General features: G+C 45.4%; 2 protein-coding genes across 2 annotated transcripts; both read right to left on the reverse strand.

Moving 5' to 3' along the window:
* Positions 1-317: 317 nt before the first annotated feature.
* Positions 318-6346, reverse strand: LOC142917362 (uncharacterized). Its single transcript, XM_076061999.1, has 2 exons — positions 5482-6346; positions 318-546 (listed from the first exon to the last, which is right to left on the reverse strand). The coding sequence occupies exons 1-2, from the start codon at positions 5980-5982 to the stop codon at positions 400-402; spliced, it is 648 nt and encodes a 215-aa protein (XP_075918114.1). The 5' UTR covers positions 5983-6346; the 3' UTR covers positions 318-399.
* A 4876-nt stretch (positions 6347-11222) lies between these two features.
* LOC142917361 (uncharacterized) lies at positions 11223-12522 on the reverse strand. Its single transcript, XM_076061998.1, has one exon. The coding sequence runs from the start codon at positions 12510-12512 to the stop codon at positions 11268-11270; it is 1245 nt and encodes a 414-aa protein (XP_075918113.1). The 5' UTR covers positions 12513-12522; the 3' UTR covers positions 11223-11267.
* Positions 12523-60808: the final 48286 nt, after the last annotated feature.

Consider the following 60808-nt stretch of genomic DNA (forward strand, 5'->3'; position numbering starts at 1 on the left):
ACATAGCTCAGTGCCATGATACTACTACTCAGATTTATGTTCCATTAGAAGTTAAGATTACGGTTAAAAGTCACGACTTACTTGCACTCACTTTACGTCGGTAACGCTAAACACACAAACGTTCATTGTGAACGATCAAAGACAACTGTCTGACGTTGTGACTTAAAAAAGTGTTTTAACAGAAATTCAGGCAATTTAAAACAACACGTCATCACAATTTCTTGGCTGTACGTTCTGTTTGTGTGTAACCAGTTTTCTGCGGCAAGACATAAAGTCAAATTGTGTATACGCACTCAATAAAATGCATCCCACGACAATTGTTTTTGTGGAATTTCTTTTTTAAAACATGAACATTTAAGTTTGTAGTTGGCACGTTTTTAACGCGGCAATGAAAGTTGTTTAAAAGTCAAAAGCCTCTGTCTCTCTCTCTGTCTCTCTCTCTGTCTCTCTCTTCTCGTCTCCACTGTCGCTGCCCGTCGGAGCTCGGCGTCTGCGGCTCCTCTCATAGGTGGGCGTCCCCGGCCCGAACGCTCCCAGGAAGCCCTCCTGTGTGGCAGCAGAGAAACAGAACGAAAAGAGAGCCCCATCATCATCATCGTCATCACACAGCTGCTGCTGCTGCTACTCAGCCCCGAGCTGTAAATGCTCTGCTGATACGCCTGGCATTGTCCTTGTGCTGGTCGCCTTTTGCCGTTGTTCTCTGATCTGATACTTGGTGGTGAGTCACTGGTAGAGAGACACTGGGTAGTGAGACACTGGGTAGTGAGACACTGGGTAGTGAGACACTGTGTAGTGAGACACTGGGTAGTGAGACACTGGTTAGTGAGACACTGGGTAGTGAGACACTGGGTAGTAAGACACTGGTGAGTGAGACACTGCTAGTGAGACACTGGGTGGTGAGACACTGGGTAGTGAGACACTGCTAGTGAGACACTGGGTGGTGAGACACTGGTGAGTGAGACACTGGGTAGTGAGACACTGGGTAGTGAGGCACTGGGTGGTGAGACACTGGGTAGTGAGACACTGGGTAGTGACACTGGGGAGTGAGACACTGGGTAGGAGTCTAGGCCATAGAGAAGACTGCTTCTACTGCTGTATCTGGTGTAGGCCGACCAGTTCTCAAAGACAAAGCGTGTGCACTGAGCGACTTCCGAGACACGTCGAGTAGAAGGCTTCTTATTTATTAAGAGCACACGGGGTGACACACTTCGTAACACAGCTGCACATAGACGATCCTAACACACAGCCCATCTCCGGCATACGCTGCGCCAGCTGTCCGACTAGCGTAGCGGCGGCGGCAACGGAGAGGGTGTTGCAGAACAGCCACGTGGTCAGAGACGAAGGGATCACGACGAGCAGAGACGCAGCCAGGACCCAAGACCCGCTAACAGCCCCGAACCTCTGGTTTCGGTCTCCCTTATATATGCCGGGCGTGGCCAAGCTCCACCTCTGGCCACGCCCCTTTCCAAGCTCCACCTCTGGCCACGCCCCTTTCCAGAACCTTCGGGCTGGTTCATCCCCCGCTCCTCCTGATGTCGAGGGGAAATGGGCGAGGTTTAGGACTGTGGCTCATACAGCTGCAATTGGCTGCTTTGGGTACGCGGTCCAGACCTATCCCCATAGACCCTGGCTCACAAAGTAGGTGTTCAGGCTGGCTGAGAAAAAAGCGACAGGCTTTTGTCTGCAGCATCCCACGTCAGAGAATGAGGCTTACCGCAGCCTTCGCTCGGAGGTTCGGAGAGCCGTGAGGCGCTGTAAGGACGGTCGGTTGTCGCGGGTTGCTAAGGAGATGGAGTCTGCCTCAATGGCCCATGATCACAAATCGCTCTTTAATTCCATAAAGAAGTAACCTGCAGCACCACACTTATTACTATGATTAGGGGAAAGAACGGTGATCCAATCTCCGACCCCCAGGAACGGGTTTGCAGATTTGCTGAGCATTTCTGTGAGGTCCTGGAGGAGGGGAAATCCCTCAGCCTGGAAAACATCGTGGCACAAAGTGGGGATGACCCTGCTGAGGCTGCGGTGCCTCAAAGGTGTCGAAGAAGTCACCCCCTGTGAGTGGCTGGCTGAGGTACCATCTGTTGAGGAAGTACTTAAGGCGATCCAGAGCCTAAGACCAGGAAAGGCAGCGGGCAGAGATGATCTCCCAAGCGAAATGCTGAGCGAGGGTGGCGTTTGTTGAAAAGTTTTGTCCACACAGTACACGTCTTTTGGCGTTGCTGAAACCGTTCGTTGCCCGTCCCGCGCTCATGTTGCTGCTGTGATAGGTTATTGTCTTTTATAAATTTGAATGGCGATCCTTTATTTATTTATATATGCATCTACGTAGTTGGTTTACGTCATGTTATTAGAAATGGCAGTACGGGGATTCAACCGCTAGGTGGCAGCTGCAGCATTGCTTTGATGATCCGGAGTAAGAGAGAGAGAGACGCCTATTAGCATTGGACACGGAGTAGACGACAGAGGTAGCTCAAATGACAGAGGACAATTATTTACTCATTCAGTTTCTCAACGGGGATAGCTACCCCCCCCCCCCCAAACCATCAACAAAAGCAGTGGCCATTTATCCCCGCGGCTGAATCATTTTGGTGGCGCACGCCAGCTTTACCACGTTCGCCGCTTGTTGCAGAAATTCACCGTTCAAATCCGGCACTCACCCTGCTCACGGCTGCCGTTGCATTAACCGTAAACATACGCGCCTTCCACTTGACAGTCGGATGTTAAAGACCTCACAACGTCTGTCGCAAGATCACGCCATTGTGTGCTGCTGTCACGGTCCCGATTTGCCAAATAAAAAAAAATGACCCGCAGATTGTAATAGACAGCACTCGTAGAAGACCCCTATGGCTGAAGTATGGCAGGGGCCTCCTGAAAGAGTCATGATACTCATTGAGGTTGTCCTTGATAAACAAGCGAACACCTGGAATTACACGCAATTTGGATGACTCTCAGCGGCGAATAATATCTGAACCGGTCCTAGGTCCACACTACTTCACAACCCACACTGATCAGCATGGTGAAGTATGGTCAAACAACCTAAATGACCCAACATGGTGTAATCAGACCATTATTCAGCAGTATTTTCACGAAAGGGCTGGTGGGAAAGCATGGTCCAACAATTCCCATGACCAATACTGTTGGGGAATCCTTCATCCAGCGGCGGATTGACAAAGTGCCGCATAAATCTTTACTGGCGTGCTGCATCAGCAACCGTGATAAGCAGTGCATATGAAGAAAGAAACACCTTGATTAAAAAAAAATCTTTAACTTAATTTTTTGCCCAGCTGTCCTTTGTTGACGACGTTTAATGGCGCCGATGCATGTATAATCCATTAACAAGCAAGCAGAGTTGGTGGATAACACAGGCATTGAGATGCCATGCTGCGCAGCCGCCCACCCACCTCCAAGGCAACTGAATGCTGTGTGATCTGTAGCAGACAGTACAGTTCAGCAGTTTTCAAATAATTAAATCGTGGACATTTGTCAATCCACTGCTAGACAGATGGATGCGTCTGTGCCATGTTGGTCACGATGGTTGTATGACCATACTTCGAGGTGGCGAGATGTTAACTACCTCGCCTGGTATATAGGAGGTCGTGGGTTAGATCCCGACCCTTACACGTGTATATTTGGAGTTTTAATTTCTCTCTCATCGTGGTCGCATGGATTTTTCTCCGGGGCCTCCGGTTTTTCCCTCTCCACATTTAGAATCAACGTGCGTTTATAGAGTATTTGGCTGCTATAAATTTCCCCATGATGAGCCACTTTGTTGAGCTATCATTTGTGATAGCCAGATCGTTCATAAAAAAGAGCTATATAGCTCTGGGCCTTACCTGGTAAAATATATATTTTTAATTTAGTTTATATGGTGGAAGCCAGGGACTAGTTCAGATATAGCTCCTCACTGTGATGTTAGCCGTGGCTGGGAGTTGAACTCGGGTTCAATCGTATGGTGTGCTGACCACTATGTATTTTATAGCTTTATTTTGGTGATTTCTAAAACAGATGGTTAAGCCATGTTTCTTGCGGAAGTGCGGAGTTGGCCTGATAACTTGAATCTAACTTGTCTTATGGTTGTTATTGTTTGTCTTGCATCACACTGGGATTTTTGCACACAGCGTTGTAATACGGTGTTTTTTTCTGTAAGATTTGCTGGTTTATCCAGGATGTTTCTGTTGCGCGTCGTCGTCGCTTTAAGATGTTTCTCTGTTCATACTTTGTTGCGGTTGCACCCGACTCAAAGAGCCGCATGGCTCACAGGGCTACACCTAATGAATGAAACTTGAAAACTTGAAACTGCCCTACATGACATCATAACAACAGTCTGGACCACTGGACGGGTTCCGCAGGATTGGAAGGATGCCCTGGTGGTCTCCCTCTTTAAAAAGGGGGACCGCACAGACTGTAACAACTACAGGGGCATCTCACTCCTTAGTGTGCTGGTAAAGGTCCTGGGAAGGATTATTTAACATCGCCTTACCAGGCATGCTGAGGAGAGGCTTGCGGAGCCCCAATGCGGTTTCAGGAAAGAGCGGTCCTGCACAGATGCCATGTGATCTGTCCGTCTGCTACAGCAGAGGTGTAGGGAATTCCAACAAGACCTACACATGTCTGCTTTATTTACCTGGTCAAGGCCTATGATACCATCAGTAGGCCTGGGCTCTGGGTTGTTCTTCGTGCTTTCGGAGTCCCTGACCTGCTGCTCACGATCATGAAGGACCTTCATGATGGTGAGCAGGCCTGGGTAAAACTACGTGGCCGGGAGTCGCAGCCATTCCCTGTACACCTTGGGGTGCGACAGGAATGTCCTCTGGCTCCCACATTATTTAATATCTATTTTGACCACGTAGTTTGTGAAGCCTTTTCATCTGGTACAGATACAATGGGAGGCTGATTGATGCCCGGGTGCAGTCAAGGGATGGCTCCCTATTTCTCAAACATGTTATTGGTGGTGGTGTTGGCGGTGGTGGTGTTGGCGGTGGTGGTGTTGGCGGTGTTGGTGGTGGTGGCGACGTTAGTGGTGTTAGTGGTGGCGACGGTAGTGGTGTTGGTGGTGGCGGTGGCGACGGTAGTGGTGTTGGTGGTGGCGGTGGTGACGGTAGTGGTGTTAGTGGTGTTGGTGGTGGCGACGGTAGTGGTGTTGGTGTTGGCGGTGGCGACGGTAGTGGTGTTAGTGGTTAGTGATGGCGATGGTAGTGGTGTTAGTGGTGGCGACGGTAGTGGTGTTAGTGGTGGCGACGGTAGTGGTGTTGGTGGTGTTAGTGGTGGCGACGGTAGTGGTGTTTGCGGTGGTGACGGTAGTGGTGTTAGTGGTGGCGACGGTAGTGGTGTTGGTGGTGGCGGTGGCGACGGTAGTGGTGTTGGCGGTGTTAGTGGTGGCAACGGTAGTGGTATTGGTGGTGGCGACGGTAGTGGTGTTGGCGGTGTTAGTGGTGGCGACGGTAGTGGTGTTGGTGTTGGCGGTGTGTAACCCCTCACCCAGCCTCCCTGCTCCATGAACCACGGCTTGCGTGTGATCAACAGCACAGCGGCCACCGCGTCCGTCAAGGGCCACGACTTCTCCAAGTCGCCCAGACGACCGGAGGCCCTCAAGCTCTTCACGAGCAGCGCGCAAAACACCACCATGGACAGGACGCCTTCCCAGTTCATGGGCCCGCCGGCGAGAACCTTCCAGGCCATGGTCACGACCAGCCGGAGCGGCTCCGCCTCCCTCGCCAGCTCCTCCGTGCGGCTCGCCAAGTCCGGGATGGAGGCTTCAAGCTGAGCGAGCAAGATGTCCCCTTGGGTGTCGAGCACCTCCTGCAGCTGCTCCACACGCTGCCGGACGAGCCGCTGGGAAGCCTGGAGCTCCGACTGCAACTCCTGCGCCTGCCGCCGCAGTTGCTGCACCTGCCGCCACAGTTCCTGCCAGTTCTTGAACTGCCGCAGCTGCTCAAACTGCTCGTGCTGCGTCAGCTGCAGCTGCTTGAACCGATGCATTAGCTGTAAGTCCTGGAGCCGATACTGCTCCTGCACCTCCTGGAGCTGCTGCTCCTGCACCCCCTGGAGCTGCTGCCGCTCCTGCTGGAGCCGCCGCACGAGCTGCTGTTGCTGCTGCACCTGCTCAAGCTGCTCCTGCACCTCCTGCACATGCTGGAGCTGCTGCTGCTGGAGATTCTCCGCCCGCTGCTGCTGTTGCTGCTGCGCCAGCTGGAGTTGTCGCTGCACCTTCGGGAGCTGCTCCTGCAACTGCTGAAGCTGCTGCTGGTGGTGCTGCTGCAGTCCCTGCTGCACAGGCTGCTGCTGCAGTCCCTGCTGCACAGGCTGCTGGTGCTGCTGTCCCTGCTGCACGGGCTACTGGTGCTGCTGGTGCTGTCCCTGCTGCACGGGCTGCTGCTGCAGTCCCTGCTGCACAGGCTGCTGGTGCTGCAGTCCCTGCTGCTGGTGCCGCTGCTGCTGTCCCTGCTGCACAGGCTGCTGGTGCTGCTGCTTGTGGAGCTGCCGCCGCTGCTCCGCCTGTTCTGTCAGGTGAGCCACGTAGCCGGAGATTAGATCGGAGGTTACGACGGTCAGCAGCTGCATCGCTTCATCCTCCTCCTCCTCCTCGCCGCCGCAGCCACCGACCCTCGCCTGAATCCCACCTGCAGAATGCGACGCGGCATGGGCAGAGGCCGCAGGCTGCATGGCGGTGTAGGCCTCAGTGGCGGGCGTTGACGTCGTTGTTGCTGATTCTGCTGCTGCGGGGTCGTTGATGTCGCGAGGCAACTGAGAAGGTGGAGGAGGGGGACGAGGTGGAGGTAGAGGAGGCAGAGGAGGTGGCGACTTCGTGCCTCGCTGGGAGCTGTTTGTCTTCTCCCTCCATTCACATTTGGTTCTCGGTGATGGCGTAGGATCGATCCGTGGATCTATTCGGTATCGAGGGAAATCGATTCCTCCACGCGATAACGTTCGAATCGACTTCGATTGCAATCCGTCGGTCGATTTTGACCTCGATTCACGATCCGCACGCGAGGGGGCGGGGCCAAGTGGGTCGACGTACAGTGCAAAATCAGTTCTGAGACAGAGATCCATAGACTACTCATAGAGACCCATAGACTACTCATAGAGACCCATAGACTACTCATAGAGACCCATAGACTACTCATAGAGACCCATAGAGTCACTGCACAGAGACCCATAGACTACTGATGGAGACCCGTATACTACTGATAGAGACCCATAGAGTCACTGCATAGAGACCCATAGACTACTGATAGAGACCCATAGACTACTCATAGAGACCCATATACTACTGATAGAGACCCATAGACTACTGATAGAGACCCATAGAGTCACCGCACAGAGACCCATAGACTACTGATAGAGACCCATAGAGTCACCGCACAGAGACCCATAGACTACTGATAGAAACTCATAGAGTACAGATAGAGATCCATAGACTACTGATAGAGACCCATAGAGTACTGATAGAGACCCATAGAGTACTGGTAGAGACCCATAGAGTCACTACACAGAGACCCATAGACTACTGATAGAGACCCATAGACTACTGATAGAATCAGAATCAGAAAGGGTTTTATTCGCCATGAAAGTTCACACCGACACGGAATTTACTTTGGCAGGATGGTGCATACATTCAACATATAGGAATCTAAAATCTTCAAAAAGTTTTAAACAAGTGTTACTATAATAAGGGTTAAAAGTCTAACACCAAGGGGCTGAAGTACATAAAATTGAATAAATATCGAATATAAAATAGCTTTAAGATATAATTTAAAAAATACAAATAGGTTAACATAGTTAATATCGGCAAGGTGTCATTATGTAGATAAAATGTTAATATCAGTGTTAGCCCTTGGCCTTGTTTAACAGGCCTGCAGCAGATGGGAAGAAACTGTTTTTATGGCGTGAGGTTTTGGTCCTGATGGACCGAAGCCTTCTGCCGGAGGGGAGTAGCTGAAACAGAGAGTGTCCAGGGTGGGAGAAATCGGCCATAATCTTCCTCGCTTGCCTCATGGACCTTGTCGTGTGCAGGTCCTCGAGGGTTGGTAGATTGCAGGCAATTACCTTCTCAGCAGTGTGGATGATACGCTGCAGTCTGCTCTTGTCCTTGGCAGTGGCAGCAGCGCACCAGACGGTTATGGAGGAGGTGAGGATGGATTCAATGATCGCTGTATAGAATTACACCATCATTGTCTTTGGCAGGTTGAATTTCTTCAGCTGCCGTAGAAAGTACATCCTCTGTGCAGTCTGCTTAACAGCGGATGTCAAACAAGCCACTGTGTCACTCACAACGCACATTGCATGTTGGTGTCACGGTCAAAATTGTGGCAATTCCAGTAACACTATCCAGAAACTCCACAAGGGAGATGAAGCGTCAATGATCGCCCCCTACCGACAGACTCATGTCCACGTGCAGGCCGGTGCAGGGCCACCTTGTGCCACACAGGGGCAGCTGCCACTAGGGGGCGCCCTTCCATTGTTTGAGATGAGGTTCGATACGAAACACCGAGTTGCTGAGGCAATTAGGCAAGCGACTTATGAGTGCAAATATGTTGTTTATAACGTAGTGAATGCTTGGGAGCTTGTCTCTCTCTCCTGCTCACAGATTTACCCAGCCCACAGCTCCACAGATACCAGCCGCTCCTCCTGGGCAGGTTCGGTTACATACGGTGCAAAATAAGTTCCAGATACACACAGAGACTCACACAGAGACCCATAGATTATCACGGTTGGCTAGGTATGGTGCGAAAGAAGTTATATACACACACAGAGACCTATGGATTAACACGGTTGGCTACGTACGGTGCGAAAGTTACAGATAAACAAGTTTGAGTCGCGGAAGTTGACCGGGCGCGTGTTGCTACTGACAGTCGTTGAATACGGTTGGATAGACGCTGATAGAGAGACACACACACAGACAAGACAGGCGGACAGACACAGACAAGAGGAACACAGAGACGACAGAGAGACACAGGCAGAAAGAAACACAGAGGCAAACAGATGACACAGACGGACAGAGACAGAGAGATGTTGAATCGAACACACTGAACTTGCTCCATTGAGATTCCTCGATCTTCGCAATGCCCGGAAGTCATTCTTATTTTTATTGATTTAATTGCGTGTGTGTACGTGCAGGCAATGTGGGATATCGATGTACACAGATATGAACAAGATCAGCAGACAAGACGTCTTTAATTTAATCGGTCTCTCCACGAAACAAAGGAATGTTGAACACGAAATATAAATCCCACGGCCTTCGTGCGAGTCCATAATTACTGCAGCATTGCTTCAGTGCAAGCCAACTGTGGACCGGTTTTGGTGGACACTGTGTGTGTACACTGTGTGTGTACACTGTGTGTGTGTACACTATGTGTGTGTGTACACTGTGTGTGCAAGCCAACTGTGGACCGGTTTTGGTGGACAATGTCTCAACAGCAGTGGGGCTTGCTTCAAGCCATGGTTGTGAACATTCAGACGTTAATCAGCAAGGGGCATTTATAGTCCAAGTTTGACAAAATCTACGTCAACACGTAAGACAAAATTAGAATTCGTGTTGTAGAGAATGTATCTCCTCTACGTGTAACTTTAAGGTGGTATGCCTTGTAACTGATGAATGATCCGAGTGTGCTTCCTATGTCAAAGACAATGAGTTGCTCCAGATGCTTCCTGAAACACAAAAGTACCCTTTGACCTGTATCACAAGAACAACGGGTCTCACCTGAGTTATCTGTACAGGTTACTTCCAAAAACACACACACTTTGTCCTAACATCACTTATTCAATGTTTGACCCTTATAAAAAATAAAGTGATGCATGTACACACAAAATCAGACAAGTGTTCATTCTAAATTTCGATTTAAAGCTTTCGTGACTGCAAGGATTCATCTTAAGTCACGTAGAATGAGAACAATATAAGAAATTAATAAAATAACACAATAAAGCAATTTCTATGACCAGTCTATTTCTATGATCAGTCACAAGCTAATCACTCAGCTATTTCAATGCTAAATTCTCCTGTTTTATATGTAAACCCCTTTGTCAAGGTGCCTCACCTCTCTAAACCAGCTTAAAAGACGCTACGAATCTTAACGTTCATTGAAGCTCTGTCGTCCCGACAGGTTTGTTCCTTTCACCTGAAGGCCACTTGTGTTGTGGCCGAAACGTCGTGAGAATTTCATTGTGTTATTTTATTATTTTATTCTCATTCTACGTGACTTCACCGAAAGAACCAAAGAAGATGTTCATTCTAAATTATTGACTGGAATTTTAACAAAATTTAATTACTGCAGTGAAATCTACTGCATCAGATAACATCTGATTAAAAAGCTATTTAAAAAAAATATGCACCATCTGCTTAACAGTGGATGTAAAACATACTATTGTCATTCAAAACGAGTAGGCCCTTGCATGCTGGCGAATTCTAACCATTAGCGACAAATTACACAACTGAGATGAAACATCAATCATCGCCCCCTACTGACAGCCTCTTGTTCACATACTCTTTGGTTCTTTAAGTAAAGTCAAGTAGGTAGAAAAAATAATAATAGATCACGACGTTTCGATCGTAACACAAGCGGTCGTCCTCAGGCGGAAAAAAAACAAAGTAAATGCAGGCCGGTGCAGGGCCACCACCCTGTGCCACACAGGGGCAGCTGCTACTTGGGGATGCTCTTCGAGTGTTTCAGACGAGGTACAAAACTCCGAGTTGCCGAGGCGATTAAGCAAGCACCAAGTAAATGCAATTATTATGATAACATAGTGAATGCTTGGGGGCTTCTTGGCTCTCGCTCCTGGCTAGAGATCTCCCCAACCCACAGGTCCACAAAGACTGGCCGCTCGCCCTTACTCTGCAGGTTGAACCTAAGAACTGAGTGTTCAACTTCACATTCTTGTCATTAAAGGCCTGTGACAAAGGTGCATCCATTGTAGCGACATTGTCTCAAGCTTACACATCTACCGGGTCTCCACTTGACTTTGAATTGTCTCGGAAGAAGTCCACCCACACCTCCACTTCCACAAACTGCTGGGAGTTGCCTCGCTCTGCCTCACAGTCAGAATTCTCCTCCTGCTTCACGTTGTCTCCATTGATGTGAAGGTCCCATTTTGGAGTTGAATCTTCATCTTCACATTTCACTTTCACTTCTTCGCTCTTCACCATCACTTCTTCCCTCTTCACCATCACCTCTTCATATTTCACCTCGATACCTTTAAAAGTGTCCAAGCTGGGATTTTCGTCCGGTTCTTGTTTCATGAGGGATGGGCTTATTGTGGCACTTTGACTTTCACAAGCTGATTTCAGACTCCACTCCTTGCAGATCTTCTGATGCTTCCGTGTTCTCTGGTGTACTTGAAGATTTTATGAATGTGCAAACGCCTTCCCGCAGAGTGCACCTGAAGGGTTTCTCTCCCGTGTGTGTTCTCTGGTGTACTTTAAGATGTGGTGACTGTGAAAACGCTTTCCCGCACAGAGTGCACCTGAAGGGTTTCTCTCCCGTGTGTGTTCTTTGGTGTACTTGAAGATGTGATGACTGTGCAAACATCATCCCACACACACTGCACTTGAAGGGTTTCTCTCCCGTGTGTGTTCTCTGGTGTCTTTGCAGATTTGATGAATGTGCAAACGCCTTCCCACACATCGTGCACCTGAAGGGTTTCACTCCCGTGTGTGTTCTCTGGTGTGTTAGAAGAGCAGATGAATGTGCAAACGCTTTCCCACACACAGTGCACTTGAAGGTTTTCTCTCCCGTGTGTGTTCTCTGGTGTATTACAAGAGCAGATGAATGTGGAAACGCCTTCCCACACACACTGCACTTGAAGGGTTTCTCTCCCGTGTGTGTTCTCTGGTGTGTTACAAGAGCAGATGAACGTGCAAACGCCTTCCCACACACAGTGCACTTGAAGGGTTTCTCTCCTGTGTGAGTTCTCTGGAGGGTTTGAACAACTGATGGCCATGCAAATGCCTTCCCAGGCACAGTGCACTTAAAGGGTTTCTCTCCTGTGTGTGTTCTCTGGTGTACCTGAAGATGTGGGGACTGTGAAAATGCCTTCCCACACACAGTGCACTTGAAGGGTTTCACTCCCGTGTGTGTTCTCTGGTGTGTTACAAGAGCGGATGAACGTGCAAACGCCTTCCCACACACACTGCACTTGAAGGGTTTCTCTCCTGTGTGTGTTCTCTGGTGTTCTTTAAGAACAGATGACTGTGAAAATGCCTTCCCACACACAGTGCACTTGAAGGGTTTCTCTCCCGTGTGTGTTCTCTGGTGTATTTTAAGAGCAAATGACCGTGCAAATGCCTTGTTACACACAGTGCACTTGAAGGGTTTCTCTCCCGTGTGTGTTCTCTGGTGTCTTTGCAGCTGTGATGAATGTGCAAACGCCTTCCCGCACATCGTGCACCTGAAGGGTTTCTCTCCTGTGTGAGTTCTCTGGTGCCGTGTCAAATTTCCAGTCCGATCCGTGCTGTATGCACGCTGGTCGCATTGTTGACTTGTCATACCGAGCTGCGCTGACTGCCTTTGCTCCATCAGACCAGCGTCAGCTGCAGACAGAAAAAAATAATATCCACACCATCTACACGTCAGTATCGAGGCACAGAGGAATGCATATATACACAGTAACACGTGACTTACACGTCTATACTTATTCATATATTCATGATGCAGTGAAAACGTTTCCCAAATTCACCACAGGGCTGTTGTGGCACACAATGAGAGGGCAAATGGTTATAAACATGCCTGGAAGCCCTCGTATCTTCAAAATGAATGTTCACCCAAAACTCCCGAGTACACAATTTCAGCTGTCTGGCTACAAAAGGAATATATACGAGAGCTAAATTCAGATGACATAGCAAAGGGTGTTGAAAACAATACTATTTGTGTTAGGCAGAAATTCATAAATTAATGTTCAATCGCAACTTTGAGGTGTGAATCCAGGCTCAGATGTCCTTGAATGCTGGGATGAACAGTTCCGATTTCAGCTGCATGTGCGTGCTGTGTTAACTTCCTGTTTCCATTATTATAAAGAGTTCCAGAGGAAAACAAAAGTAAACTATTGTTACGCTACAACCTCCGTGTTCAACAGAGTTAATAGACGTTACTGCAAACACAAACTGTACACTGTCACTGGGTAAACAGGCGGTGGCGTGTCTAGAATCACGCATGGCCACCTTCATCTGCTTGGCATGAATGCTTCCTCACTCCACCAAGTAATTAATTGAGGATCAACGAACATATCCGAGGCTAACTGGAGTTGAGATGTTAACTACCTCACCTGGTATACAGGACGTCGTGGGTTCGATCCCGACCCTGACGCCTGCTGTATATTTGGAGTTTGCGTGTCTCTCCGTATAGCGTCTTTGACCGATAGACATTGACACACGTATTCTTGTTGATTTCGGTAAAGTTACGTAGATAGAAAATAACAATAACAGATAATACAATTACATTAAATAAAAACCACTTGTGTTGCGATCAAAACGACATGAGTTTTTTTGCTTTATTTACAATTATTTGTTTATTTTTATTGTTATTTTCATTTAATTTTCTATCTACGTGACTTTACCGAAAGAACCAAGAATATTAATTCATGTAGTCACCAAAGTTTTAAGTCAAAACATTCACACACGTAGACAAAGCCTCACCTTGTGTTGTTGTGGGCAGGTCCCTTCTGATAACAAGAGCGGTATAGCAGCTCAAGCGGGCTTGGCCTGCTAAGAAAAGTACGAAAATAAAAACTGCGTGAATATTTACAATAAAACAAAGTTACAAAGTGGCGAGCCGGGTGAAGACAAATTAAACTTAAGCGAGATAATTAAAGTAAACGCAATCAGGCGAGGGCAGGAGGCAAGGCCCCGCGTGGCTAGGCCCCGCGCTGTAAAGTTCCAACCTGGACATCGATTCCCATGCTCGCTGCTACTCAACTGACATCCCTACGAGAGAGAGCGAGGCTCTACCTTGGTAAACAACAACAACAACAACCACCACCACCACCACAACAACCACCACCACCACGATGAGAATTTATCACCTCGGATTTCAGTGCAGGAAGCGATAGCTTCCTGTTTACCTCGTGACGTCACGCGGCAGCAGGTACCGTGACGTCACTTCCGGAGTACGAGTCACGCTCCTCCCACAATGAGCTGCTCCGTAAATAAAGAAATTATATAATTAATAAATTGTGCTAATGTAACCCGTCTCATATGTCGTGGGTGCTGAACCCGTCGCAATAAGCTCGTGACGGCTTTAACGAAGACATTATGTTAATGAGTTGCCGTCACTGGGCGTAGCTTTGCCGAAATAAGGATTGCTACTGGAACGCAATCAGCAGTGACCCAAGCTGAGGTGACGTCACGCTCAAGAGTGCGGTGGAATACCTTGGTGACATGACGTCACTAGCGAGGTACACCGCCCCCTGGCGTTTCACGCCGATGAAGTAATGCTGAGTGGTGACGTCACAGAGCAGGGATTGGAGTTTAAGTTGATTTAGATTCATTTTCTATTGCTCCCTCCCTTGGGTGCGTGGGCTCAGCTACAACAACAATGTGGACATTATTGTGTATACACTGTGTGTGTATACACTGTGTGTATACTGTGTGTGTACACTGTGTGTGTACACTGTGTGTGTGCACTGTGTGTGTGTACACAATGTGTGTGTGTACACACTGTGTGTGTGTGTACACTGTGTGTGTGTACACTGTGTGTGTACACTGTGTGTACACTGTGTGTGTGTGTACACTGTGCGTGTACTCTGTGTGTGTGTGTACACTGTGTGTGTACACTGTGTGTATACACTGTGTATGTACACTGTGTGTGTGTACAATGTGTGTGTACACTCTCTGTGTGTACACTGTGTGTTTACAATGTGTGTGTACACTGTATGTGTGTACACTGTGTGTGTGTACACTGTATGTGTGTGTACACTGTGTGTGTACAATGTGTGTGTACAATGTGTGTGTGTACACTGTATGTGTGTGTACACTGTATGTGTGTGTACACTGTGTGTGTGTACAATGTGTGTGTACACTGTATGTGTGTACACTGTATGTGTGTACACTGTGTGTGTACAATGTGTAGGCACACTGTATGTGTGTGTGTACACTGTGTGTAGTGGGAGGCACAGGTGGTGCATTGGCCAGTCATCTCAGTCGACCCATGGCATCATTTCATCATTTTTTTCATTTTTTAAATTTTTTTATTAAAATGTTAATTTATTTTTATTTTTTATTTTTCTATCTACGTGACTTTGCCGAAAGAACCAGGAATATGGTAGCGCATTCTGTATTTATTGCCGAGGTTCAAGGTTCAAATCCGACAGGCACACCTGGCTACCCCAGTAACATTCACCACAACATGCGCAGTCTGCTTAACAGCGGATGTCAAACAAACCACTGTGTCACTCACAACGCACATTGCATGTTGGTGTCACGGTCAAAATTGTGGCAATTCCAGTAACACTATCCAGAAACTCCACAAGGGAGATGACGCGTCAATGATCGCCCACTACAGACAGACTCATGTCCACGTGCAGGCCGGTGCAGGGCCACCTTGTGCCACACAGGGGCAGCTGCCACTAGGGGGCGCCCTTCCATTGTTTGAGATGAGGTTCGATACGAAACACCGAGTTGCTGAGGCAATTAGGCAAGCGACTTATGAGTGCAAATATGTTGTTTATAACGTAGTGAATGCTTGGGAGCTTAATTGTCTCTTGCTCCTGCTCACAGATTTACCCAGCCCACAGCTCCACAGATACCAGCCGCTCCTCCTGGGCAGGTTCGGTTACGTAAGGTGCGAAATAAGTTCCAGATACACACACAGAGACTCACACAGATACACACACAGAGACTCACACAGAGACTCACACAGATACACACAGAGACTCACACAGAGACTCACACAGATACACACACAGAGACTCACACAGAGACTCACACAGATACACACACAGAGACTCACACAGAGACTCACACAGAGACCCATAGATTATCACGGTTGGCTACGTACGGTGCGAAATAAATTACAGATAAACACTCCTTTGAGCAAGTTTGAGTTACGGGCCGTGCAAGTTGACTGGGCGCGTGTTGCTACTGACAGTCGTTGCATACGGTTGGATAGACGCTGATAGAGAGACACACACACAGCCAAGACAGGCGGACAGACACAGACAAGAGGAACAGAGACGACAGATACAGGCAGAGAGAAACACAGAGGCAAACAGATGACACAGACGGACAGAGACAGAGAGATGTTGAATCGAACACACTGAACTCGCTCCATTAAAAGAGATTCCTCGATCTTCGCAATGCCCGGAAGTCGTTCTTATTCTTATTGATTTAATTGCGTGTGGTGTGTACGTGCAAGCAATGTGGGACATCGATGTACACAGATATGAACAAGATCAGCAGACAAGACGTCTTTAATTTAATCGATCTCTCCACTAAACAACGGAATGTTTAACACGAAATATAAATCCCAAGGCCTTCGTGCGAGTCCATAATTGCTGCAGCATTGCTTCAGTGCAAGCCAACTGTGGACGGGTTTTGGTGGACACTGTGTGTGTACACTGTGTGTGTGTGTACACTGTGTGCAAGCCAACTGTGGACCGGTTTTGGTGGACAATGTCTCAACAGCAGTGGGGCTTGCTTCAAGCCAAGGTTGTGAACTGCAGTAAAATATAATGCATCAGATAACATCTGATTAAGAAGCTATTTGAAAAAAAAAATAAGCACCGTCTGCTTAACAGTGGATGTAAAACATACTATTGTAGTGTCATTCAAAACGAGTAGGCCATTGCATGCTGGCGAATTCTAAACATTAGCGACAAATTACACAACTGAGATGAAACATCAATCATCGCCCCCTACTGACAGCCTCTTGTTCACATACTCTTTGGTTCTTTCAGTAAAGTCACGTAGGTAGAAAAAATAATAATATATCACGACGTTTCGATCGTAACACAAGCGGTCGTCTTCAGGTGGAAAAAATAAATGCAGGCCAGTGCAGGGCCACCACCCTGTGCCACACAGGGTCAGCTGCTACTTGGGGATGCTCTTCGAGTGTTTCAGACGAGATATGATACAAAACTCGGAGTTGCCGAGGTGATTAAGCAAGCAACTTGTAAAAGCAATTATTATAACATAGTGAATGCTTGGGGGCGTATTGGCTCTCGCTCCTGGTTAGAGGTCTCCCCAACCCACAGGTCCACAAAGACTGGCCGGCCTTACTCTGCAGGTTGCACCTAGGAACTGAGTGTTCAACTTCCCATTCTTGTCATTAAAGGCATGTGACAAAGGTGCATCTATTGGAGCGACATCATCTCAAGCTTACACATCTACTGGGTCTCCACTTGACTTTGTATTGTCTAGGAGCAAGTCCACCTACACTTCCACAAACTAATGGGAGTTGCCTCGCTCTGCCTCACAGTAAGAATTCTCCTCCTGATTCACGTTGCCTCCATCGATGTGAAGGTTTGCCCATTTTGGAGTTGAATCTTCATCTTCACATTTTACCTTCACTTCTTTGCTCTTCACCATCACCTCTTCATATTTTACCTCGATACCTTTAAGTGTCAAAGCTGGGATTTTCCTCTGGTTCTTGTTTCATGAGGGATGGGCTCATTGCGGCACTTTGACTTTCACAAGCTGATTTCAGACTCCACTCCTTGTGGATCTTCTGATGCTTCTGTGTTCTCTGGTGTACTTGAAGATGTAATGACTGTGCAAATGCCTTCCCGCACACACTGCACTTGAAGGGTTTCTCTCCCGTGTGTGTTCTCTGGTGTACTTGAAGATTTGATGAATGTGCAAATGCCTTCCCGCAAACACTGCACATGAAGGGTTTCTCTCCCGTGTGTGTTCTCTGGTGTCTTTGACAATTTGATGAATCTGCAAACGGCTTCCCGCACAGAGTGCACCTGAAGGGTTTATCTCCCGTGTGTGTTCTCTCGTGTCTTTGAAGATGTGACACATGTACAAACGCCATCCTGCACAGAATGCACCTGAACGGTTTCTCTCCTGTGTGTGTTCTCTGGTGTAATTTAAGATGTGGTGACTGTGCAAACGCCATCCCACACACAGTGCACTTGAAGGGTTTCTCTCCTGTGTGTGTTCTCTGGTGTTGTTTAAGACCAGATGACTGTGAAAATGCCTTCCCACACACACTGCACTTGAAGGGTTTCTCTCCTGTGTGTGTTCTCTGGTGGGTCTGAACAACTGATGAATGTGCAAACGCCTTCCCGCACAAGGTGCACCTGAAGGGTTTCACTCCCGTGTGTGTTCTCTGGTGGGTCTGAAGAACTGATGGCCATGCAAATGCCTTCCCACACACAGTGCACTTGAAGGGTTTCTCTCCAGTGTGTGTTCTCTGGTGTACTTGAAGATGTGGGGACTGTGCCAACGCCATCCCGCACAGATTGCACTTGAAGGGTTTCTCTCCCGTGTGTGTTCTCTGGTGTATTTTAAGAGCAGATGACCGTGAACATGCCTTCCCACACACACTGCACTTGAAGGGTTTCTCTCCCGTGTGTGTTCTCTGGTGTATTTTAAGAGCAGATGACTGTGAAAATGCCTTCCCACACACTGTGCACTTGAAGGGTTTCTCTCCTGTGTGTGTTCTCTGGTGGGTCTCAAGAACTGATGGCCATGAAAATGCCTTGTCACACACAGTGCACTTGAAGGGTTTCTCTCCTGTACGAGTTCTCTGGTGCTGTGTCAAATTTCCAGTCCAATCCGTGCTGTATGCACGCTGGTCGCAATGTTGACTTGTCGTACCGAGCTGCTGTGCTGACTGCCTTTGCTCCATCAGACCTGCGTCAGCTGCAGACAGAAAATAAGAATATCCACACCATCTACACGTCAGTATCGAGCCATGGAGGAATGCATATATACAGTCACACGTGACTTACACGTCTATATTCATTCATGTATTCATGAAGTAGTGAAAAAGTTTCCCAAAATCATCACAGGGCTGTTATGACACACAATGAGAGGGAAAATGTCATTAATATGCCAGGAAGCCCTCGTATCTTCAAAATGAATGTTAACTCAAAACTCCGAGCACACAATTTCGGCTGTCTGGCTACAAAAGGAATATTTATAAGAGCTAAATTCAGCTGACATAGCAAAGGGTGTTGAAAACAATACAATTTGTGTTAAGCTTAAGTTAATGTTCAATCGCAACTTAGAGGTGTGAATCCAGGCTCAGATGTCCTTGAATGCTGGGGATGAACAGTTCCGACTTCAGCTGAATTTGTGTGCTGTGTTCACCTCCTGTTTCCATTCTTACAAAGAGTTCCAGAGGAAAAGAAAAATAAACTATTGTTTTGATATAACTTCCGTGTTCAATAGAGTTAATAGACTTTACTTCAAACACAAACTTGACACTGTCACACACTGGCAGTGGCGTGTCTAGAATCATGCCTGGCCACCGTCATCTGCTCGGCATTAATGCTTTCTCACTCCACCAAGTAATTAATCGAGGATCAATGAACATATCCGAGGCTAACTGGAGTTTGCGTGTCTCTCTCCGTGGTGAGATGTTAACTACCTCACCTGGTGTACAGGAAGTCGTGGGTTCGATCCCGACCCTGACGCCTGCTGTATATTTGGAATTTGCGCGTCTCTCCGCTGAGCGTCTTTGACCGATAGACATTGATACACGTATTCTTGTTTCTTTCGGTAAAGTTACGTAGACAGAAAATAACAATAACAGATAATACAATTACATTAAATAAAGACCATTTGTGTTGCAATCAAAACGTGGGTTTTTTTGTTGCTTTATTTAATATTTTTTATGTTTATTAAGTTATTGTTATTTTATTTTCTATCTACGTGACTTTACCGAAAGAACCAAGAATATTAATTCCTGCAGTCACCAAAGTTTTAAGTCAAAACATTCACACACGTTGACAAAGCCTCACCTTGTGTTGTTGTGGGCAGGTCCCTTCTGATAACAAGAGCGGTATAGCAGCTCAAGCGGGCTTGGCCTGCTAACAAAAGTACGAAAATAAAAACTGCGTGAATATTTACAATAAAAAAGTTACAAAGTGGCGAGCCGGGTGAAGACAAATTAAACTTAAGCGAGATAATTAAAGTAAATGCAATCAGGCGAGGGCAGGAGGCAAGGCCCCGCGTGGCTAGGCCCCGCGTTGTAAAGTTCCAACCTGGACATCGATTCCCATGCTCGCTGCTACTCAACTGACATCCCTACGAGAGAGAGAGAGGCTCTACCTTGGTAAACAACCACCACCACCACAACATCCACCACCATGAGAATTTCTCACCTTCGGATTTAAGTGCAAGGGCGGATCGGCAGCCTCCTGTTACCTCGCGACGTCACGCGGGTAAGCAGGTAACGTGACGTCACTTCCGGGGTAAGAGACACGCCCCTCCTATGAGCGGCTCTGTAACTGAATAAATTATGTTAATGTTAACTGGCCATATGTCGAGGGATGGGGCGTGGCTGCTTAACCCGACGGCTTCAACGGACACATTATGTTAATGAACCGCCCTCACTGGACGTTGCTTTGCCCAAATAAGGATTGCCACTGGATTGATATCTGCAGTGACCCAAGGGGAGGTGACGTCACGCCCAAGAGCACCGTGGACGGGGTTGGGGGAGTGTGAATACCTTGGTGACATGACGTCACTAGCGAGGTACACCTCCCGCTGGCACTTCATGCCGATGAGGTCATGATGAGTGGTGACGTCACAGAGCGGGGATGGAGTTTAAGTTGATTTAGATTCATTTTCCATTGCCCCCTCCCTTGGGTGCGTGAACTCAGCAACAACAACGTGGACATTATTGTGTGTACGTACACACTGTGTGTGTGTAGTGACTGCAGTAATTTATATTCAATATATAAAAAGATATAAAACGTGAGAATTTGTATTGTTTTATATATATTTTATTATTTTATTGTTTCCCTTCAACGTGACTTTACCAAAAGAGCTAAGAATATAAGGGACAAGTCCTTAGTAACAACTCCTTACGAACAACTCCCTACTTACTAACAACTCCCTACTAACAACTCCTTACGTACTAACAACTCCCTACTAACAACTCCCTACTAACAACTCCTTACTTACTAACTCTTATCATTTTTCATTGCTGAAGGGGTTGCCCCTCCTACCTGAAAATCCTGGCTCCACCTCTGAGTGTGTGACAGGGTCAAGTTTGTATTTGCAGTAAAGTCTAACTCTATTGAGCACGGAGGTTATATAAAAACAGTAGTTTATTTTTGTTTTCCTCTGCTACTCTTTCTAAGAATGTAGTCGGGAAGTTATCACAGCACACGTGCAGCTGAAGTCGGAACTGTTCATCCCAGCATTCAAGGACATCTGTGCCTGGCTTCACACCTCTAAGTTGCGATTGAACATTAATTTATGCATTTCTGCATAACACAAATAGTATTATTTTCAACACCCTTTGCTATGTCACCTGAATTTAGCTTTCATAAATATTCATTTTGAAGCCAGACAGCCTAAATTGTGTGCTCGGAGTTTTGGGTTAACGTTCATTTTGAAGATACGAGCACTTCGAGGCACGTTTATGACATTTGCCCTCATTGCGTGCCATAACAGCTCGTGTGATGAATTTGGGACACTTTTTCACTATAACATGAATATATGAATAAGTATAGACGTGTTAGTCACGTGTGACTGTATATATGCATTCCTCTGTGCATCGATACTGACGTGTAGATGGTGTGGATATTCTTTTTTTCTCTCTGCAGCTGTCGCTTCCTCTGCAGAATTTGTCTGATGGAGCAAAGGCACTTGGTGCAGCTCGGTGCAAAAAGGCATCAATGCGACCGGTGTCCATACAGCACGGATCGTACTGAACATTTGACATTGCACCAGAAAACTCACACAGGGGAGAAACTGTTGTATATATAGGTGTTATGAAAATTGATGAAAATAATAAAAAATTAATGAAATTTGAAATTTGCATAATTTATCCGAAATTATGTTCATCAGTGTAATTATGTGCATAAATTATGCTGATTCGAGATATAATCGTATTAATTTATGCGAGTGGGCGTGGTCATGATAATGCAGGTCGTTATGGATTATAAGGTCGAGCCTCGGTGACGAGGATTGTGTTATGAATTGGAATAACGCAATTAATCGTATGCAGTGATGCAGGCGTTGTGAGCGTGAATGAGAGAGAGTCGATTCGACTCTGCTCTTTAATTCCGTATTATCGATAAGGATACGATTACTCTCGATTGAACATTATGAATTATGTGTGTTATGGATTATGTGTGGTGATAGTGTGCTTATGATAGGTCCCCAGGATTCAGATCTCATACGCAGAACAATATTATGCAGAATTTCAGGAAGAATCACACACAAACCTTCTGCTTTGATCAATTTTATTTTCTAGCTAACTTAAATTTTTGGATAATATGAAAACTCAATCTCTAGATGTTGGAATTTCAACACAGCGTTAACATGATACCATCACGATTGCGTTGTTTCACCTCGATAGCGGCACCTGTGGTTAATTCCCGACGCGTAACGCAATCGATCGGTTGTTGAGAGAGAGATTAAAAACAAGCGAACTATTCTATCAAAACCTTAACCTTATAATATGCAAACTCGTATTCTTGAATGATTACACAACACGGCACTCGGTCTTTGATTCGTATCCAATCCTTAACACATTCTGATATGCGAAATTATTATGCTTGAAATCGTCAGCACAGTACCACGGCGATGTTCGTTCATTGATTCATCAACGATTATGCAATTAAAGCGTTCGACTGAAATAATTCTGATTGCCTTATCAACACCACTTGATGGCCGCAATGCTTCGTTACTTGAATTGTCACACAACACAGCATTCGGTCATTGATCATGCGCGGCCCTTAATGCAATTATTGTCACGTTGTTAACAATAGGATGACTGATTATTATGCAACGCTACTCGTTGAAAGGGTACTCCAACCAGTATTATTCTTGGAGGCACAAATATGCGTTTGAATTCGTTATTTCATTCGTGGATACCAGCAAGATTATGTAGAAAGAAAAATATTAACGAACGACTCAAGTATTTCTAATAGACTTTTCAACGCGACTCAATGGGTGGCGATGTTTCTTTTTGAGATCCTTATCTCGGGCCAATCTTTTAATTAATTGTGGCCAGACCCTTGACAGGGAACCGGTTGAACACGCTCTTCACCCCCGCGAGCGGCGCTCCGTGGTGAGGTGCCAATAATGAATCCTTGTTAATGGGTCAGTTGGTAATTTATGCGGTTAGAAGTACAGCCCCGGCACAATATTACAGAGGAAAATTATGAACACTCTTAAAAACGATGGATTATTCACTCGGTCGTTGCGATGTTTCCACAATCACGGATGGTTCAATGGCTTGAGGTTTTAGGCTTTGTTAATGACCCGTGTGTGTGTTGAATGGTATGAGTGGTGAAAGAGTAGGCCAATGTTCGGAATCGATTCTTTGCGTCAAGCAGACGTCTGTTTTGTCGTGTAGTGGGGGGCAGTGTATCATACGTATCAGTTGATTCTTCTTTCAGTAGTTGGTTCGGACTCGACGGACGTTGGTGAACGAGTAGATGCGTTGTTGTAGCTGCGATGACCGTCTGGTAGATGGCGTTAGAAGCACGCCCGCAGCGGCGCGGTTGTACGCGGACGGTATGTAATGCGCGCAGGGCGTCTGCGAGCAGCTGGCACGCTGGTGCTCCGTCGTTGGTGGTTGTAGATTGCAGGCTCACGATTCGCTCGTGGTGGCGCTGGCCGCTAACAGCGGCAGCGGGTCGCCAATCGGCGACACTCGCCAATTCGGCGAGTTGTAGAGGCGTCTCTGGCGTCGGTGATGGCTGGTCTTCTGCTGAGATGAGTTGAGCGGGTCTTCTGCTGAGATGAGTTGAGATGAGTCTTCTTCTGTTGAGCTGAGTTGAGATGAGTCTTCTTCTGTTGAGCTGGCCTCGAGGGCTGATGAGCTGATTTCAATGCTGAAACGGCTCCTTTTTATGCCAAAAATCTCTCTCCTTCTCGGCTCCCCCTCACGAGGCGGAGCTATCTCTGATCTGATCGTATGTCGGTGGGGGGGGGATCGTGTGTCGGTGGTGGGGGGGGGTTCGTATGTCATTGTGTATGTTTGTGTGTGTGTCATTTATGACACGGTTCTGTTGGGGTCTTTCCTGAAGCCATAAACATCAAGACAACAGACACCTCGATTCATCTTGGAGGCGTCTGGTTGTCTACTCCATCCATCCAAAGAGAGGGGCGGGTTCCCCCCCCTTTTTCGTACACGTTTTCGACGCACAAAGAAATGGTTAAGATTTTTTTATGTTTAACATTTCACATCACAGTTGGTATCTTATCATACACAGTTATGATCCTGCTTGTGATTCATAGTATTTGATTTATTTCCAAGTGAAGATGCTCTTCCGAGGCTATGCATTTTATCACGTGCTGCAGAGAAAGACAAAGGTGGCCGGGATCTTCCCATCTCTCTATACTTTGCAAATATCATTTCGACTCCACATTCTACCAGCCTAATCCACCCCGTTACCTTGGCTCTTACTTAGTTTATTAATTTTCGTCACTTTGTGTGTTTATAAATGTGTGAGTTTATTTAACTTAAAGCTCGCTCGCTCTTTTGCTGCCCGTGTGCAGGGTGGGGTGGGGCCACTACTAAGTCCCGTGTGTGGCAGATGGTTCCTGCGATAACGATCTGTTTGCCCTGGCGTGAAATTCCTCTCTCGCGCTCTTCGGGAGAGACAAAGGTGGTCGGGAGCACCTATCTCTTTATACTTTCGACTTATATTTCTCAAATACCATTTGGTCCCATGTTCGCCACGACTCGTGTTTGTAACTACGTCCTCCCGACACCTCTCGGTTTTACCAAGGTTCGAATTATTATGATGGAATTATTAAAAAGAAAAATAATTATCATCCTGAGTTTAAGAGGTCCGTTTCTTGATTGTTGGAATCCATGTCTCTTGGTTCTGTAAGGTTCTATAATGGAATGTCGTGTAAGGTGAACACGTTATTATTAATGTTATATTGCAATTTCTTTAAAACTTTGTTTGCCTGGTTGCCGTGTGTGGGGTGGGGTGTGTCTCCTCATCAAACCCGGCTGGCTTTTCCAGATGGCACCTTGTGATAAGGTGTGATTCCTGCTTCTCCGCGTTGCGAGAGACAGAGGTGGTCGGGGTTGCTTGGGATATTGTTTAAACTCTTTTGTAAGTTTGCCCGTTCGCCTCATTCCTTCTCGATAACCTTTGATGTGACTCGGTATTCCTGCTCCAAGCTTTGGTTTAACAGTAAAGGTATTAAAGGTGAAAATCATTTGATAGCGAATTAATCATTGGATAATAATTCACTGATGTGTCTGGTGGCCTGTTCTTAATTGGAGTGAGCGTTAGGACTGCTAATTTTATCTTATTCTTGTTGTTGCCTTTTAATTTTTTTGTTGTTTTACTGGCAAATAAGGAAAAAAAATGTATACGATTTACCCTGTTGGCGTCTCCGTGTCTAGTCTCTTGGTGTTCTGACCTCGGAGGGACCTTTCCTAAGGGGCCCATCAAACTCTTGAGAGTTTTATTATTTCTTTATATATATGGCCTGTTTATGACCGACATCTGGTTTTTCGTGTTTCTGGCTTACGGTTTTATTCATTATAAAAAAAATATTGTTTGTCACGAAAGAAAGGAAAAATAAATCTATGTGTATGCATCCGTAAATATTCTTATGGATATTGTGGAAAAAGGGGCCGTATACAACAGTGTACACACACACAGTACACACATTGTACACACACAGTGTACATACACAGTGTATACACAGTGTACACAAACAGTACACACACAGTGTACACACAGTGTACATACAGTATATACACACAGTGTACACACAGAGTACACACACAGTGTATATATACACACACACAGTGTACACACACACAGTGACACAGCGACACACAGTGACACACAGTGTATACACAGTGTACACACACACTGTACACACACAGTGTACACACACACAGTGTACACGCACACAGTGTATACACAGTGTATGTCCACACAGTGTATATACGTACACACAGTGTACACACACAGTGTACACACAATAATGTCCACGTTGTTGTTGCTGAGCTCACACACCCAAGGGAGAGAGCAATGGAAAATGAATCTAAATCAACTTAAACTCCAACTCTGTGAGGTCACCACTCTGCATTACCTCATCGGCGTGAAACGCCAGGGTGAGGTGTACCTCGCTAGTGACGTCATGTCACCAAGGTATTCAGCCCTCCCCCGTCCACCGCGCTCTTGAGCGTGACGTCACCTCCGCTTGGGTCACTGCCGATATCGTTCCAGTGGCAATCCTTATTTGGGCACAGCTACGCCCAGTGACTGGTGGCTCATTAACATAATGTATCCTTAAGCCGTCGCGAGTTTGTTGCGACGGGTCAGCGCCCACGCCCCCATCCCTCGACATATGGTCCGGCTTCATTAGCATAATTTATTCATATTCTTAGCTCTTTCGGTAAAGTCACGTTGAAGGGAAACAATAAAATAATAATATATATAAAACAATAAAAATTTGCACGACGTTTCGACCATAACACAAACGGTCGTCATCAGGTGTGTCGGTTTGCAATAATTTATTTATTTTTAAACAATGTATTTATTTTTAAACAGTGTAAAAAAAGTCAGCACACGCGCAGCGATTTGGCAGTTTATTTAGAAGGACAAGTCCATCTCTGTTCTGAAAAGAAGAGGGGGGAGACGAAAAATTAATGTATGCTGTCTGAAAGCCACTGTAAGCATGAACAATCAATTAAGACCTGAAATGGTTAATCAAATCTTTCCAATGATTGCTAAGCTGGAATCCATCTTCTCGGTTGAAATTGTCTCTATGCTTGTATATGTGGATAGCCTCATGAACGAATCTCTCATGGTAGCCAGATGGCTTACAAAGAACCTCTGTCTTGGAAAAGTCAATGTCATGTGAGCCTACTGAATTATAACAGTGATCTGCTGTTCACGAATGCGGTCCGAGACATGGCGTTTGGTTTCTCCAATGTAACTACTACCACAGAGGCAACTTAGTTTGTAGACACCAGGGTACTGTATGTCCGGAATCACATCTTTTACAGACGGAACCAGATCACGGATTTTATGTAATGTGTTGAAACGGACCTGGATCTTGTGTTTATTCAAGATTTTGGAGATCTTTTTTGTGATCCCCGCAATGTAGGGTAAAGTGATGGTTTTGAACGGCTCCTCAAGAGGGTCCTTCTTCATTGTTTGAGTGATAGCTTTGCGGATTGTATAGTCGGAGTAACCATTAGCCTTAAGAGCTTGGTGTACGTGCTTGAGTTCACTGCCTATGTGTTCCTGGTCGGATATGCATTGGGCTCTATGATACAGAGTCTTGATGAGAGAATTCTTCTGTGATGGATGGTGGTGGGAATCCGGTTTCAGATAAGCATCCGTATGGGTAGCTTTCCTGTAGACAGAGTGGCTCATTGAACCATCAGGTCTCTTTTTAATTAGGACATCCAAAAAAGGTAGCTTGCCATCTTTTTCGACTTCCATGGTAAATCTGATGGCTGGGTGTATGGAATTGATGTGGTCGAAGAATTGGTCTAGAGCAGGCCGGCCATGTGGCCAGATGACAAAAGTGTCATCCACGTACCTCTTCCAAAGACGCTATACGGAGAGACGCGCAAACTCCAAATATACAGCAGGCGACAGTGTCGGGATCGAACCCACTACTTCCTGTATACCAGGTGAGGTAGTTAACATCTCACCACGGAGAGAGACACGCAAACTCCAGTTAGCCTCGGCTATGTTCGTTGATCCTCAATTAATTACTTGGTGGAGTGAGGAAGCATTCATGCCAAGCAGATGAAGGTGGCCGGGCGTGATTCTAGACACGCCACCGCCTGTTTACCCAGTGACAGTGTACAGTTTGTGTTTGCAGCAACGTCTATTAACTCTGTTGAATACGGAGGTTATAGCGTAACAATAGTTTACTTTTGTTTTCCTCTGGTACTCTTTATAAGAATGGAAACAGGAAGTTAACACAGCACACACATGCAGCTGAAGTCGGAACTGCTCACTCCAGCATTTAAGGACATCTGAGCCTGGATTCACACCTCTAAGTTGCGATTGAACATTCATTTATGAATTTCTGCCTAACACAAATAGTATTGTTTTCAACACCCTTTGCTATGTCAGCTGAATTTAGCTCTCATAAATATTCCTTTTGTAGCCAGACAGCCGATATTGTGTGCTCGGAGTTTTGGGTGAACATTCATTTTGAAGATACGAGGGCTTCCAGGCATGTTTATAACCATTTTCTCTCTCATTGTGTGCCATAACAGCCCTGTGATGAATTTGGGAAACTTTTTACTACATCATGAATATATGAATATAGACGTGTAAGTCACATGTGACTATATATGCATTCCTCTGTGCCTCGATACTGTCGTGTAGATGGTGTGGATATTTTTTTCTGTCTGCAGCTGACGCTTCCTCTGACGCTTCCTCCGCAGAATTGTTCTGATGGAGCAAATGCAGTCAGCGCAGCTCGGTAGGACAAGGCTCCAATGCGACCGGTGTGCATACAGCACGGATCGTACTGGAGATTTGACACGGCACCAGAGGACTCACACAGGAGAGAAACCCTTCAAGTGCAGTGTGTGTGGGAAGGCGTTTTCACGGTCATCTGTTCTTAAAGAACACCAGATAACACACATGGGAGAGAAACCCTTCAAGTGCACTGTGTGTGGGAAGGCATTTTCACTGTCATCTGTTCTTAAAAAAAACACCAGAGAATACACACAGGAGAGAAACCCTTCAGGTGCATTTTGTGCGGGATGATGTTTTCACAGTCACCACATCTTAAAGTACACCAGAGAACACACACAGGAGAGAAACCCTTCAAGTGCAGTGTGTGTGGGAAGGCGTTTGCACATTCATCTCCTCTTGTAACACACCAGAGAACACACACAGGAGAGAAATCCTTGAGGTACACTCTGTGTGGGATGATGTTTGCACAGTCATCACATCTTAAAGTACACCAGAGAACACACACGGGAGAGAAACCCTTCAGGTGCACTCTGCAGGAAGGCGTTTGCACATTCATAAAATCTTCAAGTACACCAGAGAACACGGAAGCATCAGAAGATCTGCAAGGAGTGGAGTCTGAAATCAGCTTGTGAAAGTCAAAGTGCCACTATAAGCCCATCCCTCATGAAACACGAACCGGAAGAAAATCCCAGCTTGGACACTTTTCAAGATATCAAGGTGAAATATGAAGAGGTGATGGTGAAGAGGGAAGAAGTGATGGTGAAGAAGGAAGAAGTGATGGTGAATAGCGAAGAAGTGTAGGTGAAATGTGAAGATGAAGATTCAACTCCAAAATCGGACCTTCATATTGATGGAGGCAACGTCAAGCAGGGGGTGAATTCTGACTGAGGCAGAGCGAGGCAACTCCCAGCAGTTTGTGGAAGTGTGGGTGGAGTTACTCCTAGACAATACAACGTCAAGTGGAGACCCGGTAGATGTGTAAGCCAGAGACGATGTCGCTACAATAGATGCACCTTTGTCACAGGCCTTTAATGTCAAGAATTTGAAGTTGAACACTCAATTCCTACCATCAACCTGCAGAGTAAGAGTGGCCAGTCTTTGTGGACCTGTGGGTTGGGTCAATCTCTCACCAGGAGCGAGAGCCAATAAGCTCCCAAGCATTCACGATGTTCTCATGATAATTGCTTTTACGCTTTGCTCGCTTAATCGCCTCGGCAACTCGGAGTTTTGTATCTCGTCTGAGATGCTCGAAGAGCTTCCCCAAGTAGCAGCTGCCCCTGTGTGGCACAAGGTGGTGGCCCTGCACCGGCCTGCATGTGGGCAAGAGCCTGTCAGTAGGGGGCGATGATTGATGCGTCATCTCGGTTGTGTAGTTTGTCGGCAATCTTGATTCGAAGCTTTTGTGACTGGAGGAATCCACACTCTAGTTATTTCGGTAAAGTCATCACGTGGGTAGAAACATAACAGACCACGGCGTTTAGATCACAACACAAGCAGTCGTCATCAGGTGGGACAACCACAGCAAGAAGAAGACGCTGAAGTAGGCGCCTACTTCAGCAGTTTTGTCTTCTTGCTGCTGTGGTTGTCCCACCTGATGACGATTGCTTGTGTTGCGATCTAAACTCCGTGATCTATTATTTGTAGCTAATGTTTAGAATTTGCTACATTTTGACCCAGACGCCAGCATGCAATGGCCTACTCGTTTTGAATGACACTGCAATAGTACGGTGTACATACACTGTTAAGCAGGCGGTGCGTATTTTTAAAATAACTTCTTGTTAATACGATGTAACCTGATGCAGTCAATTTGCTGCAGTAATTCAATGTTAATATGCCCGTCAATGATTTAGAATGAATACTTGTCTGACTGCGCGTACATGTAACATTTTGTCTGAGGGTCACATTGAATAAGTGATATTAGGACAAAGTGTGTGTGTGTGTTTGGACGTAACCTGTACAGAGAACTCAGGTGAGACCCGTTGTTCTTGTGATACAGGTCAAAGGGTACTTTTGTGTTTCACGAAGCGTCTGCCTCTGGAGCAACTCATTGTCTTTGAAATAGGGAGCACGCTCGGATCATTCAGCAGTTACAAGGCATACCACTTGAAAGTTACACGTATAGGAGCAGGTACATTCTCTACAACACGAACTGTAGTTTTGTCTTACGTGTTGACGTAGATTTTGTCTAACTGGGACTAGAAATGGTCCTTGCTGATTGACGTCTGGATGTTCGTTACCTATCGGTTGAAGCAAACCCCACTGCTGTTGTTGAGACACTGTGCACCAATAAGGGTCCAACACATTGACGGCCTTCAGGCCAGGAAAGTCACAACATTTGCACACGAAGGACGCATTCACGCAAGTACCCCATGCTCCGTTTTGAAGTTTTAAAATTAAACATCTTTGAATTGTGTTGTGTTTTGAATTAGATGATTGTATTTCTTCATTAAAAGCTTGTATCAATTTACATCTGGAAGACTTCATTGAAAAGGACATTTCATGTGAATTTTCTCTCGTCATTAAGTAGATGGCCTTGCCGGGGGTTTGGTTCAATGCGGACACAAACAGTGTACACACACAGAGTATACACACACAGTGTACACACACACAGTATACACAGTGTGTACACACACACAGTGTACACACAGTATACACAGTGTACACACACAGTGTACGCAGTGTACACACAGTGTACACACACAGTGTACACACACACTGTACACACAGTGTACATACAGTATATACACAGTGTACACACAGGGTACACTGTATATACACAAAGTGTACACAGGGTACACACACAGTGTATATATACACACAGTGTACACACACACAGTTACACACACAGTGACACAGCGACACACAGCGACACACAGTGTATACACAGTGTACACGCACAGTGTATACACACAGTGTACACACACACAGTGTACACACACACAGTGACACACACAGTGACATAGTGACACACACACAGTGTACACACACACAGTGTATACACAATAATGTCCACGTTGTTGCTGAGCTCACACACCCAAGGGAGGGAGCAATGAAAAATGAATCTAAATCAACTCCAACTCTGTGACGTCACCACTCTGCATTACTTCATCGGCGTGAAACGCCAGGGGGAGGTGTACCTCGCTATAGTGACGTTATGTCACCAAGGTATTCACCCCGACTCCCGTCCACCGCGCTCTTGAGCGTGACGTCACCTCCGCTTGGGTCACTTCCGATATCGTTCCAGTGGCAATCCTTATTTGGGCAAAGCTACGCCCAGTGACTGGCGGCTCATTAACATAATGTATCCGTTGAAGCCGTCGCGAGTTTATTGCGACGGGTTCGGCGCTCACGCTCCCATCCCTCGCAGTTTGGGCCGGCCTCATTAACATAATTTATTCAGTTAGAGAGCCGCTTGTGGGAGGGAAGTGACGTCATACTACTTCCTGCTGTCGCGAGGCAACAGGAAGCTGCCGTGTGCGCGCTTGCACTGAAATCCGAGGTGAGAAATTCTCATCGTTGTGGTGGTGGTGGTGGTTGTGGTGGTTGTTGTTGTTGTTGTTTACCAAGGTAGAGCCTCTCTCTCGTAGGGATGTCAATTGAGTAGCAGCGAGCATGGGAATCGATGTCCAGGTTGGAACTTTACAGCGCGGGGCCTAGCCACGCGGGGCCTTGCCTCCTGCCCTCGCCTGATTGCATTCACTTTAATTTTCTCGCTTAAGTTTAATTTGTCTTCACCCGGCTCGCCACTTTGTAACTTTATTTTATTGTAAATATTCACGCAGTTTTTATTTTCTTTTGTTAGCAGGCCAAGCCCGCTTGAGCTGCTATACCGCTCTTGTTATCAGAAGCGACCTGCCCACAACACAAGGTGAGGCTTTGTCAACGTGTGTGAATGTTTTGACTTAAAACTTTGGTGACTGCAGGAATTAATATTCTTGGTTCTTTCGGTAAAGTCACGTAGATAGAAAATTAAATAAAAATAACGGATGCTAAATTAAATGAAAAAAATTTAAATGAAGCAAAAAACCCACGAGGTTTTGATCGCAACACAAGTGGTCTTTATCTTATTGAATTTAATCTGTTATTTTTATTTTCTATCTACGTGACTTTACTGAAAAAACCAACAATACGTGCGTCAATGTATCTATCGGTCAAAGTCACTAAGCGCGTGCCGCTGTTGGCTCTGAATATGGGAGGTGAACACCTTCACCATGGGGAGAGAGACACAGAGACACGGATAGCCTCGGCTATGTTGATTGATCCTCGATTCATTACTTGGTGGAGTGAGGAAGAATTAATGCTGAGCAGATGAAGGTGGCCAGGCATGGTTCTGGTCACACCACCACCTGTTTACTCATGGCAGTGTGTGACAGTGTCAAGTTTGTGTTTGCAGTAAAGTCTATTAACTCTACTGCACACGGAGGTTAAAACAATAGTTTATTTTTGTTTTCCTCTGGAACTCTTTATAAGAATGGAAACAGGAGGTGAACACAGCACACACATTCAGCTGAAGTCGGAACTGTTCATCCCAGCATTCAAGGACATGTGAGCCTGGATTCACACCTCTAAGTTGTGATTGAACATTAATTTCTGCATAACACAAATAGTATTGTTTTCAACACCCTTTGCTATGTCAGCTGAATTTAGCTTTCATAAATTTTCCTTTTCTAGTCAGACAGCCGAAATTGTGTGCTTAGAGTTTTGAGTTAACATTCATCTTGATGATATGAAGGATTCCAGGCATATTAATGACATTTTCCCTCTCATTGTGTGCCATAGCAGCCCGTGGAGAGAAACCCTTCAGGTGCACTCTGTGCGGGAAGGCGTTTGCAGATTCATCAAATCTGATGAATTTGGGAAACTTTTTCACTACATCTTGAATATATTAATAAGTATAGACGTGTAAGTCACGTGTGCATTCCTCTGTGCCTGACGTGTAGATGGTGTGGATATTATTTTTTTCTGTCAGCAGCAGACGCTTCCTCTGCAGAATTGGTCTGATGGAGCAAATGCAGTCAGCGCAGCTCGGTACGACAAGTCAACATTGCGACCAGCGTGCATACAGCACGGATCGGACTGGAAATTTGACACGGCACCAGAGAACTCGCACAGGAGAGAAACCCTTCAAATGTACTGTGTGTAACAAGGCATTTGCATGGCCATCAGTTCTTCAGACCCACCAGAGAACACACACAGGAGAGAAACCCTTCAAATGTGCTGTGTGTGGGAATGCATTTTCATGGTCATCTGCTCTTAAAACACACCAGAGAACACACACGGGAGTGAAACCCTTCAGGTGCACTCTGTGCGGAAAGGCGTTTGCACATTCACCACATCTTAAAGTACACCAGAGAACACACACGGGAGAGAAACCCTTCAAGTGCAGTGTGTGTGGGAAGACATTTTCAGATTCATGTAATCTTGTAATACACCAGAGAACACACACGGGAGAGAAACCCTTCAAGTGCAGTGTGTGCGTGAAGGCGTTTGCACAGTCATCTGATCTTGTAAAACACCAGAGAACACACACAGGAGAGAAACCCTTCAAGTGTACTCTGTGCGGGAAGCCGTTTACAGATTCATCAACTCTTCGTAGACACCAGAGAACACAAAAGCATTGGAAGATCCACAAGGAGCGGAGTTGGAGTCTGAAATCAGCTTGTGAAAGTCAAAGTGCCGCAATGAGCCCATCCCTCATAAAACAAGAACCGGACGAAAATCCCAGCTAAAGGTTCTCGAGGTGAAATATGAAGAGGTGATGGTGAAATGTGGAGAAGTGATGAGCGAAGAAGTGAAGGGAAAATGTGAAGATGAAGATTCAACTCCAAAATGGGACCTTCACATCGTGAAGCAGGAGGAGATTCTGACTGAGGCAGAGCGAGGCAACTCCCAGCAGTTTGTGGAAGTGGAGGTGTGGGTGGACTTCCTCCTAGACAATACAAAGTCAAGTGGAGACCCGGTAGATGTGTAAGCCAGAGACGATGTCACTACAATAGATGCACCTTTGTAAATAGGCCTTTAATGACAAGAATGTGAAGTTGAACACTTTATGGGCCCGTGGGTTGGGTAGATCTCTAATCAGGAGCAAGAGCTAATAAGCTCCCAAGCATTCACTATGTTATCATAATTGCTTTTACATGGTGCTTGCTTAATCGCCTCAGCAACTCGGAGTTTTGTGTCGTACCTCATCTGAAACACTCGAAGAGCATCCCCAAGTAGCAGCTGCCCCTGTGTGGCACAAGGTGCTGGCCCAGCAACGGCCTGCATGTGGACAAGAGCCTGTCAGTAGGGGACGATGATTGATGCGTCATCTCAGTTGTGTAGTTTGTAGGTAATGTTTAGAATTTGCTACATTTTCACTCAGACGCCAGCATGCAATGGCCTCGTTTTGAATGACACAATAGTATGTTTTACATACACTGTGAAGCAGACTATGCAACTTTTTTGTAAAAGCTTCTTGATAATACGATGTAACGTGATGCAGTATATTTCACTGCAGTAATCCAATTTTGTTAATATCCCTGTCAATAATTTAGAATGTATACTTGTCTGGTTTTGTGCATACTTGTAACATTTGATCTGTAAGGGTCAAACATTGAATAAGTGATGTTAGGACAAGGTGTGTGTGTGTGTGTTTGAAAGTAACCTGTACAGAGAACTCAGGTGAGACCCGTTGTTCTTGTGATGCAGGTCAAAGGGTATTTTTGTGTTTCACGAAGCGTCGGCCTCTGAAGCAACTCATTGTCTTTGAAATAGGGAGCACGCTCGGATCATTCATCAGTTACTAGGCATTCCACTTACAAGTTACACGTATAGGAGGAGGTACATTCTCTGCAACACGAATTGTAGTTTTGTCTTACGTGTTGACGTAGATTTTGTCTAACTGGGACTAGAAATGCACCTTGCTGATTCACGTCTGGATGTTCGTAACCATCGGTTGAAGCAAACCCCACTGCTGTTGTTGAGACGCTGTGCACCATTTAATGGTCCAACACATTGACGGCCTTCAGGCCAGGAAAGTCACAATATTTGCACACGAAGGACGCATTCACGCAAGTTCTGAAGTTTTAAAATGAAACATCTTTGAATTGTGTTGTGTTTTGATTTAGATTATTTTATTTCTTCATTAAAAGTTAATTTTACATCTGGAAGACTTCGTTGAAAAGGACATTTCGCGTGAATTTTCTCTCGTCGTTAAGTAGACGATGGCCTTGCCGGGGGTTCGGTTCGATGCGGACTTTCATCTGGTAGGGGATCGCGGGATCGAGATGAGGCGACACGGAGCTGCTGGTCGTCTGCAGATCGATTCCAACATAATCGAACGTCTGTCCCTGCGCGTCCGTCGTTCGCATGCAGGGGGCGCGTGTAGGTTTACACAGCCCCCTGCATGAAAACGACAAAGTGCAGCGTTCATCAAGGATAAAGTTGCGCGCTTATTTTTTAAATGTTATTCTTTTATAAGGTGATGTTGATATCGAAAACTGACACATAACTGGCATGCCATAAATAGGAAATTAACTCTGCTTATTCGAATCAATGTATTCATATATGTTGATAAACTGTTTTCAAGCAGATATTTTGTCTCTAACGGCGACTACAGGGACCACGTGATTGTTTAAAAATGTCTTTGATTATAACTATAATTACCTACAATTAGTCATGTGTAGCTTCTTTAGACTATAATTTATTCACTACCCAAAATGTATTTACTTGAAAATATAGAGCTGAATTTCGATTTAAAGCTTTCGTGACTGCAATGATTCATCTTCTTTGGTTCTTTCAGTAAAGTCACGTAGAATGAGAATAAAATAATAAATTGATAAAATAAAATAACACAATAATATTCTCACGACGTTTCGGCCACAACACAAGCGGCCTTCATCAGGTGAAGGGACGAGACTGTCTGGTAGGACAGCGCTGGAGTGAAAGAGCCACGTTCAGATCACGACCTTTAAGCTGTGTGAGAGGAAACAAAGCGCCTTGACAAAGGAATTAGCATATAATTTAGCATTGAAATGGCTGAGTGATTAGCTTGTGACTGGTCACAGAAATAGCTATGTTAAAAGTTAAAGCATACACATCCGCAGAGGCACCCCTTGATAAAGGAATTAGCATAGAATTTAGCATTGAAATAGCTAAGTTAAAGCATACACATCCGCAGAGGCACCCCTTGACAAAGGAATTAGCATAGAATTTAGCATTGAAATAGCTGAGTGATTAGCTTGTAACTGGTCACACCACCATCCATCCCAGAAGAACTCCCTCATCAAGACTCTATACCATAGAGCCCAATGCATTTCCGACCAGGAACACATTACCAGTGAACTCAAGCACGTACACCATGCTCTCAGGGCTAATGGTTACTCCGACTACACAAACCGCAAAGCCATCACTCCAGTCATGAAGAAGGATCCTCTTGTGGAGCCACTCAAAACCATCGCCTTACCCTACATTGCAGGGGTCACTAAAAAGATCTCCAAAATCCTGAATAAACACAAGATCCAGGTCCGATTCAACACAGTACATAAAATCCGTGATTTAGTTCCATCTGTAAAAGATGTTGTTCCAGACATACAGTATCCGGGCGTTTACAAACTAAAGTGCCTCTGTGGTAGTAGCTACATTGGAGAAACCAAACGACATATCTCGGACCGCATCCGTGAACATAAAGCAGACTTGAAACACGGTAGTACGAACTCCTCTGCCGTGGCAGATCACTGTTATAATTCAGTGGGCTCACATGACATTGACTTCTCCAAGACGGAGGTTCTTTGCAAACCAACCGGCTACCATGAGAGATTCGTTCATGGCCATTAACATATACAAGCACAGAGACAATTTCAACCGAGAAGATGGATTCTGGCTTAGTAACCATTGGAAAGATGTTTTAAACCATTTCTGTTCTTAATTAATTGTATTTTACGATGACCTTCAGACCGCAGCTCTTTCGCCAGCATTGACTCTTAATACCTCTCACACCACGGTTAATGGTATGGTTTACAACATGGAGTATAATAGCACCTCGCAGCTGTCTCTCTCCCCCTCCTCTGTTCCGACCATGGATGAACTCGTCCGTCTGAACGGGGCCCGTAGCTATCCGTGGTGCTAAAGTTGAGGGTAAGAATCCACCCATTTTTTCGCCATATAGCATTGTGATATATAACGGCTTATTGTTGGTAGCTTAGCTGATTGGAGAATATAGAGTTTATTGATAACATTAAGGTAATTTATATTTTAGTTTTTTATTGGTTCACTATAGAGTACTGCGAATAGCTCAGATATGTAGGTCTTGACTTCAACATAGTCATTTCTGTGACCAGTCACTAGCTAATCACTCAGTTATTTCAATGCTAAATTCGCCTAGTTATTTCAATGCTAAATTCTCCTGTTTGATTTGTACTAAGTGCCTCGGTGAATGTGTATGCTCTGACTTTAACGTAGCTATTTCTGTGACCAGTTACAAGCTAATCACTCAGCTATTTCAATGCTAAATTCTATGCTAATTCCTTTGTCAAGGGGTGCCTCTGCGGATGTGTATGCTTTAACTTAGCTATTTCAATGCTAAATTCTATGCTAATTCCTTTATCAAGGGGTGCCTCTGCAGATGTGTATGCTTTAACTTTTAACATAGCTATTTCTGTGACCAGTCACAAGCTAATCATTCAGCCATTTCAATGCTAAATTCTATGCTAATTCCTTTGTCAAGGCGCTTTGTTTCCTCTCACACAGCTTAAAGGTCGTGATCTGAACGTGGCTCTTTCACTCCAGCGCTGTCCTACCAGACAGTCTCGTCCCTTCACCTGATGAAGGCCGCTTGTGTTGTAGCCGAAACGTCGTGAGAATATTATTGTGTTATTTTATTTTATCAATTTATTATTTAATTATCATTCTACGTGACTTTACCGAAAGAACCAAAGAAGATGAACATAGAGCTGATATTTATTCTTGGTTCTTTCGGTAAAGTCACGTAGAAGGGAACCAAAATAACAAAAATATAAAACAATTAAATTCTCACGACGTTTCGACTGCAACACAAGCAATCATCATCAGGTGTCACACACAGGCACTCACGCAGAGACTGAGGCACACACAGAGATACAGGTACACACAGTGTGTACACACACACAGTGTACACACACACAGTGTGTACACACAGAAACAGTGTGTACACACAATAGTGTCCACGTTGTAGTTGCTGAGCTCACGCGCGCAAGGGGTTTCTGTTCAAGAGATGGAGCAATGGAAAATCAATCTAAACTTAAACTCCATCCCTGCTCTGTGACGTCACCACTCAGCATGACCTCATCGGTGTGAAACGCCAGGGGGAGGTGTGCCTCGCTAGTGACGTCATGTCACCAAGGTATTCACCCTACCCCGTCCACCGCGCCCTTGAGCGTGACGTCACCTCTGCTTGGTCACTGCCGATATCTGTTCCGGTACAATCCTTATTTGAGCAAAGCTACGCTCAGTGACTGGCGGCTCATTAACATAATGAGTTCGTGAAAGCCGTCGCGAGTTGATTGGGACGGGTTCAGCACCCACGCCCCCATCCCTCGACATATGGCCCGGGTTCATTAACATAATTTTATTCAGTTACGGAGCCGCTCGTGGGAGGGGAGTGTCTTGTACCCCGGATGTGACGTCATGTCACCTGCTGCCGCATGACGTCACGAGCTAACAGGAAGCGATCGCTTCGCTCTTGCACTGAAATCCGAGGTGATAAATTATTATCGTGTTGGTGGTCGTGTTGTTGTGGTGGTGGTTGTTGTTGTTGTTTACCAAGGTAGAGCCTCGCTCTCTCTCGTAGGGATGTCAGTTGAGTAGCAGCGAGCATGGGAATCGATGTCCAGGTTGGAACTTTACAACGCGGGGCCTAGCCACGCGGGGCCTTGCCTCCTGCCCTCGCCTGATTGCATTCACTTTAATTATCTCACTTAAGTTTAATTTGTCTTCACCCGGCTCGCCACTTTGTAACTTTGTTTTATTGTAAATATTCACGCAGTTTTTATTTTCTTTTATTAGCAGGCCAAGCCCGCTTGAGCTGCTATACCGCTCTTGTTATCAGAAGCGACCTGCCCACAACAACACAAGGTGAGGCTTTGTCAACGTGTGTGAATGTTTTGACTTAAAACTTTGGTGACTGCAGGAATTAATATTCTTGGTTCTTTCGGTAAAGTCACTTAGATAGAAAATAAAATAATAAAAATAAATGAAAAATATTTTTTTAAATAAAGCAAAAAACCCACAACATTTCGATCGCAACACAAGTGGTCTTTATCTTATTAAATTTAATCTGTTATTTTTATTTTCTATCTACGTGACTTTACTGAAAGAACCAACAATACGTGTGTCAATGTATCGGTCAAAGACGCGAAGCGCGTGCCGCTGTTGACTCTGAATGTGTGGAGGGGAACACCTTCACCACGGGGAGAGAGAGACAGAGACACGGATAGCCTCGGCTATGTTGATTGATCCTCGATTCATTACTTGGTGGAGTGAGGAAGAATTAATGCTGAGGAGATGAAGGTGGCCAGGCATGATTCTGGTCACACCGCCACCTGTTTACTCATGGCAGTGTGTGACAGTGTCAAGTTTGTGTTTGCAGTAACGTCTATTAACTCTGTTGAACACGGAGGTTATATCAAAACAATAGTTTATTTTTGTTTTCCTCTGAAACGCTTTGTAAGAATGGAAACAGGATGTGAACACAGCACACACATGCAGCTGAAGTCAGAACTGTTCATCCCCAGCATTCAAGAACATCTGAGCCTGGACTCACACCTGAGTTGCGATTGAACATTAATTCATGCATTTCTGCAAAACACAAATAGTATTGTTTTCAAAACCCTTTGCTATGTCAGCTGAATTTAGCTTTCATAAATATTCATTTTGTAGTCAGACTGCCGAAATTGTGTGCTTAGAGTTTTGGGTTAACATTCATCTTGAAGATATGAAGGCTTCCAGGCATATTAATGACATTTTCCCTCTCATTGTGTGCCATAGCAGCCCGTGGAGAGAAACCCTTCAGGTGCACTCTGTACGTGAAGGCGTTTGCACAGTCACCACATCTTAAAGTACACCAGAGAACACACACGGGAGATAAACCCTTCAAGTTGCAGTGTGTGCGTGAAGGCATTTGCACGTTCATCAAATCTGATGAATTTGGGAAACTTTTTCACTACATCATGAATATATTAATAAGTATAGACGTGTAAGTCACGTGTGCATTCCTCTGTGCCTGACGTGTAGATGGTGTGGATATTATTTTTTTCTGTCTGCAGCTGACGCTTCCTCTGCAGAATTGGTCTGATGGAGCAAAGGCACTCAGCGCAGCTCGGTACGACAAGTCAACAATGCGACCAGCGTGCATACAGCACGGACCGGACTGGAAATCTGACACGCCACCAGAGAAGTCACACAGGAGAGAAACCCTTCAAATGTACTGTGTGTAACAAGGCATTTGCATGGCCATCAGTTTTTCAGAACCACCAGAGAACACACATGGGAGAGAAACCCTTCAGGTGCACTGTGTGCGGGAAGGCGTTTACACAGTCATGTAATCTTGTAACACACCAGAGAACACACACGGGAGAGAAACCCTTCAAGTGCACTGTGTGTGGGAAGGCGTTTGCACAGTCATCTGCTCTTGTAACACACCAGAGAACACACACGGGAGAGAAACCCTTCAAGTGCAGTGTGTGCATGAAGGCATTTGCACAGTCATCTGCTCTTGTAACACACCAGAGAACACACACGGGAGACAAACCCTTCAGGTGCACGATGTGCGGGATGGCGTTTACACAGTCATGTAATCTGGTAATACACCAGAGAACACACACGGGAGAGAAACCCTTCAAGTGCAGTGTTTGTGGGAAGGCATTTTCACGGTCATCTGCTCTTAAAAAACACCAGAGAACACACAGGAGAGAAACCTTTCAGGTGCCCTCTGTGCGGGAAGGCGTTTGCACGTTCATCAAATCTTGAAGTACACCAGAGAACACACAGGAGAGAAACCCTTCAAGTGCAGTGCGTGCATGCAGACGTTTGCATAGTCATCTGATCTTGTAACACACCAGAGAACACACACGGGAGAGAAACCCTTCAAGTGTACTTTGTGCGGGAAGCCGTTTGCAGATTCATCAAATCTTCAAGTACACCAGAGAACACAGAAGCATCAGAAGATCCACAAGTAGTGGAGTCTGAAATCAGCTTGTGAAAGTCAAAGTGCCGCAATGAGCCCATCCCTCATGAAACAAGAACCGGACAAAAATCTCAGCTTGGACACTTTTAAAGGTATAAAGGTGAAATATGAAGAGGTGATGGTGAAATGTGAAGAAGTGATGAGCGAAGAAGTGAAGGTAAAAAGTGAAGATGAAGATTCAACTCCAAAATGGGACCTTCACATCGTAAAGCAGAAGGAGAATTCTGACTGTGAATCAGAGTGAGGCAACTCCCAGCAGTTTGTGGAAGTGGAGGTGTGGGTGGACTTGCTCCTAGACAATACAAAGTCAAGTGGAGACCCGGTAGATGAGTAAGCCAGAGACGATGTCACTACAATAGATGCACCTTTGTCACAGGCCTTTAATGACAAGAACGTGAATTTGGACACTCAATTCCTAGGTTCAACCTGCAGAGTAAGGGCGGCCAGTCTTTGTGGACCAGTGGGTTGGGGAGATCTCTGACCAGGAGCGAGAGCCAAGAAGCCCCCAAGCATTCTCTATGTTATAATAATTGCTTTTACACGGTGCTCACTTAATGGCCTCGGCAACTCGGAGTTTCGTGTCTCGTCTGAAACACTCGAAGAGCATCCCCAAGTAGCAGCTGCCCCTGTGTGGCACAGGGTGGTGGCCCTGCTCCGGCCTGCATTTATTATTATTTCCGCCTGAGAACGACCGCTTGTATGTGAACAAGAGGCTGTCAGTAGGGGGCGATGATTGATGTTTCATCTCAGTTTTGTAATTTGTCGCTAATGTTTAGAATTCGCCAGCATGCAATGGCCTACTCGTTTTGAATGACACTACAATAGTATGTTTTACATCCACTTTTAAGCAGACCGTGCGTATTTTTAAAATAGCTTATTTTTAATACGATGTAACCTGATGCAGGATATTTCACTGCAGTAATTAAATTTTGTTAATATGCCTGTCAATAATTAAGAATGAATACTTGTCTGATTGTGCGTGTACATGTAACATTTTGTCTATGAGGGTCAAACATTGATTAAGTGTTCAAATCTAGATTGATTAAGTGATGTTAGGACAAAGTGTGTGTGTGTTTGGAAGTAACCTGTACAGATATCTCGGGTGAGACACGTTCCATGTGATGCAGGTCAAAGGGTACTTTTGTGTTTCACGAAGCGTCTGCCTCTGGAGCAACACATTGTCTTTGAAATAGGTAGCACGCTCGGATCATTCATCAGTTACAAGGCATACCACTTAAAAGTTACACGTATAGGAGGAGGTACATTCTCTACAACACGAATTGTAGTTTTGTCTTACGTGTTGACGTAGATTTTGTCTAACTAGGGCTAGAAATGCCCTTTGCTGATTCATGTCTGGATGTTCGTTATCTATCGGTTGAAGCAAACCCCACTGCTGTTGTTGAGACGCTGTGCACCAATAAGGGTCCAAGCATTTTAGGGCCTTCGGCCAGGAAAGTCACAACATTTGCACACGAAGGACGCATTCACGCAAGCGCCCCGTGCTCCATTTTGAAGTTTTAAAATGAAACATCTTTGAATCGTGTTGTGTTTTGAATTAGATGATTGTTATTTCTTTATTAAAAGCTTAAAAGTTCATTTTACACCCGGAAGGCTTCGTTGAGAAGGACATTTCGTGTGAATTTTCTCTCGTCGTTAAGTAGACGGCCTTGCCGGGGGTTCGGTTCGATGCGGACTTTCACCTGTTTGGGATTGCAGGATCGAGATAAGGCGACACGGAGCTGCTGGCCGTCTGCAGATCGATTCCAACGTAATCGAGCGTCTGTCCCTGCGCCTCCGTCGTTGGTACATGGGGTGCGTTTCTCCGTTGTGGAGTTTCTCGATAATGTTTGGAATTACCCCAATTTTTACCGTGAGACCAACATGCAATGACCTGTGCGTTGTGAATGACACAACGTTATATTTTACATCTGCCGTTTAGCAGACTGCGCATATTGTGGTGAATGTTGCTGGGGTAGCCAGGTGTGCCTGTCGGATTTTAACCTTGAACCTCTGCAATAAATAGAGAATGTGCTACCACATTCTTGGTTCTTTCGGTAAAGTCACGTAAATAGAAAACAAAAAGAAAGAAAAAAACGCGTTTATTTTTATTATTTAAATCGTCAATTTATTTTTTTCTTCAATGTAACATTTTTTTTAATTTACGTGACTTGACGGAAAGAACCAAGAACGTTAATTCCTGCAGTCGCGAACGTTTTGAGTCAAAACAGAATGCGCCACCACTCGGCTCGCCTCAATCTGCGTGGAGGGATGGGGGTGGGGGTCAGACTGAGAGAGTTTCTCACCGGCGCAGAACTTCCACGCAGAGGCTCCACGCAGCTTCGTGCGGAGCGACAGGCCAGGCAGCTCCCACACAGCGTGGTGCAGCTCGTTAACATTTACAGTCTTGCTTCTTTCGGTAAAGTCACGTAGATAAGAAAAATTGGAAAGTAATAAATTGATGAAAAGATGCCCATTGGTTGACTGAGATGACTGCCCCCCACAGTGTACACACACACAGTGTACACACACACACAAACAGTGTACACACACACAGCGTACACACACACAGTGTACAAACACACAGTGTACACAGTGTACACGCAGTGTACACTGTCTGCAGCTGACGCTTCCTCTGCAGAATTGGTCTGATGGAGCAAAGGCACTCAGCGCAGCTCGGTACGACAAGTCAACAATGCGACCAGCGTGCATACAGCACGGACCGGACTGGAAATTTGACATGGCACCAGAGAACTCGCACAGGAGAGAAACCCTTCAAATGTACTGTGTGTAACAAGGCATTTGCATGGCCATCAGTTCTTCAGACCCACCAGAGAACACACGGGAGAGAAACCCTTCCGGTGCACTCTGTGCGGGAAGGCGTTTGCACAGTCACCACATCTTAAAGTACACCAGAGAACACACACGGGAGAGAAACCCTTCAAGTGCAGTGTGTGTGGGAAGACATTTTCAGATTCATCTGCTCTTGTAAAACACTAGAGAACACACACGGGAGAGAAACCCTTCAGGTGCAGTGTGTGTGGGATGGCGTTTACACAGTCATATAATCTCGTATTACACCAGAGAACACACACGGGAGAGAAACCCTTCCAGTACAGTGTGTGTGGGAAGGCATTTTCACGGTCATCTCTTTAAAAACACCAGAGAACACACACGGGAGAGAAACCCTTCAAGTGCCGTGTGTGTGGGAAGACATTTTCAGATTCATGTAATCTTGTAATACACCAGAGAACACACACGGGAGATAAACCCTTCAAGTGCACTCTGTGCGGGAAAGCGTTTGCACAGTCATCAAATCTTCAAGTACACCAGAGAACACAGAAGCATCAGAAGATCCACAAGGAGTGGAGTCTGAAATCAGCTTGTGAAGTCAAAGTGCCGCAATGAGCCCATCCCTCATGAAACAAGAACCGGACGAAAATCCCAGCTTAGACACTTTTAAGGTATAAAGGTGAAATATGAAGAAGTGAAGCTGAAATATGAAGAGGTGAAGGTGAAATGTGAAGAAGTGATGAGCGAAGAAGTGAAGGTAAAATGTGAAGATGAAGATTCAACTCCAAAATGGGACCTTCACATCGTGAAGCAGGAGGAGAATTCTGACTGAGGCAGAGCGAGGCAACTCCCAGCAGTTTGTGGAAGTGGAGGTGTGGGTGGACTTGCTCCTAGACAATACAAAGTCAAGTGGAGACCTGGTAGATGTGTAAGCCTAAGACGATGTCGCTACAATAGATGCACCTTTGTCACAGGCCTTTAATGACAAGAACGTGAAGTTGAACACTCATTTCTTAGGTTCATCCTGCAGAGTAAGGGCGGCCAGTCTTTGTGGGCCCGTGGGTTGGGTAGATCTCTAACCAGGAGCAAGAGCCAATAAGCTCCCAAGCATTCATGGTGCTTGCTTAACCACTTCAGCAACTCGGAGTTTTGTGTCGTACCTCTTCTGAAACACTCGAAGAGCATCCCCAAGTAGCAGCTGCCCCTGTGTGGCACAAGGTGGTGGCCCTGCACCGGCCTGCATGTGGACAAGAGCCTGTCCGTAGGGGGCAATGATTGATGTGTCATCTCAGTTGTGTAGTTTGTAGGTAATGTTTAGAATTTGCTACATTTTCACTCAGACACCAGCATGCAATGGCCTCGTTTTGAATGACAATAGTATGTTTTACATACACTGTGAAGCAGACTTTGCAACTTTTTTGTAAAAGCTTCTTGTTAATACGATGTAACGTGATGCAGGATATTTCACTGAAGTAATCCAATTTTGTTAATATGCCTGTCAATAATTTAGAATGAATACTTGTCTGGTTTTGTGCATACTTGTAACATTTGATCGGTAAGGGTCAAACATTGAATAAGTGATGTTTGGACAAAGTGTGTGTGTGTGTGTTTGGAAGTAACCTGTACAGAGAACTCAGGTGAGACCCGTTGTTCTTGTGATACAGGTCAAACGGTGTTTTTGTGTTCCACGAAGCATTTGGAGCAACTCATTGTCTTTGAAATAGGGAGCACGCTCGGATCATTCATCAGTTACAAGGCATTCCACTTGAAAGTTACACGTATAGGAGGAGGTACATTCTCTACAACACGAATTGTAGTTTTGTCTTACATGTTGACGTAGATTTTGTCTAACTGGGACTAGAAATGCACCTTGCTGATTAACGTCTGGATGTTCGTTACCTATCAGTTGAAGCAAACCCCACTGCTGTTGTTGAGACGCTGTGCACCATTTAATGGTCCAACACATTGACGGCCTTCAGGCCAGGGAAGTCACAACATTTGCACACGAAGGACGAATTCACACAAGCACCCCTTGCTCCGTTTTGAAGTTTTAAAATGAAACATCTTTGAATTGTGTTGTGTTTTGAATTAGATGATTTTATTTCTTCATTAAAAGCTTGTATCAATTTTCATCTGGAAGACTTCATTGAAAAGGACATTTCGTGTGAATTTTCTCTCGTCATTAAGTAGATGGCCTTGCCGGGGGTTCGGTTCAATGCGGACACAAACAGTGTACACACACACAGTGTACACTGTGTGTGTGTACATACAGTGTACACACACACAGTGTGCACACACAGTGTACACAGAGTGTACACACTGTACACACACAGTGTACGTATACTGTGTGTGTACATACAGTGTACACACACAGTGTGCACACTCAGTGTACACACACAGTGTACACACAGTGTACACACACTGTACACACACAGTGTACATACAGTGTACACACACAATGTACACATTGTACACACAGTGTACACACACACTATACAAACGGTATACACAGTGTACACACACAGGGAACACTGTATATATACACACAGTGTACACACACACAGTGACACACAGCGACACACAGTGACACACAGTGACACAGTGTATACACACAGTGTACATACACAGTGTACACACACACAGTGTATACACAATAATGTCCACGTTGTTGTAGCTGAGCTCACACACCCAAGGGAGAGAGCAATGGAAAATGAATCTAAATCAACTTAAACTCCAACTCTGTGACGTCACCACTCTGCATTACCTCATCGGCGTGAAACGCCAGGGGGGGTGTGTAGCTCGCTAGTGACGTCATGTCACCAAGGTATTCACCCCTCCCCCGTCCACCGCGCTCATGAGCGTGACGTCCCCTCCGCTTGGGTCACTGCCGATATCCGTCCAGTGACAATCCTTATTTGGGCAAAGCTACGCCCAGTGACTGGTGGCTCATTAACATAATGTGTCCGTTAAAGCCGTCGCGAGTTTATTGCGACGGGTTCAGCGCCCACGCCCCCATTCCTCGACATATGGGCCGGCCTCATTAACATAATTTATTCAGTTACTGAGCCGCTCGTGGGAGGGAAGTGACGTCATACTACTTCCTGCTGTCGCGAGGTAACAGGAAGCTGCCGTGTGCGCGCTTGCACTGAAATCCGAGGTGAGAAATTCTCATCGTTGTGGTGGTGGTGGTCGTTGTGGTGGTGGTGGTTGTTGTTGTGGTGGTGGTGGTGGTTGTTGTTTACCAAGGTAGAGCCTCTCTCTCTCGTAGGGATGTCAGTTGAGTAGCAGCGAGCATGGGAATCGATGTCCAGGTTGGAACTTTACAACGCGGGGCCTAGCCACGCGGGGCCTTGCCTCCTGCCCTGGCCTGATTGCGTTCACTTTAATTATCTCGCTTAAGTTTAATTTGTCTTCACCCGGCTCGCCACTTTGTAACTTTGTTTCATTGTCAATATTCACGCAGTTTTTATTTTTTCACCAGGCCAAGCCCGCTTGAGCTGCTATACCGCTCTTGTTATCAGAAGCGACCTGCCCACAACAACACAAGGTGAGGCTTTGTCAACGTGTGTGAATGTTTTGACTTAAAACTTTCGTGACTGCAGGAATTAACATTCTTGGTTCTTTCGGTAAAGTCACGTAGATAGAAAATAAAATAACAATAACATAATAAACATAAAAATAGTAAATAAAGCAAAAAAACCCACGTTTTGATCGCAACACAAGTAGTCTCTAGTTAATGTAATTGTATTATCTGTTATTGTTATTATCTGTCTACGTAACTTTACCGAAAGAAATAAGAATACGTGTGTCAATGTCTATCGGTCAAAGACGATAGACGGAGAGACGCGCAAACTCCAAATATACAGCAGGCGTCAGAGTTGTGATCGAACGCACGACTTCCTGTATACCAAGTGAGGTAGTTAACATCTCACCAGTTAGCCTCGGCTATGTTCATTAATCCTCAATTAATTACTTGGTGGAGTGAGGAAGCATTCATGCCAAGCAGATTAAGGTGGCCAGGCGTGATTCTAGACACGCCACCGCCTGTTTACCCAGTGACAGTGTACAGTTTGTGTTTGCAGTAACGTCTATTAACTCTGTTGAACACGGAGGTTATAGCGTAACAATAGTTTACTTTTGTTTTCCTCTGGAACACTTTATATGAATGGAAACAGGAAGTTAACACAGCACACACATTCAGCTGAAGTCGGAACTGTTCATCCCAGCATTCAAGGACATCTGAGCCTGGATTCACACCTCTAAGTTGTGAATGAACATTAATTTATGCATTTCTGCCTAACACAAATAGTATTGTTTTCAACACCCTTTGCTGTGTCAGCTGAATTTAGCTCTCATAAATATTCCTTTTGTAGCCAGACTGCCGAAATTGTGTGCTTAGAGTTTTGGGTGAACATTCATTTTGAAGATACGAGGGCTTCCAGGCATATTTATAACCATTTGCCCTCTCATTCTGTGCCATCACAGCCCTGTGATGAATTTGGGAAACGTTTTTACTACATCCTGAATATATGAATAAGTATAGACGTGTAAGTCACATGTGACTATATATGCATTCCTCTGTGCCTCGATACTGTCATGTAGATGGTGTGGATATTATTTTTTTCTGTCTGCAGCTGACGATTCCTCTGACGCTTCCTCTGCAGAATTGGTCTGATGGAGCAAATGCACTCAGCGCAGCTCGGTATGACAAGTCAACAATGCGACCAGCGTGCGTACAGCTCGGATCGGACTGGAAATTTGACACGGCACCAGAGAACTCACACACAAGAGAAACCCTTCAAGTGCACTTTGTGTGGGAAGGCATTTACTTGGCCATCTGTTCTTCAGACCCACCACAGAACACACACAGGAGAGAAACCCTTCAAGTGCACTGTGTGTGGGAAGGCATTTTCACAGTCATCTGTTGTTAAAAAAACACCAGAGAACACACACGGGAGAGAAACCCTTCAGGTGTACTCTGTGCGGGAAGGCGTTTGCACAGTCATCACATCTTCAAGTACACCAGAGAACACACACGGGAGAGAAACCCTTCAAGTGCAGTGTGTGTGGGAAGGCATTTGCACGGCCATTAGTTCTTCAGACCCACCAAAGAACACACAGGAGAGAAACCCTTCAAGTGCACCGTGTGTGGGAAGGCATTTGCATGCCCATCAGTTCTTAAAAAACACCAGAGAACACACAAAGGAGAGAAACCCTTCAAGTGCACTGTGTGTGGGAACGCATTTTCAGATTCATGTAATCTTGTAACACACCAGAGAACACACGGGAGTGAAACCCTTCAGGTGTATGATGTGCGGGAAGGCGTTTGCACATTCATCAAATCTGCAAAGACACCAGAGTACACACACGGGAGAGAAACCATTCAAGTGCACTGTGTGTGGGAAGGAATTTTCACGGTCATCTCCTCTTAAAAAACACCAGAGAACACACAGGAGAGAAACCCTTCAGGTGCTTTTTGTGCGGGATGATGTTTTCGCAGTCACCACATCTTCAAGTACACCAGAGAACACACATGGGAGAGAAACCCTTCAGGTGCACTCTGCAGGAAGGCGTTTGCACATTCATAAAATCTTCAAGTACACCAGAGAACACAAGCATCAGAAGATCTGTAAGGAGTGGAGTCTGAAATCAGCTTGTGAAAGTCAAAGTGCCACAATAAGCCCATCCCTCGTGAAACACAAACCGGAAACAATCCCAGCTTTAACACTTTTAAAGTATCAAGGTGAAATATGAAGAGGTGATGGTGAAGAGGGAAGAAGTGATGGTGAATAGCGAAGAAGTGAAGGTGAAATGTGAAGATGAAGATTCAACTCCAAAATCGTACCTTCACATTGATGGAGGCAACGTGAAGCAGGAGGAGAATTCTGACTGTGAGTCAGAGCGAGGCAACTCCCAGCAGTTTGTGGAAGTGGAGGTGTGGGTGGACTTGTTCCTAGACAATACAAAGTCAAGTGGAGACCCGGTAGATGTGTAAGCCAGAGACGATGTCGCTCCAATAGATGCACCTTTGTCACAGGCCTTTAATGACAAGAATGTGAAGTTGAACACTCAGTTCCTAGGTTCATCCTGCAGAGTAAGGGCGGCTAATCTTTGTGGGCCCGTGGGTTGGGTAGATCTCTAACCAGGAACGAGAGACAATAAACCCCCAAGCATTCACTATGTTATCATAATAATTGCATTTACACGGTGCTTGCTTAACCGCCTCAGCAACTCGGAGTTTTGTATCTCGTCTGAAGCACTCGAAGAGCATCCCCAAGTAGCAGCTGCCCCTGTGTGGCACAAGGTGGTGGCCCTGCACCGGCCTGCATGTGGACAAGAGCCTGTCAGTAGGGGGCGATGATTGATGCGTCATCTCAGTTGTGTAGTTTGTAGGTAATCTTGATTCGAAGCTTTCGTGACTGCAGGAATCCACACTCTTGAGTTCTTTCGGTAAAGTTACCACGTGGGTAGAAACATAACAGATCACGGCGTTTAGATTACATCACAAGTAATCGTCTTCAGGTGGGACAACCACAGCAAGAGAAACTGCTGAAGTAGTAGGCGCCTACTCCAGCAGTTTCCTCTTATTGCTGCTGTGCTTGTCCCACCTGATGACGATTGCTTGTGTTGCCATCGAAGTGCCGTGATCGATTATTTGTAGCATAATGTTTAGAATTTGCTACATTTTGACCCAGGCGCCAGCATGCAACGGCCTACTCGTTTTGAATGACACAACAATAGTACGTTGTACATGCACGGTTAAGCAGACGGTGCGTATTTGTAAAATTACTTCTTGTTAATACGATGTAAGGTGATGCAGTCAATTTCGCTGCAGAAATTCAATTTTGTTAATATGCCCGTCAATGATTTAGAATGAATACTTGTCTGATTGTGCGCGTGCATGGAACATTTTGTCTGAGGGTCAAACATTGAATAAGTGATGTTAGGACAAAGTGTGTGTGTGTGTTTGGAAGTAACCTGTACAGAGAACTCGGGTGAGACCCGTTGTTCTTGTGATACTTTTCAAAGGGTACTTTTGTGTTTCACGAAGCGTCTGCCTCTGGAGCAACTCATTGTCTTTGAAATCGGGAGCACGCTCGGATCATTCATCAGTTACAAGGCATACCACTTAAAAGTTACACTATAGGAGGAGGTATATTCTCTACAACACGAATTGTAGTTTTGTCTTACGTGTTGACGTAGATTTTGTCTAACTGGGACTAGAAATGCTCCTTGCTGATTCACGTCTGGATGTTCGTACCTATCGGTTGAAGCAAACCCCACTGCTGTTGTTGAGACGCTGGGCACCAATAATGGTCCAACACATTGACGGCCTTCAGGCCAGGAAAGTCACAACATTTGCACACGAAGGACGCATTCACGCAAGTACCCCATGCTCCGTTTTGAAGTTTTAAAATGAAACATCTTTGAATTGTGTTGTGTTTTGATTTACATTCGTTCTTCATTAAAAGTTCATTTTACATCTGGAAGACTTCGTTGAGAAGGACATTTGGTGTGAATTTTCTCTCGTCGTTAAGTAGACGGCCGGTTCGATGCGGACTTTCACCTGGTTGGGATCGCGGGATCGAGACGAGGCGACACGGAGCTGCTGGTCGTCTGCAGATCAATTCCAACGTAATCGAGCGTCTGTCCCAGCACGTCCGTCATTTGCAGGGGGCGCGTGTAGGTTTACAGCGCCCCCTGCATGAAAACAACGGAAAGTGCAGCGTTCATCATGGATATAGTTGTGCGCTTATTTTTTAAATGTTATTCTTTTATAAGGTGATGTTGATATCGATAACTGACACATAGCTGGCATGCCATAAATAGGAAATTAACTCTGCTTATTCGAATCAATGTATTCATATATGTTGATGAACTGTTTTCAATCAGATTTTGTGTCTCTAACGGCGACTACAGGGACCACGTGATTGTTTAAAAATGTCTTTGATTGTTACTATAATTGCCTACAATTCGTCATGTGTAGCTTATTTAGACAATAATTTATTCACTACCCAAAATGTATTTACTTGAAAACATAGATTTGATATTTATTCTTGGTTCTTTTGGTAAAGTCACGTAGAAGGGAAACAAAATAACAAAAATATAAAACAATTACATTCTCACGACGTTTCGACTGCAACACAAGCAATCATCATCAGGTGTCACACACAGGCACACACACAGAGACACAGGCACACACAGAGATACAGGCACACACACAGTGTGTACACACACAGTGTACACACACAGTGTACACACACACAGTGTAGACAGTGTGTACACACACACAGTATACACACTGTGTATACACAGTTTACACACACACAGTGTATACACATAGTGTACACACACACAGTGTGTACACACAGAAACAGTGTGTACACACACTAATGTCCACGTTGTAGTTGCTGAGCTCACGCACGCAAGGGGTCTCTGTTCATGAGATGGAGCAATGGAAAATGAATCTAAATCAACTTAAACTCCATCCCCACTCTGTGACGTCACCACTCAGCATGATCTCATCGGTGTGAAACGCCAGGGGAAGGTGTGCCTCGCTAGTGACGTAATGTCACCAAGGTATTCACCCCACCCCCGTCCACCGAGCTCTTGAGCGTGGCGTCACCTCCGCTTGGGTAGCTGCCGATATCGGTCCAGTGGCAATCCTTATTTGGGCAAAGCTACGCCCAGTGACTTGTGGCTCATTACATAATGTGTCCGTTAAAGCCGTCGCGAGTTTATTGCGACGGGTTCAGCGTCCACGCCCCCATCCCTCAACATGTGGGCCGTGCTCATTAACATAATTTATTCAGTTACAGAGACGCTCGTGGGAGGGAAGTGACGTCATTCTACTTCCTGCTGTCGCGAGGTAACAGGAAGCTGCCGTGTGCGCGCTTGCACTGAAATCCGAGGTGAGAAATTCTCATCGTTGTGGTGGTGGTGGTTGTGGTGGTGGTTGTTGTTTACCAAGGTAGAGCCTCTCTCTCGTAGGGATGTCAGTTGAGTAGCAGCGAGCATGGGAATCGATGTCCAGGTTGGAACTTTTCAACGCGGGGCCTTGCCTCCTGCCCTCGCCTGATTGCATTCACTTTAATTATCTCGCTTAAGTTTGATTTGTCTTCACCCGGCTCGCCACTTTGTAACTTTGTTTTAGTGTCAATATTCACGCAGTTTTTATGTTTTTCACCAGGCCAAGCCCGCTTGAGCTGCTATACCGCTCTTGTTATCAGAAGCGACCTGCCCACAACAACACAAGGTGAGGCTTTGTCAACGTGTGTGAATGTTTTGACTTAAAACTTTGGTGACTGCAGGAATTAATATTCTTGGTTCTTTCGGTAAAGTCACATAGATAGAAAATTAAATGAAAATAACAATACAAATAAGCAAATAATTGTAAATAAAGCAAAAAAACTCACGTCGTTTTGATCGCAACACAAGTAGTCTTTATTTAATGTAATTGTATTATCTGTTATTGTTATTTTCTATCTACGTAACTTTACCGAAATCAGCAAGAATACGTGTGTCAATGTCTATCGGTCAAAGACGCTATACGGAGAGACGCGCAAACTCCAAATATACAGCAGGCGTCAGGGTCGGGATCGAACCCACGACTTCCTGTATACCAGGTGAGGTAGTTAACATCTCACCACGGAGAGAGACACGCAAACTCCAGTTAGCCTCGGCTATGTTTGTTGATCCTCAATTAATTACTTGGTGGAGTGAGAAAGCAATCATGCCGAGCAGATGAAGGTTGCCAGGCGTGATTCTAGACACGCCACCGCCTGTTTTCCCAGTGACAGTGTACAGTTTGTGTTTGCAGTAAAGTCTATTAACTCTGTTGAACACGGAGGTTATATCACAACAATAGTTGATTTTTGTTTTCCTCTGGAACTCTTTATGAGAATGGAAACAGGAAGTTAACATAGCACACACATGCAGCTGAAGTCGGAACTGTTCATCCCAGCATTCAAGGACATCTGAGCCTGGATTCATTAATTTATGAATTTCTGCATAACACAAATAGTATTGTTTTCAACACCCTTTGCTAGGTCAGCTGAATTTAGCTCTCATGAATATTCCTTTTGTAGCCAGACCGCCGAAATTGTGTGCTTGGAGTTTTGGGTGAACATTCATTTTGAAGATAAGAGGACTTCCCGGCATATTTATAACCATTTGCCCTCTCATTGTGTGCCATAACAGCCCTGTGATGAATTTGGGAAACGTTTTTACTACATCCTGAATATATGAATAAGTATAGACGTGTAAGTCACATGTGACTATATATGCATTCCTCTGTGCCTCGATACTGACGTGTAGATGGTGTGGATATTATTTTTTTCTGTCTGCAGCTGACGCTTCCTCTGACGCTTCCTCTGCAGAATTGGTCTGATGGAGCAAATGCACTCAGCGCAGCTCGGTAGGACAAGGCTCCAATGCGACCGGTGTGCATACAGCACGGATCGGACTGGAGATTTCACACGGCACGAGAGAACTCACACAGGAGAGAAACCCTTCAAGTGCAGTGTGTGTGAGAAGGCGTTTTCACGTCCATCTGCTCTTGTAGAACACCAGAGAACACACACGGGAGAGAAACCCTTCAAGTGCAGAGTGTGTGGGAAGGCGTTTGCACATTCATCTGCTCTTGTAATACACCAGAGAACACACACGGGAGAGAAACCCTTCAAGTGCAGTGTGTGTGGGAAGGCGTTTGCACAGTCATCTAATCTTGTAGAACACAAGAGAACACACACGGGAGAGAAACCCTTCAGGTGCAGTGTGTGTGGAAAGGTGTTTGCATATTCATCTGCTCTTGTAATACACCAGAGAACACACACGGGAGAGAAACCCTTCAAGTGCAGTGTGTGCGTGAAGGGGTTTACACGTTCAGCTCTTCTTGTAGAACACCAGAGAACTCATACAGGAGAGAAACCCTTCAAGTGCAGTGTGTGTGGGAAGGCGTTTGCAGATTCATCAAATCTTCAAGTACACCAGAGAACACACAGGAGAGAAACCCTTCAGGTGCACTCCGTGCAGGATAACGTTTGCACAGCAACCACATCTTCAAGTACACCAGAAAACACAAAAGCATCAGAAGATCCACAAGGAGCGGAGTCTGAAATCAGCTTGTGAAAGTCAAAGTGCCACCATGAGCCCATCCCTCATGAAACACGAACCGGAAGAAAATCCCAGCTTGGACACTTTTAAAGGTATCGAGGTGAAATATGAAGAGGTGAAGGTGAAATGTGAAGAAGTGATGGTGAAGAGCGAAGAAGTGAAGGTGAACTGTGAAGATGAAGATTCAACTCCAAAATGGGACCTTCACATCGTTGGAGGCAACGTGAAGCAGGAGGAGAATTCTGACTGTGAGGCAGAGCGAGGCAACTCCCAGCAGTTTGTGGAAGTGGAGGTGTGGGTGGACTTCCTCCTAGACCAGTGGTTCTTAACCTGGGTTCGATCGAACCCCAGGGGTTCGGTGAGTCGATCTCTGGGGTTCGGCAGAGCCCCAGCCACGGAGGTCCGGACACACTTGAATTATTGTGTAAATTTGTGATGACACACACGGCCCGCTTGGCCATCACTGGCTGCAGATGATCATGCTACACTGCTTGGCCAATCAGCGCTGCGGAGAATTTAGTGCGTACTCAGTAGTCAACGTGTGACTGTTGTTGTCGTACGTCGTGTGATTTCTTTAATATTTTATCCATACTAACTATGTCGGGCAAAAGAAGAAAGTGGTTGGACGAATATGTACAACATGGATTCTCATGTATCATGGAACGTGATGGGAGTGAGCGTCCTATCTGCATGATTTGCAACGCCAAGTTGAGCAACTCTAGTCTTGCACCGGCAAAACTAAAGGAACACTTCTTGAAGCTGCATGGAGATGGGGAATACAAGAACACAACACTTGCTGAATTCAGGGTGAAGAGAGCCAGATTCGATGAAAGGGCCACTCTGCCTGCTCTTGGATTTGTACCTGTTAACAAACCGATCCTGACAGCATCGTACGAAGTTGCTTACCTGATCGCAAAGCAGGGCAAGCCACACACCATTGGTGAAACACTTGTGAAACCAGCTGCATTAAAGATGGCGAATCTGATACTCGGAACAGCGGCCGAAGGTAAATTATCCCAAATTCCCCTTTCAAATGACACCGTCAGTGACAGAATAGAAGACATGAGTAAAGACATCTTGGCTCAAGTAGTCGCGGATCTGATTTCAAGCCCGGCAAAATTCAGCCTTCAACTCGACGAAACCACAGACGTTTCTGATCTAAGCCAGCTTGCTGTTTTTGTACGCTATGTGAAAGACGACATGATAAAAGAAGAGTTTTTATTTTGTAAGCCTCTTACAACAACAACGAAGGCAGCCGATGTGAAGAAGCTTGTGGATGACTTCTTCAGAGACAACAATCTTTCATGGGATATGGTTTCTGCAGTTTGTATGGACGGAGCTCCAGTCATGCTGGGAAGAAAGTCTGGTTTTGGTGCGCTAGTAAAGGCCGATGCACCACACATCATTGTGACACATTGTATTCTGCACAGGCATGCGTTGGCAACAAAAACCTTACCTCCAAAAATGGCAGAAGTATTAAAAACTGTGGTGGAATGTGTGAACTATGTGCGAAAAAGTGCTCTGAGGCACCGCATCTTCAGTGAGCTGTGCAAAGAAATGGGCTCTGAATTTGAGGTACTTCTGCTCCATTCTAATATTCGGTGGTTATCCCGGGGACAGGTGTTGAATCGTGTTTTTGCCATGCGTGTGGAATTAGCCCTGTTTTTGCAAGAGCACCAACACTGCCATGCAGATTGCTTCAAAAATCCTGAGTTCATTCTCATTTTAGCGTACATGGCTGATATATTCGCAGCTCTCAATCATCTCAATCAGCAGATGCAGGGTGGTGGAGTCAATATCATGGAAGCGGAAGAACACCTGAAGGCTTTTCAAAAAAAGCTACCGTTATGGAAACGACGAACAGAGAACAATAACTTCGCAAACTTCCCGCTTCTGGACGACTGTGCAAGTAAGATCGAAGATGTGTCTGGAATCGGAGATATTTCTGTATCCACGGAACTGAAGCAAACAATTGCCACGCACTTAGATGAGCTTGCAAAGTCTCTCGACGGATATTTCCCTACAAGAGAGTCATATCCAGAATGGGTGAGACAGCCGTTCACGTTTGCTGTTGAAACAGCAGATGTCCATGATGAATTCCTCGACGAAATCATTGAAATTCAGCAGAGCCAGGTTCAACAGCAACTCTTCAGAACAACAACGCTCTCAACGTTTTGGTGTCGACAAATGAACAAGTATCCAGTTATTGCTAAGAAAGCCCTGGATTTTTTTATACCATTTGTTACAACATATCTTTGTGAGCAATCCTTTTCGAGGATGCTGGACATAAAAACGAAGAAAAGGAACAGACTTTGCTGTGAAAATGACATGAGAGTGGCACTTGCCAAGGTGAAGCCACGCATATCTGAACTGATCTCTCAAAGGCAACAGCAGAAGTCACATTGATTTCCAGGTATGTAATTTGTTGTGAGTTTATGCATTGTGTTGGTTTTATTCTTTGAACAAGGTAATGTTCATGCACGGCTCATTTTGTGTACCAGTAAAAAACATATCTATGTCTTGAATTTGAAAAAAATCACATTTTATTTTTCACTAAAGAGGGGTTCGGTGAATGCGCATATGAAACTGGTGGGGTTCGGTACCTCCAACAAGGTTAAGAACCACTGTCCTAGACAATACAAAGTCAAGTGGTGACCCGGTAGATGTGTAAGCCAGAGACGATGTTGCTCCAATAGATGCACCTTTGTCACAGGCCTTTAATGACAAGAACGTGAAGTTGGACACTCAGCTCCTAGGTGCAACCTGCAGAGTAAGGGCGGCCAATCTTTGTGAACCTGTGGGTTGGGTAGATCTCTAGCCAGGAGCGAGAGACAATAAGCTCCCAAGCATTCACTATGTTATAATATTTGCATTTACACGGTGCTTGCTTTATCGCCTCGGCAACTCGGAGTTTTGTGTCGTACCTCGTCTGAAGCACTCGAAGAGCATCCCCAAGTAGCAGCTGCCCCTGTGTGGCACAAGGTGGTGGCCCTGCACCGGCCTGCATGTGGACAAGAGCCTGTCAGTAGGGGGCGATGATTGATGCGTCATCTCAGTTGTGTAGTTTGTAGGTAATCTTGATTCGAAGCTTTCGTGACTGCTGGAATCCACACTCTTGAGTTATTTCGGTAAAGTCACCACGTGGGTAGAAACATAACAGATCACGGCGTTTAGATCACAACACAAGCAATCGTCATTAGGTGGGACAACCACAGCAAGAGAAACTGCTGAAGTAGTAGGCGCCTACTCCAGCAGTTTCTTCTTCTTGCTGCTGTGCTTGTCCCACCTGATGACGATTGCTTGTGTTGCCATCGAAACTCCGTGATCTATTATTTGTAGCGTAATGTTTAGAGTTTGCTACATTTTGACCCAGACGCCAGCATGCAACGGCCTACTCGTTTTGAATGACGCAACAATAGTACGTTGTACATACACTGTTAAGCAGACGGTGCGTATTTGTAAATAACTTCTTGTTAATACGATGTAACGTGATGCAGTCAATTTCGCTGCAGTAATTCAATGTTGCTAATATGCCCGTCAATGATTTAGAATGAATACTTGTCTGATTGTGCGCGTACATGTAATATTTTGTCTGTGAGGGTCACACATTGAATAAGTGATGTTAGAGACAGTTAGGACAAAGTGTGTGTGTGTGTTTTGGAAGTAACCTGTACAGATAACTCTTGTGTTTGACGAAGCGTCTGCCTCTGGAGCAACTCATCGTCTTTGAAACAGGGAGCACGCTCGGATCATTCATCAGTTACAAGGCATACCACTTAAAAGTTACACGTATAGGAGGAGGTACATTCTCTACAACACGAATTGTAGTTTTGTCTTACGTGTTGACGTAGATTTTGTCTAACTAGGACTAGAAATGCTCCTTGCTGATTCACGTCTGGATGTTCGTTACCTATCGGTTGAAGCAAACCCCACTGCTGTTGTTGAGATGCTGTGCACCAATAATGGTCCAAAACATTGACGGCCTTCAGGCCAGGAAAGTCACAACATTTACGGCACACGAAGGACGCATTCACGCCAGCGCCCCGTGCTCCTTTTTGAAGTTTTAAAATGAAACAGCTTTGATTCGTGTTGTGTTTTGAATTAGATGATTTTATTTCGTCATTAAAAGCTTGTATCAATTTACATCTGGAAGACTTCATTGAAAAGGACATTTCGTGTGAATTTTCTTTCGTCATTAAGTAGATGGCCTTGCCGGGGGTTCGGACACAAACAGTGTACACATAGTGTACACACACACAGTGTACACACACAATGTACACACAGTGTACACACAGTGTACACATGCACACAGTGTACACACACACAGTGTATACACACAGCGTACACACATAGTCTATACACAGTGTACACACAGTGTACAAGCACACTGTACACACACAGTGTACACACATACAGTGTATACACACAGTGTACACACACAGTGTATATACACACACAGTGACACATAGTGTACACACACAGTGTACACACACACAGTGACACAACAACAAACGCCATTCGCCACTAAGTGGCGGTGACGTCACCACGACGCTTGTGCCAGGCACAGTGACACATACACAGTGACACACAGTGTTTACATACACACACAGTGTGTACACAATAGTTTCAGTTTATATATATTTGGTATACCCCTGTGAGCCATTCGGCTCTTGAATCAAGTGCAACCACAACAAACAAGAACAAGAAACACATCTTAAAGTGACTACTTTGTGTGACTCTGCAAACAGAAAAAACATTTAAAAAACAGCAAAATGTTCCTGAAAAAAGCACCGTACACCAACGCTGTGTGCTAAAAATCCCAGTGGGATGCAATGTCCACGTTGTTGTTGCTGAGTTCAAGGGAGGGAGCAATGGAAAATGAATCTAAATCAACTTAAACTCCAATCCCGCTCTGTAACGTGACCACTCAGCAATACCTCATCGGCGTGAAACGCCAGGGGGAGGTGTACCTCGCCAGTGACGTCATGTCACCAAGGTATTCACCCCACCCCGTCTACCGCGCCTTTGAGCGTGACGTCACCTCTGCCTGGGTCAACTTGCGTTATCTGTTCAAGTACAATCCTTATATGGGCAAAGCTACGCCCGGTGACTGGCGGCTCATTAACATAATATATTCGCGTCTACTGTCGCGAG

The sequence above is a fragment of the Petromyzon marinus genome, unplaced genomic scaffold (genome assembly GCF_048934315.1).
Source record: "Petromyzon marinus isolate PM22_M1 ecotype Great Lakes invasive population unplaced genomic scaffold, UKy_Petmar_22M1.pri1.0 PM_G_Scaffold_47, whole genome shotgun sequence".
Taxonomy (NCBI): Eukaryota; Metazoa; Chordata; class Hyperoartia; order Petromyzontiformes; family Petromyzontidae; genus Petromyzon; species Petromyzon marinus.

Bases quoted from the DNA above. Each gene is read 5' to 3' on its own strand.
- LOC142917362 (XM_076061999.1), bottom strand. From the start codon at position 5,982: ATGCATCGGTTCAAGCAGCTGCAGCTGACGCAGCACGAGCAGTTTGAG. The intron at 547-5,481 runs GTGAGGGGTTAC...GCTGCCACACAG, and splicing joins TCATGGAGCAGGGAGGCTGG to GAGGGCTTCCTGGGAGCGTT.
- LOC142917361 (XM_076061998.1), bottom strand. From the start codon at position 12,512: ATGGAGCAAAGGCAGTCAGCGCAGCTCGGTATGACAAGTCAACAATGC.